The 72,089-nt window shown below is 39.2% G+C and overlaps 1 protein-coding gene and 1 pseudogene across 1 annotated transcript; one reads left to right on the top strand and one right to left on the bottom strand.

Annotated features, from left to right (window-relative positions):
• The first annotated feature begins 41,877 nt into the window (after positions 1 to 41,877).
• Positions 41,878 to 43,483, top strand: LOC143557956 (elongation factor 1-alpha-like). Its single transcript, XM_077046904.1, has 2 exons — positions 41,878 to 42,339; positions 42,430 to 43,483. Exons 1-2 carry the CDS (start codon positions 41,878 to 41,880, stop codon positions 43,315 to 43,317), a joined length of 1,350 nt encoding a protein of 449 aa, XP_076903019.1. The 3' UTR covers positions 43,318 to 43,483.
• A 2,096-nt stretch (positions 43,484 to 45,579) lies between these two features.
• Positions 45,580 to 50,168, bottom strand: LOC143557962 (vicilin-like seed storage protein At2g28490; annotated as a pseudogene).
• Positions 50,169 to 72,089: the final 21,921 nt, after the last annotated feature.

Below are 72,089 nucleotides of genomic sequence, written 5' to 3'. Positions count from 1 at the left end.
ATCATTAACTAAGGATTGTCTTTTTTTACCGAGTACCAGTACCAAATCAATACTGACCGAACTACATCGGTACTAGTACCAGTATTCATTTTTGTTGTATTTGGTTTTGATACAAGCTGATTTTGGCATTTTTCGATATTATTGCACTAATGGTACCGAACTGGTGTTGTACCACTATAGTCGGCACAATATTCGGTTTGTATTTTTACTCATTTCTATAGTATTGTGTCAACAAAATATAATTACACACTTCGGATACTCAACAACAATGAAAACTATGCGTTTTTTTTCTGTATCTAACGTCTATATTTAGTGAATATTTTTGAGTTAATTATTATTATTATTATCCTGTTCATGAAAGCTTAGACTACTTTTATCAACAAATTTAATTTTATCTTTTGGTTACATATAGGTGTCTTTTTCATGTTTTTCATGACAATAGTCAGGTAATCAAGGCTAGCAATTCGTGTCTAAACAAATTTAACATATGAGAAACGATATTCTTAGCGCGCGTATCAAAAATGAATATGACTCATGTAATCACTTTATATGTCATGACTATACAATTTTAAGTTTCATGTACCAATAAGGAAAAATGATGAAGTTTAGCCAATAACTGAATTATTTAAGAAAACAAAAAAAATCACATACCGAACTTTTTTCAACGGGTTTTATCGTGTCTTAAACAAATACTCAATTATCAACCCTACAACTAATACTTATTGAATTTATCCATTTATTTACTTATCAAATGCTCTTGTTGAATGATGGGTCAAATTGGATAAGGTCTTTCTCAATCATCTTCATTAATTGCTTATTCATGAGCCATGGTCTTATAATAGTTGGGCCTCATTGTATGGTCCAAAATTTGACACAAATTTTACACATTTAGTGGACCATCTTTTAACTGGTTCGAGTCGTGGTCTATGTTTGTACCATCCATTGTACACCTATTAATCAACACATACTAGACTTGGTATGCTCTTTAATCTTTACACAAATAATTGGAATAGATATTTGAAGTCTATTGTGATGTTATCAAGTTGTTTGGAGAATCTCGGCGACATGCGAGGTCGGCCCCACGTTTTGATCGGCTTCTACGCCGGATCATCCTCGTTCTCTCTCGGTGCCTCTAGCGATAAATGAAAAATGAGTCCTTGGATCAGCAATGATGTGATAACAATAAACAAAACAAAGTTAAATGATTCATGAGACTGCGAATAGTGATTGAGGCCCTTCAAAACCAATGTTTAATTATTCACGGTTCAGTCATTGCTAGTACGAGTGTTCAATTCCCAGAACCCAGATTTTAGTTAATGGGCTAAGCGAGCCATGTTTGGTCATGTTTAATGAGCTATTTCGTGTAATGTAAGTTGTGGACAATTCGCTAATGGCCTAATTATTTGCTATATTTTTTTTAAAATTAGTGGGTTTAGGTGTAAGTTATTTTATTGTTTTAGATTTCTTTTATAAATAATCAGTTTACCGTCTACGAGCGGCATTCATCCCCACCCCACCTAAAAGCTGCCCCTACACGTATGCACCCTCTTCATGTTCTCTCGTCTATGTACGTTACATGACTTCTTAAACATATGATATGAGATTATATAAATCGTCTAGTTAAACTATCTAAACTTATATTAAATATTTATTGTTACACTTGTTATTAAATGGAATTGCAAAATCAAGTGAATGACAAAATTTGTGTTTGATTAACTTCTCTCCAAATTGAACCAATTTGGGAGGGAAATTAATAGGAACGATTATTAAATATCTTCTTCTTCTTCTTTTTTTCAGTTACTTATGTTAGAAAAACAGAAACAAATTTTTTTTTTGGTTTCGTTTCACTTCTCTCTTTAACGAAGACTCTAGAGCACAACGTAAGAGCGATTAAAATCGCCCGATACAATAAAATAATTACAAACTTTAGAATCAAATTCAATTTAAATACTTCTAAATCTTCTTTTCACTCGGCTTTTTTCTAGGTTTCAGATAAATCAACTTTATTCAAGTTGATAAAAATTGACAGTTTTATATAACTTTTTTTACCAAGCATGAGAAGGCATTGTTTTATTTATGTTTTAATTGAAACGATCGAACATTACCAGACTAGCCGTAGTGGCCTCCGTTGTGAGGCACTTTTTGGGACAAAACGAGGGGCGCACACCTCCCCCCCCCCCCCTTCTTGTCGTGAGCCTTGTTTTGAAAGTTTTCGTTGTATATACAACGAGATGATGTGAGAGATAATGAAGTGATGGTAATGATTAGGAGCAACTTTTGAGGTTTTTTACCATTACGTCACTTTTTACAAATTTAGTCATTGCTAATGGGAACGTCACGTGTCCCCAAACCCCTATGTGCTTAGTTATCGGTTACCATTACGCGTGTACTTATGCATTGCGATTCATGGGATAAACCAAACCACTTTAATTATATTTGGATTTAATGTTATCTTTTTAACACTTTTAATTTCGGTCTGGTCCCAATCGAACGCATGCTGCCATGCTCTTGCACAAACCAGGTCCCACAACATATATCTTTTAATACACGAAAAAAAGATAGTTCTAAATTAATTGTATCATCAAATACTCACGTTTTTTTAACTATAAATGGATTTAAGAAAATTAAAAACTAAGAACAAAACATGTGAAAGTTAATATGAAATAACTTAAAAAATATAACTAATGTAATGATAAAACAAGGATGTGAAACGCCCACTACGAATGATCTAACTATGAAAAAACTATTTGAGTTAAAATAAAAAAAAACTAATGTTATGATATAAGAAAGAATGCTCGTGTTGAATCCGCTTAATACGCGGCTAAAAGTTAGATAAGCAATAGACTTATTTGGATTTTTGGGTATATTCAAGCTCAATAATTGAAACTTGAGATTTTTAAGTTTATTAAACAAGCTTCAATAGAGATTTGAGCTCGAGCTTGAACTTGAGCTCGTTTAAAACTCAACTCAAATTGCCGATGAATCACGAGAATTTAGGTGTGTAAACAGGCTAAGGTGAGCTCAAGCTCGTCTAAGCTTGAGCTTGACTCATTTAGCTTATGAGAATTTAAGCTCGATTCACTTCGAGTTAGGCTGACGAGTGATTTCTTAATTTTTTTTATCTATATACATTTATAACTATTTATTTTTTACGTATTATAGTCGTAATATGTCACAATCATATAAATAGTATTTATTTCATAATTACGTACATAATATATCAAATAAAAATTTTATTTATATATATAATAGACTTATTTACATTCACACACAAATCAAACTCAATAAGTAAAACTTAAGCTCAAACCATTCGTGTTAGTCAAACAACCTCCAACATAGGCGCAGCTTCTTTAGGCTCGCACGCTTTTTTGCTCAGTATTGTAAATTTATCCGTTTTCATTCAAAAATATTTGCCCTCCCACTCCGTTTATGATTTTTATTTTAATACTTCTTTTCGTCCAACCCCCTCGACGTTTTCATCCAAGCTTCATCTTAGACCTTCGGCATATATTTAGGCTCAAGCTCATTTAAACTGAGCTCTTTTTGACCCTATCCCAATCTTCTATAAATACCATTCAACTCAAATTAAAAAAAGTTAAATCATATATTTTGTTAAGAAAAATTAAATCATATATCCCAATCTTCTATAATCTCAGACCTTCGGCATATATTTAGGCTCAAGCTCATATATTTAGGCTCAAGCTCATTTAAACTGAGCTCTTAAGATTGGACGCTATGGGGCGCCGTGGAGGAGGGAGAAGGACGCCGTGGAGGAGGGAACACCGCCGGAGGGCGCAGTGAAGGCGGGCGCGGAGGGGTGTGGAGCCCTTATGGACGACCGGCGCCATACAAGCTCTCTCCCTCTCTCTCTCTCCTCTCTCACATATATATGCATATATATATATATATATATTGGGGCGCCTAAGGGGCATTAAACCATAGCAGGACGGGTTTCGATGCCTCGTTCTCTATGAGATGATGATGTGACGTTGACGTGGCACTGCTGAGGGGCTTCGAAACTCCCCACCATAACTGAGGCTGAGGGGTGTGGGGGGCGCGAGAGGGGGCGCGAGTGGGGGCGCCAGCCAATAATATTGTGACGTGTGCCAGAGAGAGAAACTTGATAAGATGGGTGTTGGTTGTGGTGCTCGCGCCCCGGGCCATGGTGTGGAGGGGCGCGAGAGGGGGCGCGAGCGGTTTTATATATATATATATATATATATATATATATATATATATATATATATATATATATATATAATACCACACCTCCATAATTGCTTGCATCAGTCTCCAAGATCACCGGCGACGCTCGACCCAAGCCATCTCCGGCGACGCTCTAACCATCTCCGACTAATTACTTAAAACATAGAACCGACACCATGCTAATAATCTCCATTCCGCCGTAGCCACCTCCAGACAACCTCTATCCCACTGAAATAGACGGCACAGTGCACCCGATCTTTTCCGACACCATGAAAAAAATTTTCATAAAGAGCAAACGGCTCAATTTATAAGGCCCCAACGGTCATGCACGCATTCCGAAGCCCACTTTACGCCCAGTCCCAGCCGCTACTGGCCTGGCGCTTGCCTCTTTTTCCGCGCTCGCGCCCCTCTCGCGCCCCTCTCGCGCCTCGGTGGTGTGGTGCTCGCGCCCCGGGGCGCGAGCGGCTGTCCTCTTGCGCCCTTCCTAGCGCTCCACACCCCTCAGCCTGATAGTCTAAAGATGAAAAACTAGATGTAAACTGATAGTACAACACAATACAGTGAAAACACACCAGTGTTTTGAAATTCTGACCGGCCCGGCCGGTCGGACCGGTCCGGGTTGGGGTACTAGAACCGTTTTCCAATAGCCCGGCCGGGTTTTGTGGGCGGCGGTTGGACCGGACCCGGTGACCCGGCGGGTGAACCGGCAATTTTTTCATAAACAGGCTCTGGAATAAAAATATATAACCAAAAGCATTCTAAACGCTGCTCCCATCGCCGGAATCAACGGAGGTCTGGTGCCCCTCTGGTGGTCGGATTTTATATTAACATTAAAATATCATTGAGATGCTTGATTGCTTCCTTGATGTGTTTGACCCTCTAAATAAACTCTCGTGACGTGTTCAAAGTGCGGAGAGAAGATAAAAAATAACGTCGTCGGAGTTTTTTTCCGGCAAATTTTCTGATAACATGAAAGGAAGAAGAGAAGGAAGAAGATAATAAGCTGTTACTTTGTTTTTTTTTTCTCAATACAAATTGGTTATATTTAATATATATTTATGTGCATTACTATTTCCAAGGTCTACCTACTTTTTATACTATTATTGATTAAATGTGAATTTAATTTTTTTATTTTATTTTTTATATTACTTCAATAACTATAATATGACTATAAAAGAGTTCAAAAAATTAGTAATTATATATATATATATATATATATATATATGACGTCATCCGGGTCAAACATCGTTCTGTTTTTTCGGGTCGGTCTGACTTTGACCCAATAAGACTTTCGGGTTGATGTCCGGGCCGGGTCTGAAAAAGCTGATACACACACCCCTATAAAGAAAGAAATAATGTTCTTCCTCAATTCAATGCTTCTTCATCATCACCTTTACTTAACTCCGATTATTATTATTACTACCACTTTTTTCAACTGAATAACAATGCAGTCTTCAATGATGACCATCCGATCAACCTCCGGCCTACCGATCTGCCTTGCCGGAATCACACGCTACCGTCACCTCTCTCTCTCTAAACAGTAAACAAGTTTTTTACCAAGTACCCGTATTCGCTTTTTCATGTTTTTAGTATCGGTACCATTCGGCTTTCGTGTCTTTTTTGGGGGTATTTTTAATGGCACGATGCCGATCGATACGGAACTGAAAAGTTTGTTATGCTATTTTTCGGTTCGTTACCGGTACTTGCTTTCTTTTTCTTGATTTCGGTATTGGTACTGGTATTTGTTTTTTCACGTTTTGGGAATGATACAATTCAGTTTTGGTATTTTCAATGGTCCCGGTACAGATCTGAAGAGCAGGACGCTATTTTCAGTATCGATATTTGAGATCGGTACCGGTATTTTCTTTTACATCGGTACTTTTCTGTATTTTCAACTCTCTGTACCAGACCGAAAATATCAGTACGGACGTTTTTCGGTATCGGTATATATATATTTTTTTCAACGGTACATAAGTTTTTTTTTATGTTTTTGGTATCGGTATTTTCAACAGTACCGATCGATAGTTAACCCAAAAAGAGGGTACGGCACACGGTATATGATAAACGGTTACTGTATTGATCTCATCCAAAATTCATCCACGCCGTTTAGGGGTGCAGACAAGCCAAGCCCGAGCTCGGCTAGGCTCGAGCGTGGCTCGTTTAACTTACACAGAGCTCGAGCTCGGCTCGTTTATTATTAATTAATTATTTTTTATATAATTATAATTATTTTTATATATTTTTTCTATTATAATATTTTATGTATAAAATAATATATATTATTTAGTTATTTTTATTTATTTTTTCATATCATTACTTATATTAATTAATAAATTAAACGTATATTTTAAAAACTTATAAAAATGGCAGGCTCGTTTAGGCTCGCGAGCCGACTCGTTAAATGAAGCTCGGGCTCGGGCTCGTTAATTAAACGAGCTCACTTTTAGTCTCGAGCTCAGGCTCAGGCTCGATTAAGCTCGACTCGATCGAGCTTTTTAACGAGCCGATCTCGAGTAGCTAGCGAGCAGCTCGGCTCGTTTGCACCCCTAAGTCGTCGTTGAATTCGCATTAATTTAACATGTGAACTGTAACACCCCGACCGATGGCGGATTATACATCGGGGCGCCACGTATTGTTTCATTACTCGCGACACTATTTGGGTGTCAATATTTAATAAATACATTTCATTGCGCACGCGCAGAACATGACATAAAGTAACATAAACCATATCATAACTTAAAATATTCAAATAACATAATATCTCATGTTACATTTTAAACTAGGTCCAAAAGAAAAGAAAACATCCTATGTGTCCTCAAGCTTCCAGAAACAGCTACAGCAAACCTGAACATGTGTTAAAATAACACGTCAACACTTGCGTGTCGGTGAGAAATCAAGTTTAATACATATAAATAGATAACAATATCTGCGCGCATCATGTGTATAACTGGTGTTCAACAAGGGTGTAATCAGATTGTGATCAAGCCTTAGATCATAGCTCATAGTTCAATCTGTGCTCCCAATTGAGCACAAAAACAAGAAAACTGTGCAAGTGTAAACAAAAGAGAAATCATAAACGATAGTTCTCCCGTGTTCATCTAATGGATCCATGAAAACTGCGGAATAGGCCGACAAGACGGTTAATGATCCACACATACAAATAAACAGCCAAGTCTACGTCCATAACACATGGGGTTTTGCGCGACAAAAGTTTATAAACAAGTTTAAGACTCAAGTTTGTACGAACACATGAACATCCCAAAACATTAAAAATAAAAAGGGATTAGGTACGAGATTACTCACCTGAAAAAGGTATGTTGAAAGATAATGCAAGAAACAAGCACAAGTTAACCTATAAATAAAAGTTTATTGGTTTAATGATTTGTTTTATGCCTTGAATATATGTTAGCATAGTAATATGTATCTTTAACAAATTATTATATATTATATATTACCGGAAATCTGGGCAGGACAAGGGAAAAGACGAAGGCAGAGAGAAGAGGCGGCTGAGGAACAACGGCAGAGGGCAAGGAGAAGAGAGCAGCAGAGTTTAAGTGTTTGTGTGTGTAGTGTTAAATAACAAGAAAATAGTATTGTATATAGGGAAACCCTAGGGAACACAATCCCTTAAAAAGAGGAAAAAGATCTTCTCAAATCAGACAAAAGATATTTAAAAAGTACAAGAATCCAAAAGCAAAAGATATTAAAAAGATATGCCGGCAGCTGCAGGGGATGGGGAAAAGCTGACAGGTTACAGGTCAAAGCATGGGCGGCGTCAGGGAAAACACTGTTCAAGACATGCAAAAGAAGATTTCAAAAGATTATGTCAGTCACTTTTTCTGTCAACCAATAGGGTTGGTGCGCATGCTGCGCCGAAAGTGGCTTTTCGGACAGATGTTGGAACTGACCTAAAGAGCTCAAAAGATAAAATAAGATCTCAAAAGAATATAGGCTGACCTAAACAGAAGAAAAGACTTAAGGTCTAGCGCGAGAAGATTCGAGCGCACGCGCGAGGGCGAAGGCAGACAGAGAACAATCCTTAGCGCGCCGCGGGAAGAACTATAATCCTTAGCGCGTCGCGAGAAGAACTACAATCCTTAGCGCGCCGCGGTAGGAACTATAATCCTTAGCGCGTCGCGAGAAGAACTACAATCCTTAGCGCGCCGCGGAAGGAACTATAATCCTTAGCGCGTCGCGGGAAGAATTACCAGTCTTAGCGCGCTGCGAGAAGAACTACAATTCTTAGCGCGTCGCGGGAAGAACTACCGTTCTTAGCGCGCTGCGAGAAGAACTAAAATTCTTAGCGCGCTGCGAGAACAGTTCGCCTCGCGTATCGCAGGAACAACTGATCTTCACGCAGGCTTCCTTGTAAGGAGTCTGGCGCGTGGAGCTGCGCAGACAACCTTAGGCGGGAAGAACCAAAGGACAAGCAAAGAGTTAAGAGAAAGGGGGTTCAGACTCAAGGGTTAAGAAAAAGGGGCGGGACGGCGACAAAGGAGAAAAGGAGGCGGGACGGCGACAAGAGAGAGGAAGAGGCGGGACGGCGACAAGAGAGAAAAGAGGCGGGACGGCGACAAGAGAGAAAAGAAATTATTATTATTAGTAAGTAATATAAGAATATATATATATAATTTATTTAATGTTAAATTTACAAAGATTAAATAATCAAATTTTAAATCATAAAAAGAAGAATCGGATTCGAAAACGGGTACCTGGGTCGGATCGGATCAGGCAGTTGTCACAGTCTCCCCTACTTTAAGAAATTTCGTCCCGAAATTTATCTCGAAGTAGGTTGCGCAGAGAAAAGGTGCGGGTACTTGATCTTCATCTGATCTTCCCTTTCCCAAGTGAACTCGGCTCCGCGCTTGGACTGCCAACGAACTTTAACAATAGGGATGCGACTGCGCTTGGTTTGCTTTACCTCGCGATCCATAATCTCAACAGGCTTCTCAACGAAATGCATAGACTCATCAACTTGAACTTCATCAAGTGGTATGTGAAGGTTCTCGTCAGCTAAACATTTCTTGAGATTGGATACATGGAAAGTTGGATGCACATTGCTGAGCGCGGGCGGCAGGTCAAGCTTGTAGGCAACTTTTCCCACCCTCGCAAGAATCTTGAATGGACCAACATAACGAGGAGCAAGCTTACCTTTCTTCCCAAAGCGGACAACACCCTTCCAGGGCGACACTTTGAGGAGAACAAGATCACCAACTAGAAATTCGAGAGGCTTCCGCCTGCGATCTGCGTAACTCTTCTGTCGGCTTCTGGCAGTCAGCAGATGATCACGGATCTTGGCGATTTTATCGGTTGTCTCTTGAACTAGTTCGGGTCCTGTGATTTGAACTTCACCCACTTCGTTCCAACAAATCGGTGAACGGCACTTTCGACCGTAAAGTGCTTCAAATTGGGCCATACCGATGCTGGAATGATAGCTGTTATTATAAGAGAACTCGATCAGAGGTAGGTGTGAATCCCAATTACCTCCAAAATCAAGAACACAAGATCGAAGCATATCCTCAAGGGTTTGGATGGTTCGCTCAGACTGTCCGTCAGTCTGAGGATGATATGCAGTACTCATGTCCAAACGAGTTCCTAACGCAGATTGAAGGGATTTCCAAAAGCGAGATATAAAACGGCCATCGCGATCGGATATGATGCTCAAAGGAGTACCATGACGGCAGACAATTTCCTTGACATAAAGATGCGCAAGTTGTTCGACACGGTAGGTTTCACGAATGGGCAGAAAGTGGGCAGACTTGGTCAATCGATCCACTATTACCCAAATGCTATCATGATTGCTTGCGGTCAAGGGTAACTTGGTGATAAAGTCCATTGCTATACTTTCCCATTTCCACGTAGGAATTTCAGGTTGTTCGAGCAAACCAGATGGGCGTTGATGTTCAGCTTTTACCTTAGAACAAGTTAGGCATTTAGCTACGAACACAGCAATATCCTTTTTCATACCAGGCCACCAATAAGAAAGGCGCAAATCTTTGTACATTTTGTCAGCACCAGGATGAACGGAATAACGAGTTTTGTGCGCTTCACTCAGTATGACAGAGCGAAGATTCTCATCATTGGGGATCCAGATGCGATTGAGATAACAAAGAATTCCATTCAGGTTAGGGACTAGATGTACTTCTGCACCACACGCTAACTCGGCGCGTAGGTTGCCTTTGCTGATCGATGCGCGCTGCGCGATTCAAGATCGTTTTGGATCGGCGCGAAGCGAAGCTGCAGGCGCGGCAAGATACAGTTAAGTTGGCTGGGTTTCCGGCTGAGCGCATCGGCTACCACATTAGCCTTACCAGGGTGATACCGGATCTCACAATCGTAATCGCTGATGAGTTCGTTCCATCGGCGTTTTCTCATGTTAAGTTCCTTTTGATCAAAAATGTGCTGAAGGCTTTTATGGTCGGTGTAAATGATGCACTTAGTCCCATAGAGGTAGTGTCTCCAGATTTTCAAGGCAAATACAACTGCACCAAGTTCGAGGTCGTGAGTCGTATAATTTTTTTCATGAATTTTAAGTTGCCTAGACGCGTAAGCGATAACCTTGCCTCGTTGCATAAGTACACAACCGAGACCTTGGTTGGAGGCATCACAATACACGACAAAATCATCATTACCCTCTGGTAACGTTAGAACAGGAGCTTCGCACAACAATCGCTTGAGCTTCAGAAAGGCTTCTTCTTGCTTCGAGCCCCAAATATACGGTTTGCCTTTGTGCGTTAAAGCTGTTAAAGGCAAAGCGATATTTGAGAAGTTCGAAATAAATCGCCGGTAGTAACCAGCTAAGCCCAAAAAGGAACGGATTTCGGTAGGAGTGGACGGTGTAATCCAGTTCTTGATTGCTTCAATCTTGGATGGGTCGACATGAATGCCCATCTTGTTTACAACATGACCAAGAAACTGTACTTCATCCGACCAAAATTCACACTTGGAGAGCTTGGCATAGAGTTGCTCGGTTCGAAGCTTTTGCAACACCAACCGAAGATGTTGCTCATGCTCGGCCTTGGTTTTGGAATACACTAGAACATCATCGATGAACACGATCACGAATTTATCCAAGAAAGGCCTACACACCCGGTTCATTAGATCCATGAAAACAGCGGGTGCGTTGGTTAAACCGAAGGGCATGACCAAGAATTCAAAATGGCCATAGCGGGTTCGAAAAGCAGTCTTGGGAATATCCTCTTCGCGGATACGCAACTGGTGATAGCCAGAACGGAGATCGATCTTGGAGAAACAAGAGGCACCTTGGAGTTGATCAAAGAGGTCGTCAATACGCGGTAAGGGATACCGGTTCTTAATGGTGAGCTTGTTCAGCTCGCGGTAATCAATACACATGCGAAACGAACCGTCTTTCTTTTTAACGAACAACACCGGAGCACCCCAGGGCGAAGAGCTAGGGCGAATGAATCCTTTATCGGTCAACTCTTGAAGTTGACTTGCCAATTCTTGCATTTCAGCGGGTGCAAGTCGATAAGGAGATTTGGCTACGGGGGAAGCACCAGGGACCAGATCAATACGAAACTCGACTTCCCGAGCGGGAGGTAAACCAGAAAGATCATCGGGAAAGACATCAGGGAAGTCACGCACGATGGGGATTTCGCGAAGTTAAATGCTATCAAATTTTGAAGCAAAATATGAATTTAAATGCAAACTTAATACAGGTAATGAATTCGAATTGAAAATCGACAATTCATGTATCACCATGACTTTCCGAATTCTCAATTTAAAATATCGAGTAAACAAGCATTGAAGGTTGACCATTCATGTATCACCATGACTTTTCAAATCTTCAATTGAAAATATCGAGTAAATGAATATTGGAGATTGACAATTCATGTATCACCATGACTTTTCAAATCTTCGATTTAAAACATAAGGTTAATGGTAATTGAAAATCAACTATTCATGTACCACCATGACTTCTCGGATTTTCAATCCCCACAATAAACGAATATGCAAGTAAAGAAATAAATTGAAAGTTAACAATAAAAATCGAAAGATCGCGAAATAAACATGAAATCATGCGCTGCATATGCGCAAGCATACTTTATAAATATCGAGTAAATAACAATTAGCGCGCAAACATGAGATATTTCTCATGCGCGAGAAGGGACTCTTAGGTATTCTAGGTCGTTGCGTCTAACCACCTATCCTAAAGTCACGGAGCTCTGATACCAATCTGTAACACCCCGACCGATGGCGGATTATACATCGGGGCGCCACGTATTGTTTCATTATTCGCGACACTATTTGGGTGTCAATATTTAATAAATACATTTCATTGCGCACGCGCAGAACATGACATAAAGTAACATAAACCATATCATAACTTAAAATATTCAAATAACATAATATCTCCTGTTACATTTTAAACTAGGTCCAAAAGAAAAGAAAACATCCTATGTGTCCTCAAGCTTCCAGAAACAGCTACAGCAAACCTGAACATGTGTTAAAATAACACGTCAACACTTGCGTGTCGGTGAGAAATCAAGTTTAATACATATAAATAGATAACAATATCTGCGCGCATCATGTGTATAACTGGTGTTCAACAAGGGTGTAATCAGATTGTGATCAAGCCTTAGATCATAGCTCATAGTTCAATCCGTGCTCCCAATTGAGCACAAAAACAAGAAAACTGTGCAAGTGTAAACAAAAGAGAAATCATAAACGATAGTTCTTCCGTGTTCATCTAATGGATCCATGAAAACTGCGGAATAGGCCGACAAGACGGTTAATGATCCACACATACAAATAAACAGCCAGGTCTACGTCCATAACACATGGGGTTTTGCGCGACAAAAGTTTATAAACAAGTTTAAGACTCAAGTTTGTACGAACACATGAACATCCCAAAACATTAAAAATAAAAAGGGATTAGGTACGAGATTACTCACCTGAAAAAGATATGTTGAAAGATAATGCAAGAAACAAGCACAAGTTAACCTATAAATAAAAGTTTATTGGTTTAATGATTTGTTTTATGCCTTGAATATATGTTAGCATAGTAATATGTATCTTTAACAAATTATTATATATTATATATTACCGGAAATCTGGGCAGGACAAGGGAAAAGACGAAGGCAGAGAGAGGAGGCGGCTGAGGAACAACGGCAGAGGGCAAGGAGAAGAGAGCAGAAGAGTTTAAGTGTTTGTGTGTGTAGTGTTAAATAACAAGAAAATAGTATTGTATATAGGGAAACCCTAGGGAACACAATCCCTTAAAAAGAGGAAAAAGATCTTCTCAAATCAGACAAAAGATATTTAAAAAGTACAAGAATCCAAAAGCAAAAGATATTAAAAAGATATGCCGGCAGCTGCAGGGGATGGGGAAAAGCTGACAGGTTACAGGTCAAAGCATGGGCGGCGTCAGGGAAAACACTGTTCAAGACATGCAAAAGAAGATTTCAAAAGATTATGTCAGTCACTTTTTCTGTCAACCAATAGGGTTGGTGCGCATGCTGCGCCGAAAGTGGCTTTTCGGACAGATGTTGGAACTGACCTAAAGAGCTCAAAAGATAAAATAAGATCTCAAAAGAATATAGGCTGACCTAAACAGAAGAAAAGACTTAAGGTCTAGCGCGAGAAGATTCGAGCGCACGCGCGAGGGCGAAGGCAGACAGAGAACAATCCTTAGCGCGCCGCGGGAAGAACTATAATCCTTAGCGCGTCGCGAGAAGAACTACAATCCTTAGCGCGCCGCGGTAGGAACTATAATCCTTAGCGCGTCGCGAGAAGAACTACAATCCTTAGCGCGCCGCGGAAGGAACTATAATCCTTAGCGCGTCGCGGGAAGAATTACCAGTCTTAGCGCGCTGCGAGAAGAACTACAATTCTTAGCGCGTCGCGGGAAGAACTACCGTTCTTAGCGCGCTGCGAGAAGAACTAAAATTCTTAGCGCGCTGCGAGAACAGTTCGCCTCGCGTATCGCAGGAACAACTGGTCTTCACGCAGGCTTCCTTGTAAGGAGTCTGGCGCATGGAGCTGCGCAGACAACCTTAGGCGGGAAGAACCAAAGGACAAGCAAAGAGTTAAGAGAAAGGGGGTTCAGACTCAAGGGTTAAGAAAAAGGGGCGGGACGGCGACAAAGGAGAAAAGGAGGCGGGACGGCGACAAGAGAGAGGAAGAGGCGGGACGGCGACAAGAGAGAAAAGAGGCGGGACGGCGACAAGAGAGAAAAGAAATTATTATTATTAGTAAGTAATATAAGAATATATATATAATTTATTTAATGTTAAATTTACAAAGATTAAATAATCAAATTTTAAATCATAAAAAGAAGAATCGGATTCGAAAACGGGTACCTGGGTCGGATCGGATCGGGCAGTTGTCACATGAACTGAAACAGGATTGCGGATCACGAGCAAAGACGGAAGGCGATGATGAAGCGAGCAAAAAACGAGAATGAAAATCTCGTTCCCGTGGATGAAATCGTGGCCGAGGCGAGTGAAATCGAAGTTGTTGTATGCGCGGCGAAAGCTGCTTAGGAATTATTAACGTTTAATTGTTCTTGTTTAGTTTTTAGAGGAAACTGTTGTGATGTTCATCAATTGGTCATGTATAAAGTGAAATCACTATGCAGCCTTGTGTCATGATCTCGTAATTGATACCAGTAATTGTTCGTGAATAGTTTGGTGGTAAGTTCGTTTATCTAATAAACGAATGAATAGAAACAAAATATTTGAGTTCGTTCGTTTATGTTCGTGAACGTTAATTATGCTCATATAACGTTTACATGTTAATAGAAAAAAAATTAAGGTTATCCGGATGAGGTATCTATTTAATGGTTTTATATTTGTTCATTTGTATTCATTCTGTGATGCTCTATGTTAGTTCACGTATGTTTATTTATGTTCGTAAACTGCTCATTTAGATTTTAAACGAACGAACATGAACACAAATATTTGTCCGATTAGGTGTTCGTATTCATCTTCGTGTTTGTTTAGCGCTAAATGAGCGAACACGATGTTCGTGTTCGTTTGGTTTACGCCTAATGCAAGGTTTTGTGGATTTATTGGCCAGGTGTCAAAGAGAGTAGTTTAGTTCAAATCTTTGCAGCTGTAAGGTTTTACGGATTTAAGGTAGAGAATAATTGCCGTGTCCAAGTGTAGTGGGCGGTAACTCATTGTCTACAACCCTACACAGCAAACCAACAGTGACATAACAATACTTTTTATTAATTAACCCTCTTCGTTACACTTGTTTTAACAATCGTATATCAATCTCAAATTTGCAAACTACAATGTCGAATTGACAATGTCTACATTAAATTTGTTATTGCAGTGTTGTGTGTCTCGAACAATGTGTTGTGAATAGAATTAAGTACATTTAATATTTTATTTTTAATTTTGATATGAAATAAGCCAAAATCTTTTTCTTTTTTTACGTAAGGTATTTGGTACTTGGTATGAATATAGAGTAACATTTATAATTCGAATTTGGTTTGTTTCTTTTTTTTTTGTTTTTTGTGTAACCTTTATTTTTATTTTTATAATTTATGTTTTTTAAGTTTTTTTTGTCATTATTTGTTATTGAACTGGATGTGATTAAAATTATAACAATTAAATTGCGTTAAATGGCAAAAATTTATTTTTGTGGAACTAAAAATCGAATAGAAAACTAAATTACCCAATTGTTTTCGGCTTAAAGGAGATACCGAAAACCGAATTTGTAGTCCGATATAGTTTTAATCAGTTTTGTTATAATTGACTTCAAACCAAAAAACAAACAGCTCCAAAAGGAAAGAAAAAAACAAGAATTACTATATTTTATAATCTGTCAATATTTACGATCGTCGTTAGTTTGTAGTCAAACTAGTGTTAGAAATGAGAAATGACTATGAAGGCGAAGAGCATGGTCTATTGTTGCAGGAATACAAATAACAAAACCAAACCGTTTAATTTTTCTATTGATAATTAATATTTAAAAAAACATATATTTTACAATTATGATGCATATGCTATGCACATAAAAAGCCATTAAACTAATTTCTGATTCGGATGCCCAAACAGAAATCTAAATTTTGACAAATATATTAGAAAAAAAAAAGATTAAAGAATTTTTTTAAATATTCCGGATATTCAAAATTATCCGAAATATCTCCAAATCATCCCAAATATCATATATCCGAAAAATTATGTGAAATAATCAAAATATCCGAAATATCCTACAATTATCTGAAATTTATAAATAAAATATTTAAGGATAATTAGGATATCCGAATGTCGAAAAAAATTTAAAATCACTATCCAAAAGCAAAAATTTAGTTGCCCATCTTGTTGGTACTAAATCAACTACATGATTGTACTATGAAATTAAAGAAGCCTATTTCCTTATATTATTGCAGAAGCATGCATAAATTTTTTTGTTCAAGTTTTCAATATTAAACACAAATTTCTTGTTTATATTTCATAGTACTATGATTTAGCTAAAAAATTGATTGATTCATTGGGAGCAACATGTGAACGTATTATCGATTTACACTGGTTTTACAAATGCTACAAGGAGTAAATAACGTACATAACATGTTTGTATTGAACATAAAATACATTGATATTCAACTGCTCTCAATAAGTTGAAATCATGATTATCAGTTTATTATGTTTACCTTAATCAACAACAAACGTATTTAATGCCAATATTAGCTATGGTTGATCTCAACTTGTCGATCTCCTTATCGTATATCCTGTTCTTGTGTTTCTTAGTAGAATTAGGTTATTCACACCTACCTTCGATTGGTGATGTTCGACACTGTATGTTGTTTGAACTAGTGACATGGAGCTGCCATACTTCATATTAGCTGGTTACTGTCTACTGGTGGTACGTCAATCTGCCATACGTCAATACTTTTGTACTCCACATATGTTGGCGGAAGCTTGAGCAGAGACATACGGGCTTTCTTCCGTATACAATATTACCTATCAAGCATCAAAAAATTCCGACTATATGTAAATTACTCGATGGCCTATTAAAATTAAGTGTTTATCCTAATCAATATGGTTTGACTTTGAGTACCACGACATAGGCATTAGGTCCGTGGTATAAGTTACCCTGCACAGCCTCTTATTCTAGGAAGGGTATAAAGACATAATGGTTTGCAAAATATAACACAATGTCGAGGAAAAACGTACACAATGACGAACATAAACAAAAAACACATAATGATTTGAACAAAAATTCTAAAATCTACAATTTCAAAATCAAAAAGTAAAAACCTAAAATCTAATATTGTAGAGTTTGACGAGAAGCTTTCAATGCCGCTAGTTTAAGGTCAATCGGAGTTCGTTTGATACTCTTCGTACGACGTTTTATTTTAAAAGGCTAACACTATGTATTTGAACCGAACTCTTAGGTTCGTATATTTTAAAAGTAATAAATTTTAAAGGAGTGGGCACTTGTTATAACACTTTTATTATTATGAACAAAAACCTTCAAAAATAATTATTGCGTGTATTAGTTTTTATTAATCACAACTATCATGTTTTGGTCATAGCCGGTTCCAACTAACGAATTAGCTGATAACGATCCCATCTTTTATCATGTTTGTTCATAATGGTCTGCGACTAACTGAATTCTAACGTCGTTAGTTATATGTCACTGGGAAAACGTTTTTAGCCGGAAAACTCAAATTTTTTTGGAAAACCTAACCCGAACACCAATGTCCGCAGATTCCATTATCAATAAGTGCATCCATGGCTTCTTGAAGCAATTTTTCCTGAGATATTATTGTGACAATCGTCAATTTCAGGTTAACTCCGTTAACTCAACTCCGTCAATTCAAACTTAAAGATCATTGAATCTATAACGCACACTTCATTACATTTAAACTAGGGTTTAAATTACGCTTAACACTTACTACATGTGTAGTCTTTCGGGATTTGCACCGAAACGCAAACAAGTTGACGCAAACGATTGAGGAATAAACGAAAAACGTCAACATAATAATTATGTGATAATTATGTGTTAACATATGTGTTACTTGATTATATTGTGTGTAATGCTAAACAAGAAACAAGAACTAAGTTAGTTAAGTTAGAAAAACAACACTTGAAAGTAGAGGGACTTGAGTGTAACTTGTGTGTCTATAAATATAACCTTAAAAATTAAACCCTAACTATTATTATTATTATTAATCCCAACCCGATCGGCCCCCCTCCCCTTTGCTCCTTGCTGCCGTCGACTTCCACACACACATACATCAAGAAATCAAGTGTTTAATCCAAGAACTAGGTGCTAGGAAGGTATAATTGATCATCCTTTATATTCTTGTAGCTTAATTTTGATGTTTGTTGGGTTAACCACAAACCCTAGACCTGCCGATTTTGTGTATGTAGATAGCTAACATGATTGTGGTTGATTGAATGATGATTTGATAAGTAGATTGAATCTTGTTGCATGTTGATTGTTGTGTCTTTGATTTGAGTTCAAACACAAACCCTAATCAAGTATGTAATATGTAATTGATGTGTATAAATGGTGTTTATGGAGTCTAGAGGATCACATGAATGCATGATAGTTCATAGGTTGTTAATATATGGAGTTTGGATGCAAACAGATTCTGGACAGAATGTGTATACGATGTTTAAGTGACTGTAACGAAGTGTAAACGTGAAAGTTGGTTGAGATTGTGGGTACCGCAGTAAACTAGGTTGAGTCTAGTTTCTATAAAGTATAAGTTTGTAATTTTTTGGACAAGTAGAAGTTAACTTTTATGATTTTACAAAAACGTTGTGCAAAGCTGAGCTGTTAGACCTGCTGTTAGGTTATGTTGTAAATGTTATATCTCATGAACTACGAGACCAATTGGGTTGGTTCCACTTCTGGAAGTTGACTCATTGAGTTAGGAACCAAACCCAAGTGGTCTTGCATTTATTGGATTTTTCGTTTAACGGGAATTGCAAATAACATTCTGTTGTGCATGAATCTGACTGTTATGAGTTTGCTGTAATGATTTGAGGATTGTGAGAAAACTATGAGGAATAAAAATGTAATAAAATATGTTCTGGAAACCTAAGACATATGTGCTTCTGTGATGATTTTTGGTAAATTAATTGAGATGCTATGATCGGTGAAATAGTACAATCTTTCTAGTAGGATTTCTGTCTCGGTGAAACTAGCTGCTGAGTTGTGTAAAAATGCATGAAACGTGATACTTGTTATATAATTGCTATGTTTTGACCAAAATACCCTTGCGGGGAATAATTGCTAAGTGATTGCCATGATTTGACCAAATTGCCCTTATGGGGAATAATGGCTAGTTAATTGTTATTTGTTGACCAAAATGCCCTTACGGGAAAAATTGCTAGTAATGTACATTATGAATACATGACACGTATATGATTGCTTACACATGTGATGTGTCACAAAAACACTTGTTAAAGACACACACGATTCACGAACGAAACACGAAACATGTTATGTGCATAGGTATTATGTGCCGGGTCTAGAGACTCGATAATATTCCGACACTTAGAAAAATCTCTTTGTTGTTTTAGAACGTTAGAGAGAGTTTTTCGGTGACGCGCATCTTGGTGATTATTTTGGGAAATTCTTCGCAAACAGTGAGTTTCACTTTCCCCTCTTTAAACTGTTTTCAAACGCTTTTCACTTGGGGGAGATAACATACTCCACAACGCATTTAAGATTTTGTTATAAATTATATATCACTTGTAAAGGCTAAGTGGCAAACGAAACATTTGAAGTCCTACACATCGAACCGGTTAATATTTTGAATAGCGAGTCACTGTTGAGTAGTACTACTGGGTTTGACAAACCCCACCCAACGCTAAACTCGACTGGAGGTCGAGCGGGTGTAATTTTGGCTAACACGTACCATGGTCTGGAGGACCTGGTGACAAGGCACTTACTAAACGAGTCAGCTTCGGTGTCGAACACTTAGTAATACTTGTTGTATAGACTAGCTACCTATCGATATATAATTTGACATAACACTATCTGGTAACGCAAAACGCTTAACGCAAAACGCCGTAACGTGGTTACGCAAAACGCTTAACGCAAAACGCCGTAACGTGGTTACGCAAAACGCTTAACGCAAAACGCCGTAACGTGGTTACGCAAAACGCTTAACGTAAAACGCTGAACGCAAACGCTAAACGATTTATTTTATATAACTTGTGAACTCACCAACCTTGTGTTGACACTTTTAGTATGTTATTCTCAGGTAGCCGAGGCGGGCGCGCGGTTTAGGAACATGCATTGATTGAAAACGCTTTTGTCCTGCAAACTTATTTTTAACGATTATCTTTGGTTTTAAGTCGTCCTGCGTGACGCAACTTTTGATTAAAGGTTTTTACGCTTCCGCATTTAAATTACTCGTAAACGTTTTCATGGTTTTGAAACTTTATTTTATGGTTTGATTATAACTGATGATTCCGATCCTGCCAGTTCACACCCTCTGACGGTAAAACTCCGTTAGTGGATTTTGAGGGTGTGACAGATTGGTATCAGAGCCATTGGTTATAGCGAACTAGAAGCTGCATGCATACTAGACTATAACCGCGACGACCCATTAGTTATAATGATACGCACTGCATAGGTTTGTGTAGTCTTGTAATCTTATCTCTTTACCTCTTTCACTCATACGCGCGCGCGTACACGGCTTACCTGTAGGAATGTCGACGCCACCCTCATCATCATCCGATTCGATGACGCATGCTCACGGGAAGGAACCGCAGTTACCCACCGCATCGCCACCCCGCGTAGTCCCGGAACTCGAAGCTCCCGCACCGAAGAGGTACCGCCTATCCGGAGGCATTTACGAAAACGACGTTAGCTGGGATTGGTACCCTAACATGATCAGACGTATGGTCTATCGCGAACAAGTTCCCCCGTTACCTCACCCGAACCACCCTGCTTATCCCAACACCCTGCCACCCATAACCGAACCTGTAGAGCGAGTTCTCGCAGCTGTTGTTTCATGTTTGGAGCGTGATGTGGGTTACATGCGCTATACGAGAGCGAACGTTTCCGGACTGTTAAAAGACGGAACCGAGGCTAAGGAGGAGATTGCCCGCATGACAGTGGCAATGAAGGAAATGCAAGAGGCTAGTGATCAACAGATGAAGATTATGAGAAAGATGCAAGTTGAGATGATAGACTTGCAAGAGCAACTCCAAGTAGCAAGGACCCGAACCGAGATAGCTTTAGAGCGCTGCGATGTCTTACAAATGCAAATTGCTCAGAACGCAGCCGAACCCGAGGCAGAGCCTGAGGCAGAACCTGAGGCAGAGCCTGAAGAAGAACCGGAGGAAGAACCGGCTGAGGAGGAGGCACACTCAGAGGTGTCCTCAGACGATGACATCTAGACACGGTCGCGGTAATATCAACTTGACTGCAGCAGAACTCCAAACTCTGCTGAATGACCACGGGGCGGCCGCTCTAGCCGCACACTTTCAGAATCAAGCTGGAGGTCCAACTGGATCGTGTACTTTCAAGAATTACCTTGACTGCAAGCCCAGTTCGTTTAAGGGCACTGAGGGAGCTATAGGCTTCCTGCGTTGGGCCGAGAAGGTCGAGTCGGCATTTGAGATGGGTAAGTGTCCCCCTGCCAGTAGGGTCAAATTCACTGCTGGAACACTGGAGGATTCTGCCCTTACTTGGTGGAATTTGAACGTGCAGATCCTTGGATTGGAACTGGCTAACGCGATGAACTGGGAGGAGTTCAAAAACATGATGCGAGAGGAGTACTGTCCGAGAGAGGAGATTTCGATTTTAGAGTCAGAATTTTGGTCGTTGAAGATGGTGGGCTCAGAAATTGAAGCCTACACTACTCGTTCTCACGAGTTGGCTGTGATGTGTCCGCGGATGGTGGATCCGCCGAGTAAGAGGATTGAGATGGATATCGATGGGTTAGCACCGCAGATTCAGGGCATGGTGATGTCTTCCAGACCAGCCACGATTCAACAAGCGATCCGTTTAGCTCACAAACTGACGGATCAAGCTGTGACCTAAGGTGCGTTACCACCTAGGGGTTCGACCACTAAAGCCCGTGACAACCCGAGTAACGACAATAACAGCAACAGCAACCCGAACAGCGGGAAGAGCAAGTTTGACAACACCAGATCTTCATCCTCGAACCTCCCACCGCAACAGCACTACCGTAAGCCCGAATTCACTCGGAGCTTTAACACTCAGACTCACAACAACAACAACAACGGTAGCGGGCAGGTTTCGAGCGGATATGCTGGGAAATATCCAAAGTGCAACAGGTGCAACTATCATCATGTTGGCCAGTGTGACCGTGTCAAGTGTCAAAGATGCGGAAAGATAGGTCACAAAGCGAAAGAATGTAGAGGAGACCTTGCGGCAAAGGGTGTTCCTAAGCCACCGATGACGACGAAAGGATGTTTTGAATGTGGGCAGGAAGGCCATTTCCGGAAAGATTGCCCCAAGCTGAAACAGAATGACAACAATGGGGGTAATGGAAGTGGCAGTAATGGTGGAGGCAATGGCAAGGGAAGAGCGTTTGTGATTGGATCGGGTCAAGCCCGCAATGATCCGCACGTGGTGTCTGGTAAGTTCCCTGTAAACGATTGTTTTGCTTCTGTTTTGTTTGACACTAGAGCTGACAGGAGTTTTGTGTCGAAAGCCTTTAGCCAACTTTTAGACTTAACTCCAACCCCGTTAGATGCTAAGTTTCCTGTTGAATTAGCTGACGGTAAGACTATAATAACGACTCATGTACTTGCGGGATGTAAGTTAAAACTGTCAGGTCATGTCTTTGATATCGACCTTATTCCTTTTACGCTTAGTAGTTTCGATGTCGTTGTCGGCATGGACTGGTTATCCGAGAACCGAGCGGAGATTATATGCCATGATAAGATAGTCCATATTACTACCCCTTCCGGCGAGACGATTTCGGTCCGAGGTGAGAGAAGCGGCATGACCACCAGCATCATTACCCTTATGAAGGCGCAGAAGTATCTACGAAAGGGTCATCCGGCAATTTTGGCACATATTGTTGAGAAACCCGCGGAGGAGAAACGAATTGAAGATATACCTGTTGTGCGAGACTTCCCGGAAGTTTTCCCGGAGGATTTGCCCGGACTCCCTCCTATTCGTCAGGTTGAATTCCAAATCGAGTTGACACCCGGTGCAGCACCCATAGCACGAGCCCCGTATCGGCTCGCACCGGCGGAACTTCAGGAGTTGTCCACTCAGTTGCAAGATTTGTTGGATAAGGGTTTTATCCGACCTAGCTCATCGCCGTGGGGAGCCCCTGTCTTGTTTGTCCGAAAGAAAGACGGGACTTTCCGAATGTGCATCGACTACCGGGAGTTGAACAAGGTGACGGTCAAGAACCGTTATCCTTTACCCCGAATTGATGATTTGTTTGACCAGCTTCAAGGATCGAGTTACTACTCGAAGATCGATCTGCGATCCGGTTACCACCAACTGAGAGTGCGCGAAGAAGATATCTCAAAACGGCTTTCAGAACACGGTATGGTCACTACGAGTTTTCGGTTATGCCTTTTGGACTAACCAACGCACCAGCCATATTTATGGATCTCATGAATAGAGTATGCAAGGCGTACCTCGACAAGTTTGTGATTGTTTTCATTGATGATATTCTCGTCTACTCCAAGAACGAAGCTGACCATGAAGAGCACTTAAGGGTAATTCTGGAGTTATTGAAGAAGGAACAACTGTATGCTAAACTCTCGAAATGTGAATTTTGGCTTCGCGAGGTTCACATTTTAGGACATGTGATCAACGAGAATGGTATCCATGTCGATCCCGGTAAGGTAGAGGCCATCAAAAACTGGGAAGCACCTAAGACTCCGACGGAGGTGCGGCAATTCCTAGGACTGGCCGGCTACTACCGGCGTTTCATCGAGGGATTTTCAAAGATTGCTCAACCCCTCACCGTTTTGACTCACAAAGGCACTAAGTACAATTGGGGTGACGCGCAAGAATCCGCTTTTCAACTGTTGAAGACCAAACTCTGTAGCGCCCCTATTCTAGCCCTCCCCGAGGGAACGGAAAATTTTGAGGTACACTGTGACGCATCTATACAAGGTCTCGGTTGTGTGTTGATGCAACTCGAGAAGGTTATAGCTTACGCCTCTCGACAACTATGGGTTCACGAGAAGAACTACACGACCCACGATTTGGAACTCGGAGCTGTGGTGTTTGCTCTTAAGATATGGAGGCATTACTTGTACGGTACCAAGTTTACCATTTACACCGACCACAAGAGTCTCCAGCATATCTACGATCAGAAGGAGCTGAACATGCGACAGCGTCGTTGGGTCGAGCTGCTCAAAGATTATGATTGTGCCATCAAGTACCACCCTGGCAAGGCCAATGTGGTGGCCGACGCCCTCAGCAGAAAAGAAACAGATAAACCCAGACGGGTGAGAGCATTGCAACTCACGATTCATGCCAGCTTACCCGATCAGATTCGCGATGCGTAACTTGAAGCTTTGAAAGATGATAATCTTCCATCGGAACTCATGCGGGGCATGAACAAGCAACTTGAAACCAGATCGGACGGGGTCCGATATTTTGAGAACCGGATTTGGGTTCCACGATGCGGAGAGTTGAGAACTCTAGTGATGGACGAAGCTCACAAGTCCCGATATTCTATCCACCCTGGCTCAGATAAAATGTATCATGATTTAAAGGCACTTTATTGGTGACCGAACATGAAAGCCGACATTGCCACCTACGTGAGCAAATGCTTGACTTGTGCCATAGTCAAGATAGAATACCAGAAACCATCTGGTCTACTGCAACAACCGGAACTCCCAATGTAGAAATGGGAACACATCTCAATGGATTTTATTACGGGTTTACCTAAGACACCGACAGGATGCGATACCATCTGGGTGATCGTTGACCGGTTGACTAAATCGGCACACTTCCTAGCGATTAAAGAAACGGACAAAATGGAAAGACTGACTCGTGTTTACATGAAGGAAGTAGTGTCGAGACACGGAGTGCCTGTCTCGATCATTACCGATCGAGATTCTCGTTTCACTTCGCACTTTTGGAAGTCGCTGCAAAGCGCACTAGGCACCCGTCTTGATATGAGCACAGCATACCATCCTCAGACGGATGGGCAAAGTGAACGAACTATTCAGACCCTGGAGGATATGTTGCGTGCATGCGTATTGGATTTCGGAAAACGTTGGGAACCCCACTTACCCTTGGTAGAGTTTTCGTACAATAACAGCTACCACGCAAGTATTAAGGCAGCGCCGTTTGAAGCGCTGTACGGACGGAAGTGTCGATCACCACTCTGCTGGGCAGAGGTGGGTGACGGCCAAATCACTGGTCCAGAACTGGTACTCGAAACTTCGGAAAAGATTGTTCAAATCCGAAATCGCATGGCAGCAGCACGAGACCGCCAAAAGAGTTACGCCGACAAGCGTCGAAAACCTCTCGAATTTCAAGTGAACGATCGAGTGTTACTCAAAGTCTCACCTTGGAAAGGTGTGGTTCGCTTTGGGAAGCGAAACAAACTCAACCCACGGTATGTTGGTCCGTACCGGATAACTGAGCGCATTGGTCCGGTGGCGTACCGACTGGACCTACCAACAGAACTCAGTGGCGTACACGATGTATTCCACGTATCAAATTTGAAGAAATGCCTATCTGATGAAACCCAAGTAGTCCCTTTGGAGGAACTACAAGTTGATGAACAGTTACGTTTCATTGAGGAACCAGTCGAGGTTTTGGATTGGGAAACCAAAACGCTCAAACACAGCAAAATTCCAATCGTTAAGGTTCGTTGGAACTCGAGACGTGGACCGGAATTCACGTGGGAACGCGAGGATCAAATGATGAAAAAGTATCCTCACCTTTTTGAAGGGCTAACCAAACACAGAAAACCGCGAAACTCGGCAAACCGTCAGACATCACCGGAGGTATGAATTAAATTTCAGGACGAAATTTCTTTCTACTAGGGGATGATATGACAAACTGAAAATTTTTTTTTCTTACTCTTTCAGACTCTCATCACGACTTGACTCAAATTTTCGGGACGAAAATTCTTTAACATGGGAATGATGTGACAATCGTCAATTTCAGGTTAACTCCGTTAACTCAACTCCGTCAATTCAAACTTAAAGATCATTGAATCTATAACGCACACTTCATTACATTTAAACTAGGGTTTAAATGACGCTTAACACTTACTACATGTGTAGTCTTTCGGGATTTGCACCGAAACGCAAACAAGTTGACGCAAACGATTGAGGAATAAACGAAAAACGTCAACATAATAATTATGTGATAATTATGTGTTAACATATGTGTTACTTGATTATATTGTGTGTAATGCTAAACAAGAAACAAGAACTAAGTTAGTTAAGTTAGAAAAACAACACTTGAAAGTAGAGGGACTTGAGTGTAACTTGTGTGTCTATAAATATAACCTTAAAAATTAAACCCTAACTATTATTATTATTATTAATCCCAACCCGATCGGCCCCCCTCCCCTTTGCTCCTTGCTGCCGTCGACTTCCACACACACATACATCAAGAAATCAAGTGTTTAATCCAAGAACTAGGTGCTAGGAAGGTATAATTGATCATCCTTTACATTCTTGTAGCTTAATTTTGATGTTTGTTGGGTTAACCACAAACCCTAGACCTGCCGATTTTGTGTATGTAGATAGCTAACATGATTGTGGTTGATTGAATGATGATTTGATAAGTAGATTGAATCTTGTTGCATGTTGATTGTTGTGTCTTTGATTTGAGTTCAAACACAAACCTTAATCAAGTATGTAATATGTAATTGATGTGTATAAATGGTGTTTATGGAGTCTAGAGGATCACATGAATGCATGATAGTTCATAGGTTGTTAATATATGGAGTTTGGATGCAAACAGATTCTGGACAGAATGTGTATACGATGTTTAAGTGACTGTAACGAAGTGTAAACGTGAAAGTTGGTTGAGATTGTGGGTACCGCAGTAAACTAGGTTGAGTCTAGTTTCTATAAAGTATAAGTTTGTAATTTTTTGGACAAGTAGAAGTTAACTTTTATGATTTTACAAAAACGTTGTGCAAAGCTGAGCTGTTAGACCTGCTGTTAGGTTATGTTGTAAATGTTATATCTCATGAACTACGAGACCAATTGGGTTGGTTCCACTTCTGGAAGTTGACTCATTGAGTTAGGAACCAAACCCAAGTGGTCTTGCATTTATTGGATTTTTCGTTTAACGGGAATTGCAAATAACATTCTGTTGTGCATGAATCTGACTGTTATGAGTTTGCTGTAATGATTTGAGGATTGTGAGAAAACTATGAGGAATAAAAATGTAATAAAATATGTTCTGGAAACCTAAGACATATGTGCTTCTGTGATGATTTTTGGTAAATTAATTGAGATGCTATGATCGGTGAAATAGTACAATCTTTCTAGTAGGATTTCTGTCTCGGTGAAACTAGCTGCTGAGTTGTGTAAAAATGCATGAAACGTGATACTTGTTATATAATTGCTATGTTTTGACCAAAATACCCTTGCGGGGAATAATTGCTAAGTGATTGCCATGATTTGACCAAATTGCCCTTATGGGGAATAATGGCTAGTTAATTGTTATTTGTTGACCAAAATGCCCTTACGGGAAAAATTGCTAGTAATGTACATTATGAATACATGACACGTATATGATTGCTTACACATGTGATGTGTCACAAAAACACTTGTTAAAGACACACACGATTCACGAACGAAACACGAAACATGTTATGTGCATAGGTATTATGTGCCGGGTCTAGAGACTCGATAATATTCCGACACTTAGAAAAATCTCTTTGTTGTTTTAGAACGTTAGAGAGAGTTTTTCGGTGACGCGCATCTTGGTGATTATTTTGGGAAATTCTTCGCAAACAGTGAGTTTCACTTTCCCCTCTTTAAACTGTTTTCAAACGCTTTTCACTTGGGGGAGATAACATACTCCACAACGCATTTAAGATTTTGTTATAAATTATATATCACTTGTAAAGGCTAAGTGGCAAACGAAACATTTGAAGTCCTACACATCGAACCGGTTAATATTTTGAATAGCGAGTCACTGTTGAGTAGTACTACTGGGTTTGACAAACCCCACCCAACGCTAAACTCGACTGGAGGTCGAGCGGGTGTAATTTTGGCTAACACGTACCATGGTCTGGAGGACCTGGTGACAAGGCACTTACTAAACGAGTCAGCTTCGGTGTCGAACACTTAGTAATACTTGTTGTATAGACTAGCTACCTATCGATATATAATTTGACATAACACTATCTGGTAACGCAAAACGCTTAACGCAAAACGCCGTAACGTGGTTACGCAAAACGCTTAACGCAAAACGCCGTAACGTGGTTACGCAAAACGCTTAACGCAAAACGCCGTAACGTGGTTACGCAAAACGCTTAACGTAAAACGCTGAACGCAAACGCTAAACGATTTATTTTATATAACTTGTGAACTCACCAACCTTGTGTTGACACTTTTAGTATGTTATTCTCAGGTAGCCGAGGCGGGCGCGCGGTTTAGGAACATGCATTGATTGAAAACGCTTTTGTCCTGCAAACTTATTTTTAACGATTATCTTTGGTTTTAAGTCGTCCTGCGTGACGCAACTTTTGATTAAAGGTTTTTACGCTTCCGCATTTAAATTACTCGTAAACGTTTTCATGGTTTTGAAACTTTATTTTATGGTTTGATTATAACTGATGATTCCGATCCTGCCAGTTCACACCCTCTGACGGTAAAACTCCGTTAGTGGATTTTGAGGGTGTGACAGATTGGTATCAGAGCCATTGGTTATAGCGAACTAGAAGCTGCATGCATACTAGACTATAACCGCGACGACCCATTAGTTATAATGATACGCACTGCATAGGTTTGTGTAGTCTTGTAATCTTATCTCTTTACCTCTTTCACTCATACGCGCGCGCGTACACGGCTTACCTGTAGGAATGTCGACGCCACCCTCATCATCATCCGATTCGATGACGCATGCTCACGGGAAGGAACCGCAGTTACCCACCGCATCGCCACCCCGCGTAGTCCCGGAACTCGAAGCTCCCGCACCGAAGAGGTACCGCCTATCCGGAGGCATTTACGAAAACGACGTTAGCTGGGATTGGTACCCTAACATGATCAGACGTATGGTCTATCGCGAACAAGTTCCCCCGTTACCTCACCCGAACCACCCTGCTTATCCCAACACCCTGCCACCCATAACCGAACCTGTAGAGCGAGTTCTCGCAGCTGTTGTTTCATGTTTGGAGCGTGATGTGGGTTACATGCGCTATACGAGAGCGAACGTTTCCGGACTGTTAAAAGACGGAACCGAGGCTAAGGAGGAGATTGCCCGCATGACAGTGGCAATGAAGGAAATGCAAGAGGCTAGTGATCAACAGATGAAGATTATGAGAAAGATGCAAGTTGAGATGATAGACTTGCAAGAGCAACTCCAAGTAGCAAGGACCCGAACCGAGATAGCTTTAGAGCGCTGCGATGTCTTACAAATGCAAATTGCTCAGAACGCAGCCGAACCCGAGGCAGAGCCTGAGGCAGAACCTGAGGCAGAGCCTGAAGAAGAACCGGAGGAAGAACCGGCTGAGGAGGAGGCACACTCAGAGGTGTCCTCAGACGATGACATCTAGACACGGTCGCGGTAATATCAACTTGACTGCAGCAGAACTCCAAACTCTGCTGAATGACCACGGGGCGGCCGCTCTAGCCGCACACTTTCAGAATCAAGCTGGAGGTCCAACTGGATCGTGTACTTTCAAGAATTACCTTGACTGCAAGCCCAGTTCGTTTAAGGGCACTGAGGGAGCTATAGGCTTCCTGCGTTGGGCCGAGAAGGTCGAGTCGGCATTTGAGATGGGTAAGTGTCCCCCTGCCAGTAGGGTCAAATTCACTGCTGGAACACTGGAGGATTCTGCCCTTACTTGGTGGAATTTGAACGTGCAGATCCTTGGATTGGAACTGGCTAACGCGATGAACTGGGAGGAGTTCAAAAACATGATGCGAGAGGAGTACTGTCCGAGAGAGGAGATTTCGATTTTAGAGTCAGAATTTTGGTCGTTGAAGATGGTGGGCTCAGAAATTGAAGCCTACACTACTCGTTCTCACGAGTTGGCTGTGATGTGTCCGCGGATGGTGGATCCGCCGAGTAAGAGGATTGAGATGGATATCGATGGGTTAGCACCGCAGATTCAGGGCATGGTGATGTCTTCCAGACCAGCCACGATTCAACAAGCGATCCGTTTAGCTCACAAACTGACGGATCAAGCTGTGACCTAAGGTGCGTTACCACCTAGGGGTTCGACCACTAAAGCCCGTGACAACCCGAGTAACGACAATAACAGCAACAGCAACCCGAACAGCGGGAAGAGCAAGTTTGACAACACCAGATCTTCATCCTCGAACCTCCCACCGCAACAGCACTACCGTAAGCCCGAATTCACTCGGAGCTTTAACACTCAGACTCACAACAACAACAACAACGGTAGCGGGCAGGTTTCGAGCGGATATGCTGGGAAATATCCAAAGTGCAACAGGTGCAACTATCATCATGTTGGCCAGTGTGACCGTGTCAAGTGTCAAAGATGCGGAAAGATAGGTCACAAAGCGAAAGAATGTAGAGGAGACCTTGCGGCAAAGGGTGTTCCTAAGCCACCGATGACGACGAAAGGATGTTTTGAATGTGGGCAGGAAGGCCATTTCCGGAAAGATTGCCCCAAGCTGAAACAGAATGACAACAATGGGGGTAATGGAAGTGGCAGTAATGGTGGAGGCAATGGCAAGGGAAGAGCGTTTGTGATTGGATCGGGTCAAGCCCGCAATGATCCGCACGTGGTGTCTGGTAAGTTCCCTGTAAACGATTGTTTTGCTTCTGTTTTGTTTGACACTAGAGCTGACAGGAGTTTTGTGTCGAAAGCCTTTAGCCAACTTTTAGACTTAACTCCAACCCCGTTAGATGCTAAGTTTCCTGTTGAATTAGCTGACGGTAAGACTATAATAACGACTCATGTACTTGCGGGATGTAAGTTAAAACTGTCAGGTCATGTCTTTGATATCGACCTTATTCCTTTTACGCTTAGTAGTTTCGATGTCGTTGTCGGCATGGACTGGTTATCCGAGAACCGAGCGGAGATTATATGCCATGATAAGATAGTCCATATTACTACCCCTTCCGGCGAGACGATTTCGGTCCGAGGTGAGAGAAGCGGCATGACCACCAGCATCATTACCCTTATGAAGGCGCAGAAGTATCTACGAAAGGGTCATCCGGCAATTTTGGCACATATTGTTGAGAAACCCGCGGAGGAGAAACGAATTGAAGATATACCTGTTGTGCGAGACTTCCCGGAAGTTTTCCCGGAGGATTTGCCCGGACTCCCTCCTATTCGTCAGGTTGAATTCCAAATCGAGTTGACACCCGGTGCAGCACCCATAGCACGAGCCCCGTATCGGCTCGCACCGGCGGAACTTCAGGAGTTGTCCACTCAGTTGCAAGATTTGTTGGATAAGGGTTTTATCCGACCTAGCTCATCGCCGTGGGGAGCCCCTGTCTTGTTTGTCCGAAAGAAAGACGGGACTTTCCGAATGTGCATCGACTACCGGGAGTTGAACAAGGTGACGGTCAAGAACCGTTATCCTTTACCCCGAATTGATGATTTGTTTGACCAGCTTCAAGGATCGAGTTACTACTCGAAGATCGATCTGCGATCCGGTTACCACCAACTGAGAGTGCGCGAAGAAGATATCTCAAAACGGCTTTCAGAACACGGTATGGTCACTACGAGTTTTCGGTTATGCCTTTTGGACTAACCAACGCACCAGCCATATTTATGGATCTCATGAATAGAGTATGCAAGGCGTACCTCGACAAGTTTGTGATTGTTTTCATTGATGATATTCTCGTCTACTCCAAGAACGAAGCTGACCATGAAGAGCACTTAAGGGTAATTCTGGAGTTATTGAAGAAGGAACAACTGTATGCTAAACTCTCGAAATGTGAATTTTGGCTTCGCGAGGTTCACATTTTAGGACATGTGATCAACGAGAATGGTATCCATGTCGATCCCGGTAAGGTAGAGGCCATCAAAAACTGGGAAGCACCTAAGACTCCGACGGAGGTGCGGCAATTCCTAGGACTGGCCGGCTACTACCGGCGTTTCATCGAGGGATTTTCAAAGATTGCTCAACCCCTCACCGTTTTGACTCACAAAGGCACTAAGTACAATTGGGGTGACGCGCAAGAATCCGCTTTTCAACTGTTGAAGACCAAACTCTGTAGCGCCCCTATTCTAGCCCTCCCCGAGGGAACGGAAAATTTTGAGGTACACTGTGACGCATCTATACAAGGTCTCGGTTGTGTGCTGATGCAACTCGAGAAGGTTATAGCTTACGCCTCTCGACAACTATGGGTTCACGAGAAGAACTACACGACCCACGATTTGGAACTCGGAGCTGTGGTGTTTGCTCTTAAGATATGGAGGCATTACTTGTACGGTACCAAGTTTACCATTTACACCGACCACAAGAGTCTCCAGCATATCTACGATCAGAAGGAGCTGAACATGCGACAGCGTCGTTGGGTCGAGCTGCTCAAAGATTATGATTGTGCCATCAAGTACCACCCTGGCAAGGCCAATGTGGTGGCCGACGCCCTCAGCAGAAAAGAAACAGATAAACCCAGACGGGTGAGAGCATTGCAACTCACGATTCATGCCAGCTTACCCGATCAGATTCGCGATGCGTAACTTGAAGCTTTGAAAGATGATAATCTTCCATCGGAACTCATGCGGGGCATGAACAAGCAACTTGAAACCAGATCGGACGGGGTCCGATATTTTGAGAACCGGATTTGGGTTCCACGATGCGGAGAGTTGAGAACTCTAGTGATGGACGAAGCTCACAAGTCCCGATATTCTATCCACCCTGGCTCAGATAAAATGTATCATGATTTAAAGGCACTTTATTGGTGACCGAACATGAAAGCCGACATTGCCACCTACGTGAGCAAATGCTTGACTTGTGCCATAGTCAAGATAGAATACCAGAAACCATCTGGTCTACTGCAACAACCGGAACTCCCAATGTAGAAATGGGAACACATCTCAATGGATTTTATTACGGGTTTACCTAAGACACCGACAGGATGCGATACCATCTGGGTGATCGTTGACCGGTTGACTAAATCGGCACACTTCCTAGCGATTAAAGAAACGGACAAAATGGAAAGACTGACTCGTGTTTACATGAAGGAAGTAGTGTCGAGACACGGAGTGCCTGTCTCGATCATTACCGATCGAGATTCTCGTTTCACTTCGCACTTTTGGAAGTCGCTGCAAAGCGCACTAGGCACCCGTCTTGATATGAGCACAGCATACCATCCTCAGACGGATGGGCAAAGTGAACGAACTATTCAGACCCTGGAGGATATGTTGCGTGCATGCGTATTGGATTTCGGAAAACGTTGGGAACCCCACTTACCCTTGGTAGAGTTTTCGTACAATAACAGCTACCACGCAAGTATTAAGGCAGCGCCGTTTGAAGCGCTGTACGGACGGAAGTGTCGATCACCACTCTGCTGGGCAGAGGTGGGTGACGGCCAAATCACTGGTCCAGAACTGGTACTCGAAACTTCGGAAAAGATTGTTCAAATCCGAAATCGCATGGCAGCAGCACGAGACCGCCAAAAGAGTTACGCCGACAAGCGTCGAAAACCTCTCGAATTTCAAGTGAACGATCGAGTGTTACTCAAAGTCTCACCTTGGAAAGGTGTGGTTCGCTTTGGGAAGCGAAACAAACTCAACCCACGGTATGTTGGTCCGTACCGGATAACTGAGCGCATTGGTCCGGTGGCGTACCGACTGGACCTACCAACAGAACTCAGTGGCGTACACGATGTATTCCACGTATCAAATTTGAAGAAATGCCTATCTGATGAAACCCAAGTAGTCCCTTTGGAGGAACTACAAGTTGATGAACAGTTACGTTTCATTGAGGAACCAGTCGAGGTTTTGGATTGGGAAACCAAAACGCTCAAACACAGCAAAATTCCAATCGTTAAGGTTCGTTGGAACTCGAGACGTGGACCGGAATTCACGTGGGAACGCGAGGATCAAATGATGAAAAAGTATCCTCACCTTTTTGAAGGGCTAACCAAACACAGAAAACCGCGAAACTCGGCAAACCGTCAGACATCACCGGAGGTATGAATTAAATTTCAGGACGAAATTTCTTTCTACTAGGGGATGATATGACAAACTGAAAATTTTTTTTTCTTACTCTTTCAGACTCTCATCACGACTTGACTCAAATTTTCGGGACGAAAATTCTTTAACATGGGAATGATGTGACAATCGTCAATTTCAGGTTAACTCCGTTAACTCAACTCCGTCAATTCAAACTTAAAGATCATTGAATCTATAACGCACACTTCATTACATTTAAACTAGGGTTTAAATGACGCTTAACACTTACTACATGTGTAGTCTTTCGGGATTTGCACCGAAACGCAAACAAGTTGACGCAAACGATTGAGGAATAAACGAAAAACGTCAACATAATAATTATGTGATAATTATGTGTTAACATATGTGTTACTTGATTATATTGTGTGTAATGCTAAACAAGAAACAAGAACTAAGTTAGTTAAGTTAGAAAAACAACACTTGAAAGTAGAGGGACTTGAGTGTAACTTGTGTGTCTATAAATATAACCTTAAAAATTAAACCCTAACTATTATTATTATTATTAATCCCAACCCGATCGGCCCCCCTCCCCTTTGCTCCTTGCTGCCGTCGACTTCCACACACACATACATCAAGAAATCAAGTGTTTAATCCAAGAACTAGGTGCTAGGAAGGTATAATTGATCATCCTTTACATTCTTGTAGCTTAATTTTGATGTTTGTTGGGTTAACCACAAACCCTAGACCTGCCGATTTTGTGTATGTAGATAGCTAACATGATTGTGGTTGATTGAATGATGATTTGATAAGTAGATTGAATCTTGTTGCATGTTGATTGTTGTGTCTTTGATTTGAGTTCAAACACAAACCCTAATCAAGTATGTAATATGTAATTGATGTGTATAAATGGTGTTTATGGAGTCTAGAGGATCACATGAATGCATGATAGTTCATAGGTTGTTAATATATGGAGTTTGGATGCAAACAGATTCTGGACAGAATGTGTATACGATGTTTAAGTGACTGTAACGAAGTGTAAACGTGAAAGTTGGTTGAGATTGTGGGTACCGCAGTAAACTAGGTTGAGTCTAGTTTCTATAAAGTATAAGTTTGTAATTTTTTGGACAAGTAGAAGTTAACTTTTATGATTTTACAAAAACGTTGTGCAAAGCTGAGCTGTTAGACCTGCTGTTAGGTTATGTTGTAAATGTTATATCTCATGAACTACGAGACCAATTGGGTTGGTTCCACTTCTGGAAGTTGACTCATTGAGTTAGGAACCAAACCCAAGTGGTCTTGCATTTATTGGATTTTTCGTTTAACGGGAATTGCAAATAACATTCTGTTGTGCATGAATCTGACTGTTATGAGTTTGCTGTAATGATTTGAGGATTGTGAGAAAACTATGAGGAATAAAAATGTAATAAAATATGTTCTGGAAACCTAAGACATATGTGCTTCTGTGATGATTTTTGGTAAATTAATTGAGATGCTATGATCGGTGAAATAGTACAATCTTTCTAGTAGGATTTCTGTCTCGGTGAAACTAGCTGCTGAGTTGTGTAAAAATGCATGAAACGTGATACTTGTTATATAATTGCTATGTTTTGACCAAAATACCCTTGCGGGGAATAATTGCTAAGTGATTGCCATGATTTGACCAAATTGCCCTTATGGGGAATAATGGCTAGTTAATTGTTATTTGTTGACCAAAATGCCCTTACGGGAAAAATTGCTAGTAATGTACATTATGAATACATGACACGTATATGATTGCTTACACATGTGATGTGTCACAAAAACACTTGTTAAAGACACACACGATTCACGAACGAAACACGAAACATGTTATGTGCATAGGTATTATGTGCCGGGTCTAGAGACTCGATAATATTCCGACACTTAGAAAAATCTCTTTGTTGTTTTAGAACGTTAGAGAGAGTTTTTCGGTGACGCGCATCTTGGTGATTATTTTGGGAAATTCTTCGCAAACAGTGAGTTTCACTTTCCCCTCTTTAAACTGTTTTCAAACGCTTTTCACTTGGGGGAGATAACATACTCCACAACGCATTTAAGATTTTGTTATAAATTATATATCACTTGTAAAGGCTAAGTGGCAAACGAAACATTTGAAGTCCTACACATCGAACCGGTTAATATTTTGAATAGCGAGTCACTGTTGAGTAGTACTACTGGGTTTGACAAACCCCACCCAACGCTAAACTCGACTGGAGGTCGAGCGGGTGTAATTTTGGCTAACACGTACCATGGTCTGGAGGACCTGGTGACAAGGCACTTACTAAACGAGTCAGCTTCGGTGTCGAACACTTAGTAATACTTGTTGTATAGACTAGCTACCTATCGATATATAATTTGACATAACACTATCTGGTAACGCAAAACGCTTAACGCAAAACGCCGTAACGTGGTTACGCAAAACGCTTAACGCAAAACGCCGTAACGTGGTTACGCAAAACGCTTAACGCAAAACGCCGTAACGTGGTTACGCAAAACGCTTAACGTAAAACGCTGAACGCAAACGCTAAACGATTTATTTTATATAACTTGTGAACTCACCAACCTTGTGTTGACACTTTTAGTATGTTATTCTCAGGTAGCCGAGGCGGGCGCGCGGTTTAGGAACATGCATTGATTGAAAACGCTTTTGTCCTGCAAACTTATTTTTAACGATTATCTTTGGTTTTAAGTCGTCCTGCGTGACGCAACTTTTGATTAAAGGTTTTTACGCTTCCGCATTTAAATTACTCGTAAACGTTTTAATGGTTTTGAAACTTTATTTTATGGTTTGATTATAACTGATGATTCCGATCCTGCCAGTTCACACCCTCTGACGGTAAAACTCCGTTAGTGGATTTTGAGGGTGTGACAATTATTAATTCTTCTGTCGTACTTATACTTGTTTGTTAATAGATTTGTAAGAGTATTATTCCGATAGATAATTCTTCTATAGATTTCATTAATATCCGAGGTCACTAGTTTATCCTCGTGGAAATTCTTTGAAGAAAGGCAAGAATCAAATAATTTTATACGGTCGAACAAAATATCTTTCATTTTCCCCTCTTCTTATACCTTTAAAGCCACAAGTACCGGCAGAGGACCAATAAACCATTCGCCCTCGTACATCTACAACAGTCACAATGGTATTATTGAAACTTATATGAATATGAATAACCCCCTTTGATATTTTACGTATACTCTTACGTGAACTAGTACGCCCACATGAACTCTTTTTATGCATAGCTTTTGCCATATTTTATCATCTCATACTATCATTACCGTCTGGACAATTAGACATCCAACCTGTAATCGCAACGACCCAATTGCATGAGCGAATCTCTACCAACTGAGCTATATCCCCCCTCCGAGCCATGCATGATATCATGAAAAATAGATACAAGTTTTTGGCTGCTACTTAGTATCGGCAATAGCCTGCCAATAGGTTTGAAAAAGTATCTAAAAATAAACATTCTGGAGCTACAAAGATAGTTATTAAATCGTTAGCACTGCATAAAACATTCCTCCTATAGTAGCTGTTAATACGAATAAGAGAAACTTTGTTACAGCCATTTTTGCACATCCAATGTATGGCTTACCACCAACCAACAACCAGCACATGAGCACTGCCAATATTTTCAAAAAACAAACATAAAAAAAAATCATCCGACTAAAACCGTCTAGTAGCAAATAATCAAATGGCTAAAATTGTAACATATTACAGGGCACCATTAAACTCGAATCCACGGCTGATGATTTTTTTTCGAACGACCAACAAACATAGAATGCCTAGGTACTCCGAACGGGGTGACCCAATGGTAAAAGTCCACCGTTAGCTGGCCTAACCCAACCGTACGGAGCCCTTAAGCGCCTCCAAGTTATCTTTAGTTTCGGAAAAAACCCACCCGTCTGAAGATCCACTGATAGTAAAACCCGGGAGCCCTCACGGCTCATGATAATAATAATAATAATAATATACCATATACCCTCAAACCATCACAACCGTCAGATCATCCAATCCAACGGCTGCAAGAAAACCCTAACCTAAACCTTCGTTTCACCGATTATAAAAGCCTCGTCTCCATTATTTCTCAACACTCATCCATCAACCTCCACACATCGGCAGCTGCAGCTGCAGCAGCATAATAATATCATTATTATTCACTAAGGTAGCCTCTAATCCTTTAGTAATCGGTATGCTCATCTCTATTCATGCTCGATCGTCAACTGCTTATCGTTTTGAGCTGTATTGTATCGATTGTGCGTGTTTTGATGTAGTCTAGGGTTTATGATTTGAGTTATATGATGTGTTATTGCTAATATTTCTTGTTTATTATTATTATTATTATTATTATTCACTAAGGTAGCCTATAATCCTTTAAGCATCTGTAATCTATATTCATGTTCGATCGTTTAATTGTTAATCGTTTCTTCTGAGATCTATTTTATTAGTATTATTATTATTATTATTATTGTTGTTGTTGTTTACTAAGGTAGCTTATAATCCTGTAATCATCTGTAATCTGTATGCTCGTTCGATCGTTAACTGTTAATCGTTTCTACTGAGATCTATTGTATCGATTGTGTGTGTTTTGATGCAGTCTAGGGTTTATGATTTGAGTTATATTACCTGTTATTGGGTGAGTTTTAGCTAGTAAGAAGTAGATTAACTGATTTTGATTTAATAATTGTTTATAATTTTTGTTTTTATGTTGATTTGATTGATATGTATACTGATTTGTAACTAATAATCGTTCTGAGCTGCGATGCAGTCGATATCGATATAACGGTGATATATCGGTTATCGGCCCCTTGTTAGAATGTCGGTCAGAATATCGGTACCAATAATATCAGCGATATTGACCGATATTTGACCGTTATATCACTGATATCAGTGTTTTACAGGGGTGTTTGGGATTGCTTATTTTCACTAACTTATAACTTATTAACTTTTTGAAAAATAATAAGGTGTTTGGGTTTGCTTTTGATGTGAGAGGGAAAAGTTAATAAGCTACACTTTTATAACTTATGAAAAGTTATAAGGAGGTAAAATAAGGTGTTTGGGATTGCTTTTGATGTGAGAGGGAAAAGTTAATAATCCCAAACACCTCCTAAGTCTTAATTATCAATTTTTAGTGTTCAATGTCAGTGTTTTAACTCTTAATCAGTTCCTACTTGCTACGATTGTTAGTATTTTGCAAGTTGCAAAAGGTTAATTTGTTATTAGTAGGAGAGTATACTGAATTATTAGTGTTAAATTGCTATATGTATGAATTTTACTTGATATTAAAATTACCAATATATCACTGCGATAACAAATATCTCAGATACCGGTCCTTGATGATATCCGATATTATTCCGCATTAACTGCTTATCTGAGCTGTATTATATTGATTCTGGTGTGTTGTGATTTGTTCTAGGGTTAATGATTTGAGTTATACGTTGATGAATTTATTGATTCAGTGTTTCTGTGTGTGTGTGTTTGATTGCTGATTTTTGCTTGTTGATTTAAGTTAATGGATGGGTTTTAGCAAGTAGGAGTTAGGTTTATTGATTTGGATGTAATAATTGCTTTATAATTTGTGTCCTTATGCCTGATTTGGTTAATACAGAAGCTGATTTGATCAGAATATATATATATATATGTATATATATATATATATTTGTATATATTTAACAATTATTATAAAAACAAACCTAATAATAGTTCTCCCTGTTTTCATGTTAAGAATAAAATGTATTTGATCCTGAAACTACACACACACAGAGAGAGACTGATCTGTTCATGATTTAGTTTTGTGTTTGTTTTGAATGCTGTTTGTATATTATAATATGTTGATGTGGATTTGAGGAGATTTTACAGAGTGAAGTTTGTAATACATGCATTATATTTGATTTTACTTGTTGATGAACTATTGGATAATTTGTTACGTATGTATGAGGTTTATAATTTAATAGTTGTTTACAATTTCTGTGTTTAGTTTTATTTGATAAGTATATACTGATTTGTTCATTTTTTGATGGGTTAGTTTCATTTGAGAACTCAAAAAAAGTTTAAGAACTTTTAGGAACTCTTAAAAACAAAATATTTTTTTAACTTTTTTTATATATTAACATTATTTGAGACCTGTTTTATCATATTTATAAAAATTTTTTTTGATTACATATATAAATCACAAGTTATACATGTGTAAAATTTATGTGGTAAAAATTTACATATGTGTAAAAAAACATTGATATGTGTAAAAAAAACTAATTTTCATAATTGTAATCGTAAATATAGATGTCAAAAGTGATAAAACTACACTTAAATAATATTAACATACAAAATTTTTTATAAAAAACGTTAGTTATTAAGAGTTCCTACAAGTTCTTAAATAATTTAAATGATACTAATCCTATATATATATATAGTTTTGTACAGTCTGATATGTTCATGAATGTTGCTTGTATATCATAATTTGTCAGACTTGTTCTAGAATAATGTTGTGTTATTGTAGATTTGTGTGAAGTATACTATTGTAGATTTTACAGAGTGAAGTTTGTAATACATGCATTATATTTGATTTTACTTGTTGATGAACTATTGGATAATTTGTTACGTATGTATGAGGTTTATAATTTAATAGTTGTTTACAATTTCTGTGTGTAGTTTTATTTGATAAGTATATACTGATTTGTTCATTTTTTGATGGGTTAGTTTCATTTGAGAACTCAAAAAAAGTTTAAGAACTTTACTCTTAGAAACAAAATATTTTTTTAACTTTTTTTATATATTAACATTATTTGAGACCTGTTTTATCATATTTATAAAAATTTTTTTTGATTACATATATAAATCACAAGTTATACATGTGTAAAATTTATGTGATAAAAATTTACATATGTGTAAAAAAACATTGATATGTGTAAAAAAAACTAATTTTCATAATTGTAATCGTAAATATAGATGTCAAAAGTGATAAAACTACACTTAAATAATATTAACATACAAAATTTTTTATAAAAAACGTTAGTTATTAAGAGTTCCTACAAGTTCTTAAATAATTTAAATGATACTAATCCTATATATATATATATAGTTTTGTACAGTCTGATATGTTCATGAATGTTGCTTGTATATCATAATTTGTCAGACTTGTTCTAGAATAATGTTGTGTTATTGTAGATTTGTGTGAAGTATACTATTTGTTAGTTATACTGAAATTGAATTTAATTCTGATATTTTGGAACTAAACCAAACTTAATGGTTTCAGTTTCTGGTTTAATCTGTTAAATGAATAATGAACACACTATTTATTCAATATGTTAACATGTATGCTTTCTATGAGGTATTTGATTTTGATTCAGAGTTTTGTGCAATACTTTTTTGCTGCTTAGTATTGTTTTTTTGAAACTATTGTTTTTGATTTGATGTGTGTTTACTAATAGTATTTTTAAATGTCAACAGCTAACTTAAAATGGGTAAAGAAAAGACTCACATCAGCATTGTCGTCATTGGACATGTCGACTCCGGCAAGTCGACTACCACCGGGCACTTGATTTACAAGCTTGGTGGTATCGACAAGAGGGTTATCGAGCGTTTTGAGAAAGAAGCTGCTGAGATGAACAAGAGGTCATTCAAGTACGCTTGGGTCCTTGACAAACTTAAGGCAGAACGTGAACGTGGTATCACCATTGATATCGCTCTGTGGAAGTTTGAAACCACCAAGTACTACTGCACTGTTATCGATGCACCTGGACATCGTGATTTCATCAAAAACATGATTACTGGTACTTCACAGGCTGACTGTGCTGTTCTTATCATTGACTCGACTACTGGTGGTTTTGAAGCTGGTATCTCCAAAGACGGTCAGACCCGTGAACATGCTTTGCTTGCTTTCACCCTTGGTGTGAAACAAATGATCTGCTGTTGTAACAAGGTTTGTTATAAACCTATAAACTTAAAAAATATATTATTAATTGAATATCATTGAGAATACTAATTTATTTTAATTTTTAATGGTTTGTAGATGGATGCAACTACTCCTAAGTACTCAAAGGCTAGGTATGATGAAATCGTGAAGGAAGTGTCATCCTACTTGAAGAAGGTTGGTTACAACCCCGACAAAATCCCGTTTGTACCCATCTCAGGATTCGAGGGTGACAACATGATCGAAAGGTCAACCAACCTCGACTGGTACAAGGGACCAACTCTTCTTGAAGCTCTTGACCAGATCAACGAGCCAAAACGACCATCTGACAAGCCCCTTCGTCTCCCACTTCAAGATGTGTACAAGATCGGTGGTATTGGAACTGTGCCAGTCGGTCGTGTTGAAACTGGTGTGATCAAGCCCGGTATGGTTGTGACCTTCGGTCCGTCTGGGTTGACCACTGAAGTCAAGTCTGTTGAGATGCACCACGAAGCTCTACAAGAAGCTCTCCCCGGTGACAACGTCGGGTTCAACGTCAAGAACGTTGCAGTCAAGGATCTGAAACGTGGTTACGTTGCTTCCAACTCAAAGGATGACCCTGCTAAGGGTGCAGCCAGCTTCACCTCACAGGTCATCATCATGAACCACCCTGGTCAAATCGGAAACGGTTACGCACCGGTTCTCGACTGCCACACCTCTCACATTGCCGTCAAGTTTTCCGAGCTGTTGACCAAGATTGACCGTCGGTCCGGAAAGGAGTTGGAAAAAGAGCCCAAGTTTTTGAAGAACGGAGACGCGGGTATGGTTAAGATGCTTCCGACCAAGCCTATGGTAGTTGAGACGTTTGCTGAGTACCCGCCACTGGGTCGGTTTGCTGTTCGTGACATGCGTCAGACTGTTGCTGTTGGAGTTATCAAGAGTGTGGAGAAGAAGGACCCGACTGGGGCTAAGGTGACCAAGGCGGCGGTTAAGAAGGGAGCTAAATGATGGGAAGGGAGTTCTTTTATGTTTTATGATGCTTGTTTTATGTTTTGGTACTATTTTTGTTTTTGGATAAGGATTTTTGGTGATTGTCGTTTTTGGCGCCTGCATTGCTGTACTCTAGCCTCACTTGTGAGGATTTGTGGAGGAATTGAGCAACTTGTTGCTTGATGACGGTGGTGCAAGGTGTCCAGGAACCAGCTTTTGTTGCGTGGTTATGTTGAAGACATACTTTTGGTATCGTGTTGTCGTTTTATATTTTGGCATGATAGTGTGACTTTGTTAGGTCTGTATGTACAGGCTTGGATCATTGCTGCTGAAAGCATTCACGCTGCCTGCGTGTAGTCAGGTGAGTGTTTCATTAGGTGCATTTTTGGCCATGGTTGTGGTTAGACATGGACATAAGAACCTGTTCTGGCCCTGGCCTTAGCCGTATTTTTCCTATCCGGTCTGTGGGTACAAAGTGGAAACACCCATTATTTAGAGACCTGACCCAGGAGTGAACCGGAAGCATTTGGTTCCACTTCTATTTGGTCATGATCTTCTGAAGGTTTAAAGGTTTGTCTAGAACGTTTAATTTCATTATGAGCTGATTAGGGTTTAGAACTTCTAAACAGAATTTCTAAACTTTTTTGTTCTGAACTTCTAAACTTGAACGTTTAAAGGTGTTTGTTTTTTGTCAGCATGTTTTAACTAGAACGTTTAATGATGTTCGTTTTTGGTCTGAACGTTTAACTTGAACGTTTAAAGGTGTACCTGGCCAAAACTGGTGAAATTCTGGCTGAAAACCTAACACATCCTGGCAAACAGTCCTGCTTGGCTTTGATGATGAAATTCGGAACGGGTTCCCTTCCTGGTAATGCTTGGTTTTGTTGAAAGTGAATCCTTTTTGGTATATTTTTTTTGCTTTGACCGTGACTTTGTTTGACCTTCCTATTTTCTTTGGCCCATGTTTGAAAGCTAGCAAAAAGTTTGAGCCTCCGTGATCTCTCTTAAATGGCGGTCCACCTTTTTCACTATCTTGCCCAGCATATTTGCCGGGAGCAAGAGCATATCAAAGTCCCCCACTCAGTTGTATCAGATCTAGTATCATCTTGGGTTGAAATTGATGAACTCAAATACCTATTTACTCGGGTTGAAATTATTCGAATACTTTAATTCATTGATGTTGAGTTATGAACTCGAATATAACCCATATAGGTTGTAAGGCTCCTTGTTAAGCTTGTAAAACTTGCTAGTCAGCACTGAGGTTGAACTTATCACGCCACTGCCATGTAAGCAGTGAGTTTTATTTCCGTGTTGAGTTTAACTAACAATAAAGCCCCAAAGTTTTTTGTTGGTTTTGAAACCCGTCATTTTCTCTTCTCTACAAAAGCCCTTTTACCGGCAGGGCCTTGACGTCTGTCGCAGGGTCCCTCACGCCCCCGGACATTGCCAGTGTCCCACCCCCGGCACGATGCCCCGTCTGAGTTTTATTTCCGTGTTGAGTTTAACTAACAATAAAGCCCCAAAGTTTTTTGTTGGTTTTGAAACCCGTCATTTTCTCCTCTTCTCTACAAAAGCCCTTTTACCGGCAGGGCCTTGACGTCTGTCGCAGGGTCCCTCACGCCCCCGGACATTGCCAGTGTCCCACCCCCGGCACGATGCCCCGTCTGTTTCTCCTTCTCCACAGTCGGGCCTTAACGTCCGCTGCAGTGTCCCACTAACCCCCCCAATGCTTAACGCCCCGACATGATGTCGTCCGCTGCAGTGTCCCACTAACCCCCCCAATGCTTAACGCCCCGACATGATGTCCTGCTAACCGGCTAACAATGCCCCTCCTCTCTCCACAAAAGCCCCTTTACTGGCCGGGCCTTAACCTTAATGTCCGCTACAGTGTCCCCATTAACCCCCCAACGACGTCCCGTTAACTGGCTAACAAAAAGCCCTTTACCGCCTGGGCACAGTGCACACGCGCTGAGGTGGCTTTAGCTCCCAACTAGTGTCCAATAATAATGATGTTAAATAAGCTATGCATGAACTTGTAAATGACCTACAAAAGTTTCATACGACCCATATAAGCTGTAATAGTAATGTTAAAATAAGTTGAAATCTCATGACAACTCCCTAATTGACATTATTACTGCTATTGGTACATGTTAACAGTTAAAAAGGTTAAAACCATCCACAACAACCATCATTATTTACTACAACAAAAGCAAACTCCCAAGTAACCTCATAACACAAAACAACACAAAACATACAACTCTCAAAACACCCTCTTACACATTACACAAAGCTATTCACCATCTTTATTTTAGCCCCACTGTCGTAACCCGGATCACACTGACCTTCGCCCTCAGGTATCTCCCCACCGCCACCACCCGGCGCAGCCGAAGCTGATGGGAAGATAGTCGAATGAGGCTGAGCATTAAAAATCTTCGACACCGTATCTTCACTCAACCCGATCGCAGCTGCAAACCCTGGGCCCATCATGGTCTGGAAAACCGACCCTTGGCCCGCCAAGAACTGCGGCCTGTTGTCGCGGGTGGATGTTGTGAACCCGAAGAACACAAACGGGCCTGACCGGGATGCTACTTGACTGAATGGGAAGTAACGCGGGATCCAAAACACGTCGCCTTCAGTCACTTGTGCGTCCATTGCCAAGGTCCCGTTTGGATACACGACTTGTATGTTCCCAGTCACTCTTAGGACCACACCGTATTCGGTCGCTGTTGGGTTAATGTGTGGCGCCATCATCGCTCCCTGTAATGGTTTTAACATGAAGGTTCTTTTTAGCATCTAGGGCTCAGAGCCTACCCGAGCCAAGGCTCAAGCTCGGCTGGTTTAGCTTACGAAAGCTGGGTCTCAACCCGCATTTGTATAAATTGCTGATCTTCTTTTTAGTTTTAACTTTTAATTACATTATATATATATATATATATATATATAACTTCTTTTTAGTTTTAATTTTAGTTTTATATATATAAAAAGTTGTATATGATTCATTTTATTCATATCTTAATATATCTTAATTTTATATTTTATAACTGTTACAAAAATATGTATTTAAACATTAGATAATAAACACAAAATATAATATTTCCGCAAGCTAGTTCGAAGCCGATAAGTGAAGCTCGAACTAGGACTCATTTATTGATTTAGACTCGAGCTCGTTTAAGCTCAACTCGATTCTAGCTCGTTTAACATAACAGATTAGTAACTCTCAAGCTGGATCGAGTCCAACAAGTGAGCTTGGCCTAGGGCATGCTTATTGATTTAGGCTTGAACTTGAGGTCGTTCGGGCCCGGCCTTGTTCGAGGTCGCTCGGGCCCAGCCCGTTTCGAGGCCATTAGGGCCCAGTTTGATTCATGCTTGTTCGGGCCCGGCTTGATCCATGCTTGTTCTAGCCCGGCCCAATTCTAGCTCGTTCAACCCCGGCCCCCATTCGAGCTCTGTTAACGCATCCGTGCAAAATTAACCGTCTAAATTCAACTATATAAGTATAATATAGGTTGTTTACCGCGGTTAGATTGACGAGATAGACCGCAAAGTCTGACAACTTAAGCTCTTTAAAATCGTCACAGTTGACTTCAACACTCCAACCATAATCGTTTCGAAAATGAGCCTCCTTATCACCGTAGATATTATACGAACCCAAGTCATCGTCATCCTTACCCTTAACCTTTCCAAATAAGGAAACCAACTGATTCCTCAACGACCACGACTGCGTTTTCGCTTTCTTACCGGTCTTCGGTCCTACATTGGCAATTTTCATTTGAGTCTTCCTCTCATGCTTCCCTTGCTCCAAGAACCGCGTCCACATGCTCGGTTGACTGTCTGGGTTCAAGAACACTATCGCACAGTCTTGTCGGGCGGTTAGCAACTCACCAACCACTTCGGTCGAAACCTATATATAAAATAACATCACAATGTATAAACCCAAACAAGAGCTAGTTTAACTAGCTGTAGGGTGTGCGTGGTGCGGTTCGATGCGGTTTTGGGCTATAACCGAACCAAAAACCAAACCTCGGTTTTCGGAATTTTAAAACCGTTCGGTTTCGGTTTACGTTTTGGTTTCGGTTTTTTCGGTTTTCTGTTCGGTTTCGGCTTTTACCGTTGAGCCTTGAAAATCAAACTTGAAAATTTTAGGCCTAAAAGAAAGTTTGTCGAAAATAATGAATCTAGGTAGAAATAATTTTGTTAATTATTAACAAATAGACTATTATATATACTTAGCCAAAAATATTTGAGTTAAGTATATATATTAAATTAACATAAATTATTACTTAAAAGTAAAAACTAAAAAATAAAAATCTAGAAATTCTGTTGGGTTCGGATTTTTCGGTTTTTGTTATAAAAACTAAGAAAAATACAAATTTAGAAATTTTGTTCAGATTTTTCGGTTTTTGTTTTTGTTATAGAAACTAAAAAAATAAAAATTTAGAAATTCTGTTCAGTTCAGATTTTTCGGTTTTTGTTACCTGCAAAACTAAAACCGAACCGTTAATTCAGTTTTTACAAAAGCATCAACCAAACTAGCTGTGGTCGGTGTTTGTTTCTGTTCGGTTATTTTGGTTTCTTGCACACCCCTAACTAGCTGTTATGTTTCTGTTCGGTTATTTTGGTTTCTTGCACACCCCTAACTAGCTGTGGTGGTTATAACGGTTACGAATTAGTTACATTGAGCGCTGTCGGGAGTCTGTAGATCGAACCCGGCAAGCACCGACCTCGGGTATGCTCCTCCGGTGAGCGAAAATGACTACAAACCAAAGTAATAAATTAGTTAATAATATGTATAAACTGTAAACAGTGATGGCTATAGGAGATTTGAAGATTTAACTACCTCGAATGATTCCCAGTCGATGCTTTCGGCCGTGTCGATGCTAGTGATGATTTGTAACCTTTGACCCTGAGCGGTGTTAATGATATAGAACGGTGAACCCGCTTGGATTCGGTACAAATCTCCGGATTTAAGATCTTTTTCGACAAGGTTGTCGTTGTAGATCGATCCGATTCTCGCCTCACCTACATGTTAAACTAGGGGTGTGAATTTCTAACAGGACACGAAAAACCAAGACGAACGTAAATATGAAATTCATGGGTTTCGGTTTGGTATAAACGTGTTCAGGTCGAACCTGCACACCCGTTTAACTAAATGGGTTGGTTCGTGGGCCCTTTTAACTAAAGGAGTGGGTTTGTTGGTCGCCGTGTAAACCAGTTTAACTAAACGGCCTAGGAACACCAGGACCGGGTGTTCACGGATTATCCGTTTAAACCAATATATTTTTTAATGGTATCTTATGGTTTTTATTTTGTTTTTATTAAATTTCATGTTATAAATTAAATTTGTTGGGTATCTTACAATAAAAATTTAAAACTAAAAAGGAAATTGACATAATATTTTATAATTAGAATGCAACTCTTTTATAAAAATATAAATATTTTTTTTATAAAAATGTGAAGTCCAATATTAATATGTGAAAACAATAAAAAACTAATAATTTTTGTTTCATGTAATAAACTAAATTTGTTGGGTATGTTATGGTAAAAATTTAAAACCAAAAACTAAAAAGGAAATTGACATAATGCTTTATAATCACAATGCAACTCCTTTATAAAAAGAATACATTTTTATATAAAATATAATTTAATTTATTAGTTAAGTAATAAAAAAACCAAAAGTTTTTGAGTCAAACAAATCTGTGTTGTGTTCGGGTCAACAAGTAAATATAATATGTGAATATGGGGTGGTGTTTGGGCTTATATGTGTTAAGTGGGCTTAAATGTGTTGTGTTGTGTTCGGGTCAACCCGTGAATCGTTCGGGTTAACACGTAATTATAATATGTGAATATGGGGTGGTGTTTGGGCTTATATGTGTTAAGTGGGCTTAAATGTGTTGTGTTGTGTTCGGGTCAACCCGTGAATCGTTCGGGTTAACACGTAATTATAATATGTGAATATGGGGTGGTGTTTGGGCTTAAATGTGTTGTTTTGGGTTCGGGTCAACCCGTGAATATGTGAACACGGGGTCGTGTTTGGGCTTAATTGTCTTAAGCTATATCCGGGCTCAGGTCGGGTTGGACCCAACAACCCCTAAATTTAAACCCTTCTAACAAATAATATTGGTTGCCATGAAAAATTCAAATGTTACAAAATAACATGGTGTGAATAATACATTTAAGTAAATATGGAAAAAGTAAAATGTACAATATTGGTTATGATAATTAAATTGATAATACCTGTTTCAACAAAGAAGATTAAACTAGAATCAAGATATTGTGGGATGAACATGCTATTAGGTTCCATAGTAATGAACCCAATATGCATGGGACTCTATACTTCCCACCAACACCCCTCACCACCCTCATCCCTCCGGCGTCCGTCTTCACCACGCGCTTAAAATCCGACAATATATACCTTCGTTTCTCCGTCCAACCCGTTGCCCATCGCCGCCAGGCAAACTACCACCACTACCACCAGCACCACCATTACCACCAGCACCACCTCTGGGACCATACTCTTCCCCAGGAGGAAAATACCCCCCTTCACCATGCTCATATTGTTCCTCGGGCGGGAACACTTTGCTCGCCCGTTTGTTAGGGTCCTGACCCTGACCATGACCAGGGTCAGGACTGTAACCAGGACGATAATAACCTTTTTCACCCTTTTCTTCAGGCGGGAAGACTTTGCTCGCCCGTCTGTCTTGGTCACTTTCACTAGTGACCCAACCATGGTCACGGTCGTGACCTTCAAACGGAAAGACTTTGCTTCCCTGTCTGTCATTACTGGCGGCCACCAATACACTGGTTGTACTGGTGGCCACCGCTAGGGCTAGTAGGATAAACATACATTTGAACATACATTTGGATAACATGTTTGCTATGTTTAGAGTGGATTGACTTGGTGGAAGAGTGTATTAGTAGTTTAAGTAGGTGAGTTGAGGTGGGACACGTGGCAGTTATGCAATAAATGTTTTGCATGGGTGGCATTTGATTAGCATCAACACATTTACTATAGATGTTAATAATATGTTGGTAGCACACATGTCACTAATTTCATGCACCAAACCATGACTATCTTTTGCACCATTTCTAAAATGTTCTTCAGAATATGACTATGCTTATTTTATTATTTTAATTTTTGTGATTTCTTTTAAACTCTAAATTTTTAGTTAAGTTGAAATATAGTTTTATATAAACTTAACACTTTTGTATAAACTAATTTTGTTTCCATAAAAGTTAGTTATGTTTCAAAAATATAATCATATAAAATCAACATGAGATACGACGATCAGATAAAAACTTTTGCGTTGTTGCGAGACTGCTAAGCAAAAATAAATTGATGTAAGAATGCAGAACCATGGACGCACGTTGTGCCATGCTAACTCGGATCATAGAAATGAATACCTAAATCGAAACAGTAAAAAAATATTATTCTAGTGGGTTTGAATTAACATATGTATATAATAACAATAATAATAGTTAAATAAATTTGTAAAGTATAAACATTTTGGGTTCAACTTATTTTTTTCGGTTCAAAATTTTCAAACTCAAATGACAAAAACCGAAAAATCAGAACTAAACGGCTTCAAAAATCCAAGAATCAAAGGTTTGTTTTTAGTTGGTTTTGGTTTTATCTCAAAACTAACCCAAACAATACCGTGCACACCCCTACCGTCAAACTAGATCCCACACTAAGAAACGTGTATTTGCTACTGTCAAATATGTAGCAACTACCCTTAATTGCCTTAGTGATAAAAATAAATTCAATTTTATAACAGATTTATTTATTTAGTTATCTTTTTAATGTTTTCTACAAACTTGGGCTTGTTGGTTGGGCTGCTTGTGTGGTTATTGGTCTTCTGAAATTGCCAAGCTACTGGGCTTTTGGCCTTCTAAATTCTTTTTAACTTATTTACAATTGAGGACCCATAAATTAAAACCAAATAAAAAAGGGCCCATTTTTCATCTTTGGGGTTTAAACCAGCCCACCCAAAAAAGAAGTCAAGTTTCACCTAGAGGTGCACAAACTATCTGGTTTCGGACCTGACCCGGAGTCGGTTCTTATTAGTACCCGACCTCTGGTACGACCTAGTATTGGGTTTCTCCCCAAACATATACCTGAAACCGGACCCGCTACTGGTTCCACCTTTACCCGGTCCAAACCCACCCGAAACCCCAAAAAACTTAGAAAACTTGGTCAAAACTCAGTCAAATACCCGACTATATACCCAGATGCGGTTCCTACCCGACCCGGTTTTGACTTTTGTTGACCATACCTGAAACCGGTTTTTGTTCCTAAAAAATACTCGGTTTGTGCACCTCTAGTTTTACCTGTCCAACATTGTAACCTTGTAAGGTTGCATGGTTCCTATATTGAAGGATCTAAAGACTCTAATTTGGTTTTAGTATGAAAATTCTCTTCACACCATATTCATTGTAAAAATGAATGAAAAATAATACTTGAATGTTGTGATTAAAATTGAGAGGAACTCCAATATATACAAGAAATAAAATAGATTTCTTCGAAGAACATAACTTGGGCCTACAAATTAACCACATACAAATAAACCGTAATGATAACACCGATAACAAAAGTTGGAATATAGATGTTAATCATAACCAACTTGTAACAAATCAAATTTTAAACATCATCTAACTGGAGACGAGACAGGGGCATGAACCCTAGCCGGGATCAAGAATCTAGAACATGAGCAAATAAAATGGGTTGACCCGAAACATGACACGATTTTAAGAGGGTCGACCCAAAACATGACACGATTTTAAGGGGATCGACCCAAATACAACATGTAGAAGTATTTGGTTCGGGTTAGGGTTGAAGAGTTCATCCCACCAATCCGAAACCCGCCAACCTGACATGATTTACGCAATTACACCTCTAATAGAGGTAGCCTTAAAATGTGTTCAACCATCACCGTCATTTAGACCGATAATGTCATGTGTGATGCAATGCTTTCAGGTGATGCTCATATAAATCTCCGCACAACTAAACATAATTATTTGACATTTTAGGGTTTCAGTGATATTTCTATGTTGCCTTCAACTTTTTTTTTTAATTATGGACTCAGAACATTACATAGCAAGTTTTATCTAAAGAACTTTACGAAACCGTAAAGACACTTTACTTATTGTTGAAAATGTGATATATGATATATAAGATATTTATGCAATCATCCACCATATTTCTCTCTCCCGCTACACACAATCAACAATATGCAGAACTTTTTATTAACTCTCTCATCGGTTTCTACTTACAACTCATATATCGAAAAAAAATGCAATACAATTTCTTAAATTATATTAGAAACTTTTAGAAAGAATCTATTCAACATAAGAGGCTTTAAGAATTATCAAAAATGGTAATATGATTTACTACTTGCAAGTAGCCTAAAATAGAAAAAAAGAAGAAAGGTATACTATGCTTTTATGAGTGAGAAAATACTATAGTGGAGTTGGTTACCCTTTGATATAATTGGCATTGGTTAAATAATAAAGTGAGTTGAATAAGCAAGTGAACAAAAGAAAAGAACACAACAGTCAGCATGTCAATTTGGGGTCAAAAGATTTGTTTTGTATGTGTACTAGTTAGCCATTAAGTCATTTGGTTTGACCCAAAAGTTAAAAGAAAATCACTAGACTAATTATTTCTGTGTATTTTTGTGAATACGCAATAAAAATTAAAGCATTAAGAATACCCGAAAATTAAAACCATCTAATCTGTCACCAACGGAGTGGCGGTCCATTGATAAAGTCAAAATTTTTAACACAAACATGTATTAGGAAACCTACACCAATCAACCGGTTTAGAGAATACATCCTCCATGATCAATGAACAAGTTCGACTTAATTTCCTCAATAGTTTCTAGGGCTAGAAACTTATATTTAAAAAGAGAATTTGTCAAACCAAATATCTTCCCAAACCTATGTGCTATTGCCGGACACGACTATTCTTTTAAAAGATCCCTAATGTGAACTCCATCTTCCAAATGATTAGTATTTTTACATCACTGCACTTCCACTTGACACCTATCGTAATGATAAACGGCTCGTCTCGCCGTGACCTTCTCTTGAATTCTCAAAACTTCTGTCGCTCCATCCCCGCAGGGGCAGAGAACCCGTCGCTGTCTCGGCTGTGCTACCGGAGGCTCTGGGGAAGTCGGAATAAGAGAGCATTCATCTTGGGGTGGGCTTACTACTTAGATGCTTTCAGCAGTTATCCGCTCCGCACTTGGCTACCCAGCGTTTACCGTGGGCACGATAACTGGTACACCAGAGGTGCGTCCTTCCCGGTCCTCTCGTACTAGGGAAATGTCCTCTCAATGCTCTAACGCCCACACCGGATATTGTAACATCCTAAAATTTATAATGTTGAATAAAGAAAGTTATGTTAGTGATTTCGCGTTTTTAATTATTAATATCGGGTAGGAGCGGATCAGGGACTTGGATTAATTGAGATGGGTTAAATGAGAATGGGATTTAAGGGATATAAATATCCCCTAAACCCAAAAATATCTTCATTTACATCTATTCCTTCACACACACACACACCCCATACACAAGCCGACCGGCGGCCGAGATCCGAGGAGAGAGAGAGAGGCCAAGAGCCGTAGAGAGAGAGACCAAGATCCGAGAGAGAAGAGAGAGCGGTTGGTTGTGATTAAGCAAGGAAACAAGATCCAACAAGCACAAAAAGGTAAGATTCTTGAACTTTGAAGTTTAAAGATCCAAGCTTTTTAGTGTTAAGTGACCGGAAATGGTCGGGAAGCATAGTGGGTGATATTGAACCGTAGCGGGGGTGTTAAAATGGCTCGAAATGTTGGACAGAAACCAAACAACAGCCTGTCTGGGCAACTTCGCCTTCATCTGGGCAACTTCGCCTTCAAGCGATGAACTTCGCCTGCAAGCTAAGTTCGCCTGATGAACTTCGCCTGCAAGCTAAGTTCGCCTGATGACAAGTTCGCCTGAGGTTTAAGTTCGCCTGATGACAAGTTCGCCTGATGGCAACTTCGCTGTAAAGTTAAGTTCGCCTAACTGGTAACTTCGCCTGAGGCCAAGTTCGCCTGATGACAACTTCGCCTGAAGCCAAGTTCGCCTGATGGCAACTTCGCTGTAAAGCTAAGTTCGCCTAGCTGGTAACTTCGCCTAAAGCTAAGTTCGCCTAAGGTTAACTTCGCCTAAAGTCAAGTTCGATTAGAAAATAAATTAAAAATCTAATGAAAAATGTGTTAAGACAGTTAATGGAAATAAAATTTTTCCAAGCTGACCTGGCAGCTCGACCCCAGCCAGGGGCTCTGCCCCTTGGACCCTGCTAGGGGCTGCCGCCCCTAGACCCCGCTGCCAGGGGCGCTGCCCCCGGACCCCCGTTCGTTGTGGGTAGTAATTAAGACTAGAAAGATGTTATAAGTAGTGATAGTTAAATTGATATGTATACTTGTTATACAGCCGAGGGTCTCTCTGGAAGCCACCTCTTTATTGATATGTTCTTAGAGCCGAGGGTCTCTCTGGAAGCCACCTCTTTATTCCTTTGGATAGAGGTACGGTGTGCCTACATCCCACCCTCCCCAGACCCTACCTATAGCTCTGCTGTCGGTGGGATTTTACTGGGTATTGTAAAAGCGTAAAAGCGTAAAACTTGTTATACAGTCAGCCGTGCACAACTGAAGAAAGGGATTACGATCAACGGAGAACGTAACCGTGTTCAGGTGAGTTTCTAGCCCCATTTATGTGTTATGTTTTCGGGGCTGTGTGCATACTCAACATGCTCGTTAATACACTTATCCTAAGAGATAAGTGTATGCCTTATGTGGATAATGTGAAATGTATGAATGATTGCTTGATGGTACGTGAACGATCTTCGGATATTGCACGTACTGTCAGGTTGTAACGATATGTATAAGGTAAGTATGTTATGTATGTTTATGTGTATGAACATCATAGAGATAATAGAAGAAAGAAATGATAATGTATGGTTGTATGGTAACGAAGAGGGAATCGAACCCTACTAATATTCGAGAACTAGGGAACCGAACCCTACTAATATTCGAGGAAGAAGGGTACCGAGCCCTAATAATACTCGAGGAAAGAGGGTACCGAGCCCTAATAATACTCGAGGAATGTAGGGCGTAATGCTCTTTATAACATAAGATATGAAAGTAAGTTAATACAAAAGAAAGTAAGAAAGTATGAATGTAAGAAAGTATGAATGAAAGAATATAATGTTATGTGAATGGTATGATTATGTGATTATCTAGAACTCACTCAGCGTAGCTGACTTTTAGTATGCACGCAGGTGAGTAGGATGAGGCAGCTCGCTTGAGGAGACACATGGCACTGAACAAGAATCTGGCATCTGAAGACTTATGATGTTTTAATTTAATGCTTTAATGTTGAAAGACAAAGGATGTTTTGAGACAAGTTATGAATTATGTAAAGTTTTATGAAAGTTTTATATTCCGCGTAAATGTTTTAATTAACTCTGATATTTAGAACTGTGTTTATGAGTAAATCCAACACGAAAGTAGGGCTACCGGTAACGGGGCCTTACAGATATGGACCGAACTGTCTCACGACGTTCTGAACCCAGCTCACGTACCGCTTTAATGGGCGAACAACCCAACCCTTGGAACATACTACAGCCCCAGGTGGCGATTAGACATCATTATTGAATATCTTACCCACCAACCCTCCCTCTCCCTAATGGAATCTCAATTTTTGTCCAGACAATCAGGTGTTATTGTAGTTAGATTGACATGGCTATATAAATACAGGCTTCATTCTAACGGGGCCATTAACTCAGTAGAGACTCGGTGAGTTGCTAATGAAAAAGAATAAACAACCATGTACTGATTGTAATGAGACATTAATTAGTTGGTTGTTAAATTGGCCACCATATGTACGATTTAGCACGGGGAACCAAGCCATCATTACGTGATAGTATAATATTGATAATGTATAATATTAATTGTCTCAGGAGGAGTGATATGAAATACGAATGCAAACATTTAAGCCCATAGGTCGAGCCAAATGTTTACTTGCATAGTCATGAAATACATGTATCAACTTCCTTCTCATGTACAGTTAGAAAGTTTATTGGATATGATCATAAAATAAATATATGAAAATAAAGTAGATATATCAAAAAGGTACATATATGATTTTTTTTTCCGCGTATAAGTAGAAAAAAAGTTATATTTATGCATGACATTCTCAAAACGCCCATTTTATATTGTGAGATTCCGGTTATGCTCTAACAAATCAAGAGTTTCAGAAATGTCCTTTTCAAACACATCGTCGTCGTCGTTTTTCCTACTAACCCGACATGTTTGTCCTTCAATCAAATAATGCCAGTTGACCCCAAGCACGTCGTCCTAGATGAGTTTGGCGAACAACAGGCCATCCCGGCAAGTTTGGTTGAACAAATAAGTCGCCCATTACTTATTGATCCTAAAAAACATCGTCTTGCCTTAAAAACACAAAGAAATCCTTGAAAGTATATATATAGAAAAAAATTTATTTCTTTTAATGAAATCTTGTTGCACCTTATTTGGTGGGTTTTAATCATTGTGGAAAAAATGAGAAGCAACCTAGGATTCCAGAAAAGTTTTTAATGTTTTTGTTGGTATTTATTTTATACCCAAAAATATGTATTTTACCAATAAAAAATTAAAGCAAGGAATCAAAGCAAAAGGCTATGTGGAAGATGATGTACCAGTTTTAATAATTTATTATGTATACTGAGGAAAACATAATTTGTAAAATGACTGACAATTTGTAAAAGAAAACATCAATCCATATGAACACTTTTCTTTATAAAAATAAAGTTTTGAGGTTCCTCATTCCAAGGATTCGTTTCTACTCATCTTTTGTACTCACGTGCGGCCCACACGTGACCACAGTGCACACGTCTTGCCTCAAATACTTCATGGTATTTTTTTTTAAAATTATTATTCACAAACTTTGGTTTGTATGTTTGTGGTTTATTACACTACAAAAGGTTCAAAATGGTTAGGTTATGTTTCATGTTGTAATGTGTTTATCATAACTCAAGCACATTTAAAAATTAAAACCATATAAACGTAACACGTCCAATGTAGCCTATGTCTAACCGGGTTGGCATGCTATTAAGGAGTTGCCATCAAGTTGTAAACGAGGTGTAATAAAGTTGTAAAAACCTGTTAATAAGGATTGAAAAAGAGTTGGCGCATTGAACTTAAAGATTATATATATCTTTGACGTTTTCAGAATATAAGCTTAAGTTCAACGTGCCAACTCGTTTACAATCCTTTTTAACAGGTTGTTATAACTTTATTACAACTCGTTTAAATCGTTTACAACTTGATGATAGCTCATTAACAGCATGCCAACCTATTAAGACATAGGTTACACGGGATGTTACGATTATATGATTTTAAATGTGTTTGGATTATGAAACATGAAACATAATACTATTGGCACCTTCAAAGATGAACTATTGGCACCTTCAAAGATGAAGAGAAAATACAAAGAGAGACATCTAATAGAAAATGTAATTGGTTAAATACTTGAACCAACTCACAACTCACATGTATTAGATGGACACAGTAGGTTTATTGTTGCCATCATGTAACCTAACCAAATACGCATTATTGAGAGAAAATTGTTTTAAAAGTTTAGTGAAACTCTGAAATGCATGGTAAATGACTGAATGTGTTGGTAACACTATGTGTTATACTTCACTTTTCACCACTTTTGACTATTTGTCATGTCAGCTTGTTCTCCACTCTTCAACCCCATCATTCAACATATGTTTTTTTTATACTTAACATGGATTGAACTCTTGACCTCATATTATTCATCTTACCACCCCATCAAAATGGAAGTGACATCACGTTATACTCGTTTCTCCACCTTTTCATTTATTTATATTATTTAAATACAAGAGGAAATAGAAAAAAAAAAGAAAAAAATTTTAATTGGGTGTGGATTGGAATGGTGTGCGTGAGCTACTCATTGAGACTACGCCACTAATGGCATGGGAGGTAGAGGCGCAGTGTTTCAATAACACCATTTGTGTCACCTTAACACCACCAATGGTGCTCCATGAGATATACTACATGTTCTAAGTGTTTTTGTTGTTCCAAGTGTTTTTATACGTTTTTGTTAGGTGGATAGTCTTAAGTCTTAACATTCTATGGAATCTTATGTGGTCCTACTCCACTAGACTATAGCTACTAGATGTTAAAAAAAAGTAGGAAAACAATAATGATGATAGTGAGTAATATTGTAATAAAGAAGACCACCACACAACACCCCTGGTATTCTCCTTCACATTCTCTCAGAACCCTTCATTTTCAATCTTTTCACAAAATTTATTTAATTTTGTATATACATTCCTGAAAGCCCAAACAAGCATAAAAAGAATAAAAGCCTTGCCCACTAGCTACCTTTCTTTTAGGCTTTTCTCTCTCTCATCATGTCACTCATGTCAACATTTGTCTTTCTTTTGTTTGATTCTCTCATTATCTAAAATTAGAGTGAACATCTTTTGCAGTTGCAATTGAAACCTATTTATTTCTAAATCTTAAATTTACGGTTCGTGTAGGTTAAGTCGTTGTAATTTATTCATAAACTTTTTCGTTAAGTCTCTTTTCTCTATGAGAAGAAGGCATTCAATTCTCTCAACAACTTATCATCTGAAACATTTAGTTGCATAATCGTTTATCTCGCATCCGATACTTATTCTCATGTTCGATGCTGGTTATAACGAAACCCTCATGTGTTCACCGTGACGAGACTAACAATATTTAGATATTGCATGATAAGCTCAACCAGGGAAGCAGAACATTGGTTAAGTGTTTCTGTGATCCATGGCCCAACCGATGCGGATTTTAATAGCAACGTTGACGTCATCCGTGAGATGGTTATGTTTTTTCTTCATTTATACAAGCACAAGAACATAAACCGAATACAACATATATATTTAAGATCTTTCTATGTTTATGACAAATGTATGCAAACTGCAGTTTCCTACGTATTTATGACGACACAAGGCGTTTCAAACTACAGTAATTTGTGGTAATGAAAGATATAATCATCTTAACATAAACATACTTCAAATAATAATTCTCGTGATTTTATTAGGTATATAAATTTTTTAAACTCTAGTTTCAACTTATTATTGTTTAGCAATAATTACAAAGTATTGTATATTTGACCATGAAGTTATTAATCATACATATAGAAATTTATTGAAGAATCATATGCGATAAATATGAAAATATGGAATAAGTGAGCAATGATGTTGCAATTTGTAGCCATTTTAGTTTCATTCTTAACCCTAATTTGGTTGATGAAAATGGCCCACCTTCCATGCATTTATCATGCAGTAAAAGGTGTGATTGAAGTCTTTCACCCAAGTGGTGAGAAACATAAATGAAGGGTGTTAATGTACCAATACTTATAGCATGCATGGTGTATATAACTACACTTAAATAAGAATACAATCACACACATTTTCTGACTCTTCACTCTTCCTTTATTATCATCTTTAGAAAAAACTTGTGATTATATTTTCTTTTACTTGTGCATTATTCTATATATTCAATCACAATATTTAGATTTTTTCTTTTGAACAAAATCACAATATTTAGATAATTACATAACTATATTACAAAAATAAATAGATTTTAAATTAACAATATTTAGATAATTATATCACTTTATAAAAAAATAGTTCAGCAGGTCTTGCACAGTAACCAAACGATGGCGCCGAGAAACGATAACTTTGTTTTCGGTAGGATCAGTTTTGTTATTTAAAATGGGGTAGCGATGCAGCTTGTTGCCCGCTTACCTGCCTCTCTATTGTAATTGGATATTTTATTTTAATAAAAGAGTATATCAATTAAAAAAATACGCTGTTAAATAAAAAAAGCATTGTTGACAAAAGGCTTGTAAAATAAGGTGTTTTCATAATTATAACAAAAAACTAATTAATACAAACCTTAATTAAATTATGAGATTATTTCTTGATCCTGGCTTTCCCTTTAATCAACATGTAAAAGCTTGAAAGTACGGCTCACATAAGTAATATAACAAAAGTTAATAATATCATTACAAGAAAATTTACCTGACCCCTGAACCCTATCCCGACAACATATGTCCGTCGATAATATAAGGCCTCTAGCGATGACTAGCTAGTCTGTATAGGGCACGCCAATATAATTTTTTTGTTAGGGTGTTAGGTCCCGTTTTGTATGTTTTAGTCTTTTGTATTGGTTCGATTATGTATTTGAGGCCGATTGGTCATTTTGTATGTATTGGGCCACGGTCCATTGTAAAGAAGCCCATTGAGCGTTAGTGAATATAAATCATGCTTCTCATGCATGCCTCCCTATAAATAGGGAGCATACCATGAGAGAAAAAACCTTTTGCCAAAAACTCATTACACACTTTCTTTCCTTCTCTCGGCTCTCTCTTTCTACTCTCAACCGAACATAATCTCTAGATCCGAGACCTCTTGGTTGCTTAATGTGATTTCCGCTAGCACTAAGTTAGGTTGATCCAAAGACGTTGTTAAATCCAACCAAATAGGGACCTACAATTGGTATCAGAGCTTCGGCTCACTAGTTGAGGGTTTTTGGATCACAACCTTAGGGTTTTGATCTTGAGAAGAAGAAAACAAGTGTTCTTGCAAGAAAAGTTCACAAGCACCACAAAAACAAGAAAAATACAAAAAGAATCGACAAAATCTTCATAAAATGTCTTAGAAGGTGTTCTTGGTAAAGATAGCTCATATTCAAGTTCTAGATCCAAAAGTTTTTGTTATAAAAGCATTAAAGCTAGTGTTTGCGGGTTTGAAAAGTGCTGAAATTAACCAGTGAAAATTTTCGCTTCTCATGGCATGAAAATCAGTGAACCAACCTTTGACCTAGTACTGAGAGTTAGGTGGTACAGATTCCAAGAAAGATCACTTCTAGAAAACTGAACTTTTTCGCATCAAAGAGTTTTTCGCTTCGCTTGAAAAATTTTCGCTTTGCTTGAAAACTTTTTTCGCTTTGCTTGGAAACTTTTCCCTTCGCTTGAAAAACTTTTCCCCTTCGCATATAACTTTTTCGCTTCGCTTCATTGTTCACATTTCGCTTCGCATAGAAAATTTTCGCTTCGCATTACTGTTCACCAGAAGTTTTTTTTCTTCGCTTAGCTGAACTTTTTTGCTTCGCTTGGTTTCACTTTTTCGCTTCGCTTGAAAAGGTGTTTCGCGTGAAAAACTTACCCGTGTTGAATTTTTAAGCTGTTTAAAGTTTGCTAAGTGTTTGAAACTTCTAAAATCATGACAAGCACGGACTCTGAACTGTTGAAGGGGTATCTGTTGTTGGAAAACCAAGTGGGAACACCTACAAAGCCACCAAAATTTATGACCTTGGATGATAACTTTGCAGTCAAATGGAGATTTATGAATTATATCTCATTGACTGAGACTAATTTGATGAGATGTTTTGAACAAGGTCCTCATGTTCCCGTGACTCGCACTGATGCTGGGGAACAACTTATAGCTCTAGAACTATGATCAAGCAGACAGGGACCTGTTGGCACAAGATAAGAAAGCCTATCAAATATTGACTGTTTGCCTTTCAAATGAAATCACTGAAACTCTTCATGAACACACAAGTGCCAAGGGTCTGTGGGAAGCACTTGTTGAAAAGTTGAGGGCAATGCCGAAATTAGGGAAAACAAGAAGGCCCTTTTAAAGGAAGAGTTCAATATGTTTAATCATCGTCAAGGTGAAACTGTTTTGGAGTTGGTAAAGAGATTTCAAAAGTTGATGGTAAGAATTAGGGCTGCAAGTGTCAACATTGCAAATGCTGAGGTCAACCGCAAGTTAATGATTTCATTGCCATACAGCTGGAGTACCAATACAGTCACAATCAAGAGAACTACCAATCTAAATATGATGTCAAACACTGACCTGATATCCACTATCAAGTCATTTGAAATGGATGAGCAGATGAGAATGAACAATCATCTAAGTTCTCTGAATCAAGCTGGAGTGAGTTCTGCTTCCTCAATGCCAACTGCTTTCATAAGCAAAGCTCAACAGAATGTGTATCCAGTGACCACACCCAAGTACTCCCCAAGTGTACCTTCACAACCAACAGCATTCATCTCAACCAGTAATCAATCAGATTCTTCCAATATAAGTTCGTTTCAAAAGGCAGTCGACAGTGCGTTGCCCAAGCCTTAAAAGCTCAAGGGATTTCCTCATCTTCAAAACCTCAACCAAGCAAACCTTCAAGTTTCTGTGAAGCTCTACCCATGTTGAATGACTCCAACATCACAATAGTTCACGCTTTTCTGTCAAGCCATGAAGAGTTGATGCAAGGAAATCTATTGCCACCACAGTTTGAAGATGGAGATTTAAGAGATATCAATCAAAAGGATCTTGAAAAGATGGATATCAAGTACCAAATGGCAATGGCGGTGCAAAGAGCTACAAACTTCATGAAGACGTACGGAAAAGATAGCTTCAATGATTCTGACAGAAAAAGGATTGGGTTTGACAAGTCGAAGCTGTGATGTTACAATTGTGGTGAGATGGGTCATTTCTCCCGAGAATGCACAAATCCATCAAAACCTGCAAATGATATTCGTGTGACTGAGGTGACAGAGGAAGAGAACAGCAAGGCTACAGGAAAAAGGCATGACGTGCAGAAACCAAGCAGCTCATCACAAAGACTTGGAGGTTATCCACACAAGGGCCACTCAAGCTCAAACTCAAAGGCCCTTGTCTCCCAATCGGAGGTCCAAGTTGGTGTGGATTGGGATGATCATTTTCAAGAGCTGCAGAACCCTCTCAACATGGCTGGCATGGCTCTCACAAACAATGAAGCTTCTTCATCTGCTGCTGCAAGTTCTGATGAGTCACCATCTGATGAGGTAAAAAGAAATCTATGCACTCAAGCTTGCGTAAATAAGGTTACATATTATAGATATCTTCAAGACGAAGTTTTGAAAGAAAATGCAAAACTTCGTCAACTAAATGCTGAGTATGTAAAAGCTGACAAGATATATGTTGAAAAGATTAAAACACATCACGATGACGTAGCAAATCTTAAACTTAAAATATTTCAAGGAGAACACAATGTCATCTATTATAAAGACATAATAAATAAACTAAAAGATGAGATTGAAAAATTGAAACTTGATCTTTCTGATAAACGAGAAAAGGAAAAACAGGTTGAAAGATTTGAAGCATCATCTGAACAATTAGATGATCTTATTAGAGCTCAGAGAAGTACTAAAGTTAAATCAGGACTAGGTTGTGATTATTCAGCTTGCCTCCACCAATGAATGATCATTACACTTGCCTACCCCATTTTAGCTATAATACTTCTCCTGATGAAGAGATGGCCTATGGTATTGGTAAACTACCAAAACTAGTGAAATTTGCTTCAGCTGCCTCTCCATAAACAACGCAAATTTCATCATCTGATAAGTCTAACATCAACATGTCTTGTGTAGCAGGTGATGTAAGTGGTGGGAAGGTTAACCAGGGTTGTAAACCAAAGGGAGAGTTAGAACCATGTTTTGAATCTTGTATAGGTCTAACAAAATCAATTAACAATCCTGTTTGTAACAAAGTGTGTGAATCAATGATAGGAAGTTTAATGTCTAGATCAAAGGATGTATTTTGTGAATCATCAAGTGATGACAGTTGTATAAATGTTTGCAACGAAAGTAAATGTTCCTTTTCTGAATCAGAATGCGAAATTGTATTTGATGAAACCGTCGAAGTCAAGGTCAATGAACAGACTAGTCAAAGCTGCTCATCAACTGATAATAAAATTGAGAACTTAATAAAAGAGAAAATTAGTTTTGAAAATGAAAAACAAAGCACTTCATGTAAATATGTGGCACCCAAGAAAACTTCATTTTCTCAAAATATAAATTATAACAATAATTCTCAATATTATGATCAATTTGATAATGCCTTTTATTACTCTCGACAGAAACCTAGGCAATCAAATTATTTTGCAACTCATCATTCAAATGCTTACAATTATCAGTCAGATAGAGGTCACCAACATGTTAACCAAACAACATCACCACATCCCACATATCTCAGTGAGCAAGATATCTATAAATGCAACCAAAGAAAATGTTGCTTCATTTGTGGAAATCCGTCTCATCTTGCAAGACATTGCAAGAACTGGCACAAACAACAAAGAGACTTCAACAGTAAGTTTGGTTAGACATTTCCTAGGTATAATGCTCAAACCAAGAAAATGCCTAACCAAACTTACACTTCAGCCAGTGAGACAAATTTAAGATCTAAAAGAACCGAAAAACCCAAGAAACCATTTTGGCTAACCCAAAGAGAAAGAAAGAGGTTAGCAAAGGGGTCTGAGGCTGAAAAGCCCAAGAACCTTTCAAAGGTTTTCTCAAAGGCTAATCAAGAAGATTTTGTGGTTAAGCCTAAACCAAAACGAGGCAATCCAGAAAACTTTTCCAAAACCGAGGAAACCATAATTCAAGTTCCTCGAGGGATTGCTCTTCAGATTCTGATTCACCTAAGGATTATATTTTCAGAAATCATAAAATTAAACTTGGTGATTTTGTGTTTAACTTTCCCGAGACAAGAGTGTCTCGGGAAACCCTCCACTAACTGGTTCTTTGTGTGTGCAGGGACAGCCTGGACGGCCTGTCAACAGTATTTGGTACTTAGACAGTGGCTGTACTCGACACATGACAGGAGACGAGTCGCTATTGTTCGACATCAAACCATTCAACGGTGGTCACGTTTCTTTTGCCGGTGATATTGGAGGAGAGATAACGAAACAAGGGAAGGTCTCGAATGGCACTTTGACATTCAATGAAGTCAATCTGGTGGAACAGCTCAACCACAACCTGCTCAGCGTCTCTCAAATCTGTGATAAGAAATTTTCAACCCTATTTACTGAAAATGAATGTCTCATTCTGAAACCAGGTTTTAAAATCCCTGAAGAATGGATTATGATGCGTACTCCGAGGCACAATGATGCCTACATTCTGGACATGAGAAGCAACTACTCCATGCGTTCTGCTTCTTGCTTGATGTCCAAGGCCTCTAAGAACGATTCATCCTTATGGCATCGACGGTTGGGTCACGTCAAATTTAAGAATTTGAACAAGTTGGTTAAAGGTGACCATGTGAGGGGTTTGCCAGTAAAATCTTTTCACTGTGTTGAAACATGTTTATCTTGCTCTAAATGCAAACAGCACAAACTCCCTCATAGGCCCAAGCTTGTCAATTCTATCAATTCCACTCTTCACTTGTTGCACATGGATCTTTTCGGTCCAGTTCAACCAATAGTAATAGGTCGAAAAGCCTATTGTCTGGTTATTACTGATGACTTTTCGCGTTTCAGTTGGACATTTCTATTAGGGCACAAGGACGAGACGTCACAGTTTCTGCTCAGGTTTATTGTGTTGGTTGAGAATCAAATTGATAAGAAGGTGAAGTGTATCAGAAGCGATAACGACACAGAGTTTTGCAAGAAGGTGGTGAATGAATTCTGTCAAAACAAGGGAATTGTTCATTAACTCAGCGCACCTTACACTCCCGAACAAAATGGGGTGGCTGAGAGAAGAAATCGTACTTTGGAGGAAGCCGCTAGAACAATGCTCTCATATTCCAAACTACCATTGGTTTTCTAGGGTGAAGCTATCAACGCTTCTTGCTTTACCCAGACTCGTGTGCTTCTGAACAAAAGACTGAACAAGACTCCGTATGAAGTCTTCTATGGAACGAAGCCAAGGGTAAATTTCTTCAGAACGTTTGGATGTCCCTGTACCATACTCCAAACAAATGTTGGAACAACCTCCAAGTTTGCTGAAAAGGCGGATGAGTGCTCCTTTGTTGGTTATTCTGCTGATAAAAGTGCTTATCACGTGTATAACAAGAAATCAAGAGTAATATTGGAGTCCTTCAACATTGAATGGCAAGAGTTAAACCCTACTAATGCACACAATGGTTCGGACTGGATGTTTGATTATGAAGGATTGTTCAAACAGTTTCGTGGAATGTACATGACACCCGCCGCACCAATGGTTTCCATTGTTGTTTCTCCACTTGTTCAACCTGATGATGATCAGTCTATCCTGATGCATGTTGTTTTGAAAGATCTTGGACATGTTGACATAGCTGCTGCTGCACCTATACTTAATGTACAACCTGTGGCTAATCAACAAGCCCCGGTTTTTGTTTAGCAGCGCTCTGCCAACACCACTAAAATGCAAGCTGTTGAAGACATGACTGATTCAGATTCTGATTCATACGTGTCAGCTGACAACAACTAAAATGCTCAACTAGATCAAGCAGAACTGCCTCCTGCAGAGCCAAGTGTGGTGGAATCGGTCCCCACACCTCCCTCAGAAGAAGACAATCAAGGTTCTGCAATGGAGGTTGATGCATCAAGTGTGCAGATTGAACCAAGTCCGAATGAAACTTCTGATAACACCATCACAACTTCTGTTCCAGCTGTTGCTGTTCCATTCTATGACAACCTATGGGAAGGTCCCATTGCTACAGAACATTTGGTTGAACCACAAGAAGATGGAAAAAATCCTCAACCGAGTGTTTCTGTCCCTGCAACCACTGTCTTCCGTCCCATAGAGAGCCCGACCATCCAACTTGAGGCCACACCAGTCGAGCATGTCGACCAAATTCCACTGCTACCAATTCATTGTCGACATCCGATTGAGAACATCATCGGAGATCTGTCCGCTGGCATTCAAACACGCAGTACTTCCGGTAACATTAACAGATGTCTTTCTACTTGTTTTATTTCACAGGTGGAACCCAAGGACTACAAAGTCGCACTGAAAGACAACTCCTGGGTAGAGGCCATGCAAGAAGAGCTGTTACAGTTTAAGAAGCTGAATGTTTGGAGGCTAGTAAAGAAACCAGAAAATAAAAGGTCGATTGGAACGAAATGGGTGTTCCGAAATAAAAAGGATGACAAGGGGGGTGATCATTAGAAATAAAGCCTGGCTTGTTGTACAAGGCTTTTGGCAACGTGAAGGTCTTGATTACGATGAAGTCTATGCACCGGTGGCCAGACAGGAAGCAATTTGCATCTTTCTGGCATACGCCTCGTACATGAACTTCAAAGTGTATCAAATGGACGTGAAGACTGCTTTCTTGTACGTTAAAGTAAAAGAAGAAATCTATGTAAGTCAACCTCCAGGTTTTGAGGATCCATCTCATCCTGATCATGTTTACCGCCTTGAAAAAGCACTTTATGGTCTTCACCAAGCACCTCGTGCATGGTATGCCACACTGGCTGATCATTTAGTGAAGAATGGTTACAAAAGAGGAATTGTCGATCAAACTCTCTTTGTCAAGAAGGTCAACAGTTATTTGATTCTAGTTCAAGTTTATGTCGATGACATTATCTTCGGGTCCACGAATGAGGATCTGTGCAAGGAGTTCTATGAGGTTATGCAACAGCGATTCGAGATGAGTTCCCTAGGGGAGATGACTTTCTTCTTGGGCTTACAAGTTGAGCAAAAGAAGGACGGGACTTTGATTCACCAAGAAAAGTACGTTCAAGACACTGTTCAGAAATTTGGTTTCAAGGACTCATCATCATTCATGACACCAATCGCAACACGACCTGTTCTAGCTCCTGATCTATCGGGAAAACCAGTCGATCAACACCTTTACAAGTCAATGATTGGTTCCCTGATGTATCTCATTGCAAACAGACTGGACATCATGTTCCCTGTTTGTCAGTGTGCCAGATATCAGTCTGACCCGAGAGAATCCCACATGTCGGCTGTCAAGCGTATTTTCAGATACTTGAAGAGTAGACCACGTTTGGGTCTTTGGTATCTAAAGGAATCTCCCTTGGAACTTCATGCTTACACCGACAGTGATTATGGGGGATGCAACTTGGACAGAAAGTCTACATCTGGTGGATGTCAATTCCTGGGAGATCGGTTGATCTCATGGCAGTGCAAGAAACAATTCACCGTGTCCACCTCCACAGCAGAAGCCGAGTACATTGCTGCATCCAGCTGCTGCTCTCAAGTGATATAGATCCAGCATCAGCTGCTGGATTACGGTTTGAATTTCTATGGATCAACGATCAAATGTGATAATGAGGCGGCCGTTGCAATTGTTAAAAACCCGGTCCAGCACTCAAAGACTAAGCATATTTACATTCGAATACACTTTATTAATGATTGTTATGATCGTAAGCTTGTCAATATAAAAAGGGTCCATACTGACTATAACTTTGCAGATCTCTTTACCAAAGCTTTTAGTCGTGCCCGATTTTTGTTTCTAGTTGAGTCATTGGGTATGATTTCTTTTGAGTAAATCTTATTTTTTAAAAACTGTAAATATTTTTCAAATATGTCACAATTTTAGAGGGAGAAAATTGAGTTAAGTTTAACTCACCAAAAAGATTTTCAGTTTGCTTTCAAGAAAAACTAAAACGAGTCATTTGACTTAGCAAAAATATTTTACTCCTATTAACAAAATTTCAAAAATTCAAAAAGTATTATCCCGCTTAGAGGGAGCTCCTTCGTAGAGGGAGTCAGATATTTAAAATTTTTAATTTTCAGAAATTGATCCGACCATTGGAAAGTGATGGTACATTGGTTTGTAACGATTCTAGCGCGTTAAAAGAGTAGAACAAAAGGCTAGAAGGTCATTCATAGATGTGTAGGTAGGCTTGACAAACAAGTAATTGTCGGATGATATAAACCTAAATTCCTGCCGTTGCTAGTGGCTATACGTGTAAGAAGCGGTTGCATGATTCCGTGAAGTCATATTCATGAAGGCAAAAATGTAACTATACATGTCATACCCAAGCCTCTCTTTACCTAATCACAGTAGTCTTGTGAAATTGAGTGTCAATTTCAATTGAGTCAAGAAAAGAGTCAAGTAAAAAGTCAAGAAAAGCAAGAAAAAAAAAACAAAAGAGTCAGAAAAATCAAGAAAAAGAGTCTAAAAAGAGTCAATCTTAGGAATTTTAACTTCTGCTTTATTTCTTCATTTATTTTCGACTCAAGCCTTGGACTTTCTACGTTTGTAGTCATATAAGATCTGATTGTTAAGGCCCTGAGTCTTCTGCTTTGTTTTATTTTCTTTCTTTTGTTCAAGCCTTGGACTTTATCTGCGCGATAATATGGTATTATCCAACCTGATTGTTATGGCCTGAACTTCTGCTTTATTTTAATCTTTCTAGATCGAGTCAAGTGTGCAAAGCACAAAGTGTCATGAGTATAGTGTACAATAAGTCAGTTTGTTAATAAGAGTACTGTGATCAACTAAGAAAGGTTTAAGTCAAGTTGAGGTGATATGTTAACACAAAGTAGGCCCGAGATATGATGGAATCAGTAACATGTCTGATTAAGTGGGGACCACATAAGCACCGTGCCTAATTGTACTTTAAACGTATCATTTTTGGCATCAAAACACTTGTCAAGTTAAAAAGGAGGACTATATCTAAGGTCAATGATGAACTTGTGTCACAATAATTTCAAAATGGAAACGTGATCTAAGGCTTTACAAATCAATATGATTCCATGTCGTGATTGTTCTTTGTAAATTAACTAAAGAAAAGAATTATGTAAATTAATTCAATATTATTGTTTTTAACTTTAAATTTTTTATATTTTCTTTATTTTATATTTATTTTGGTTTGTTTTCTAAAATATTAAGTATCTGCATAGTTTAATATTTTAAGTTTTATTTTTAATTTTTAATTTAATTTATTTATTTTATTTTATTTTAATTTTAATTTTATTTTTGTCTTTATTTTAGTGTCTTATTTTATTGTGTTTTGTTTTGACGAAAGAGATCGATCGTGCAAATGTTAACGATTACGGACCGACAAAAGAAAAACCTTATAAATAATCAAGTGTGTGGATTCGGTGGGTAAATGTTTTTCGGGTTTGAAAATGCAAATTATTTTAAAGACCGAGGACTGAGAGTGTATTTTCGGTGAATGCTCGCGATGTTTTGACCTTATTGCGAGATAGGCTGACCCTATATATAAGGGAAACCTAAAATATCTTTCACTATTCACCAAACACTTTTATCTTTTACTCTCTCTTCTCTCTCATCTTCAAACATTCAAACCCTAAATTCTCTTCAAATTCTTCATTGATCCTTCTCATTATTCTCCACCATGCCGTTGAATCCAGATTATCCACCCTCGGTATAACTTCAGAACACCATCAATCCTTTCATCTTTATGTTTCTGGGTTCACCAAGATTGAGACGGTGGTTCATATGAACCGTCGACTTGATCTAGAACAGATTTTCATATATGGTGTTGATATTTGTATTATGAATTGTTATTTGGACTAGATCGTGTTTATCATCATTGTTAATTAGTTATAGTTTTAATTTGTAAAGTTTTGTAGATTTAGGGGTAACTGTTGTGTTCAAAGGTTCAATTGACCAGGAAAACCAAAGGGTTTTTAGTTCAAATTTTCTAGAAACTCAATTCAGGGCTAGGCGACTTCAATGGATGGAAAAGGAAACAAAAATTGACAAGTGGGATTTTATCGCATAATAGGTTTTTCGCCTCGCATGCCTATGCGAAGCGAAACCATTCTCCATGTGAAAAACTCAAACTTGGTGAATTTTGAAAAATTTAACAATGTCAGTTACTGATATGTTTTGAAAATTTGAACTGTTTGGACACTTGGACTGTTTTGGAATTAAAAATTGTGTATATTGTATTAGGTAACATATATAATATATATAATTATTTAACTACTACTAATTAATTAAATTATGTAACTTGTATATACTTAAGGTTTTTTATATATATGTATAACTTATTTGCTTTGTTTGTTTTAATTTTAATGATGATTCTCATGATCTTATGATATGATTTCAGGATCACAATTTGTTTTGTGCTCTCGAGTTACCAAAGGCCAAGAAGGATAAAGTTTTCACTTTCATGGTCAAGGGGCTCAAGCTATCACCCCTTGCACACGCTATATCTGCTGACCCAGCCATTTACTACAAGTGGGTCTTGGACTTCTGGGCGTTTGCCAAGGTTGCCGTTGACTCTCTATCGTTTACAACAACAATTGCTAGAAAGGAATTGGCTATTACTGAAGATGACATTAGAAGAGTGTTAAAGATTGATGACCAGCCTGATTACAAGTTTGAGAAGGGTGATAGAAAGAAGCTGATTGAATTTGTTGCTCAGATGGGATACGACACCGAGTGGAAAAGCCTTGAGAAGAAGCATCTCCCACCATACTGGAGATTTCTCTTCCACATAGTGATTCATTGCTTTGCTGATATACGTGGAGGGCTTGATAGCATGAGTGTGGACTGGGTCCGGATCATGTATGCTTTAACTACTCAAGAGAAGTTCAATTATTCTCGAAGAATATTTCTGTGCATATTGGGGAATATTAGGAGTGGAGCCACATGGCTTTTGTATCCGAGATTCGTACAGATGCTCCTGGATGATTTAATTCCAGATGTTCCAAGTCCGGGATCAAAGAAAGCAAAAGACAATAAATCTCATCCTGAGCCATATCATGTACGTGAGATCAAGTTGTCGATCTTTGGTGTGTTGCTCAGCACCAAAGGAAGGGGGCATCAGTATCAAGGACCAAGGCCGGGTCCTAAATTTGGATTGTTTGAGGAAACAGAGCCTGCTGGGGATGAAGCATCTGATGATAGTGAAGAGGAGGATGAGCCAGAGGTCGGAGCAGAACCAAATTCCAGTGATGAGCCGGCCAAGGATCGAACAAATGCCAAGCACGACTTAAAAAGG

Source organism: Bidens hawaiensis, unplaced genomic scaffold, assembly GCF_021521415.1.
Source record: "Bidens hawaiensis isolate Kalapana, Puna unplaced genomic scaffold, B.hawaiensis_p1.1 tig00019292_1, whole genome shotgun sequence".
Classification (NCBI taxonomy): domain Eukaryota; kingdom Viridiplantae; phylum Streptophyta; class Magnoliopsida; order Asterales; family Asteraceae; genus Bidens; species Bidens hawaiensis.
The sequence above is the reverse complement of the archived record's forward strand: the minus strand, read 5'-3'. Positions and strand labels throughout refer to the sequence as shown.

What these genes read in the sequence shown, in the direction of transcription:
- LOC143557956 (XM_077046904.1), top strand. Translation starts at nt 41,878, where the DNA reads ATGGGTAAAGAAAAGACTCACATCAGCATTGTCGTCATTGGACATGTC. An exon ending in TGATCTGCTGTTGTAACAAG is followed by an intron (nt 42,340 to 42,429) that starts GTTTGTTATAAA and finishes AATGGTTTGTAG; the next exon opens with ATGGATGCAACTACTCCTAA.